This window comes from Petromyzon marinus, unplaced genomic scaffold (genome assembly GCF_048934315.1).
Source record: "Petromyzon marinus isolate PM22_M1 ecotype Great Lakes invasive population unplaced genomic scaffold, UKy_Petmar_22M1.pri1.0 PM_G_Scaffold_72, whole genome shotgun sequence".
NCBI classification, from domain to species: Eukaryota; Metazoa; Chordata; class Hyperoartia; order Petromyzontiformes; family Petromyzontidae; genus Petromyzon; species Petromyzon marinus.
This window is the reverse complement of record NW_027423027.1, coordinates 460,001-520,262: the sequence shown is the minus strand read 5'-3', so window position 1 is coordinate 520,262 and position 60,262 is coordinate 460,001. Positions and strand designations below refer to the sequence as shown.

The window sequence follows — 60,262 nt, the reverse complement described above, 5'->3', positions numbered from 1 at the left end:
CTGGCTCCAGTTTAACAGCAGAGGTCTCACTCTGAATCAGTCGAGTGGCAATATCTTTTCATCGGTTGCGTAACGCTGTGTGGAAGCTACCCTGTCTGTCGCTCCGCACTAAGCTTCAGGTCTTCTCGGCCACGGTCATTCCCTCCCTTCTCTACGCTTGCGAAACGTAGACCCCCCTAATGGAACATCTTCACCGGTTAGAAACATTTAGGCTGGCCTGCCTACGATCCATCCTGGGTTTAACCAGACTGGATTGTGTGAGGAGCTCACAAATCCTTGAAAGATCTGGGCAAGGTCCCATCGGTGAGCTCCTCCGGCGGGCAAGGCTGCGATGGCTGGGTCATGTAGCCCGCATGCCCAGCCACCGCATGCCGAAACAGCTTCTGTTCGGCCGGATTGAGGGGGCTAAGCGGGCGCGGCACGGGCTAGAGAAGAGATGGAGTGATGTGGTACAGGGGGACGTGGAGCTGAGTGGACTTGCCGATGACCGGTACCAGCGGTGTCAAGATCGGCCTCTGTGGAGGAGGCTCGTGAAGGACGCTACTGGGCAGTTGGAGGTAGTCGCCCTCCAACAACAACGGAGTGTGGAGGAGCGATGCTCACAACAACGAGCGGAGCGCCGGGTGGCTAAAGCACAGCGGGTTGACACAGTAGGGGGCACAGGTGGTGCATCAGCCAGTCATCTCAGTCAGTCGACCCGTGGCACCTGGGTCTGCCCCGTGACCTCCTGCCTGCGGGCGTTCGACACTTCACGTGGCCTCAGGGTGCACATAGCCTGGCACAAGCGTCGTGGTGACATCACCGCCACTTAGTGGTGAATGGCGGTTATTGTTATATGTGTTTGTCTGCGTGTGTATCTGTGTGTGTGTCTGTGTGTGTGTATGTATCTGCGTGTGTATCTGTGTGTGTACGTGTGTTTTGACGATGATGATGATGATGGCGATGTTTGTGACGGTACGGGAAGCGTGTGTGGGCCGAGGCGGCATCCAGAGGAGCGCCATGGAGAGGGGAGGGGGAGCGAGGAGAGGACGCGGCAGGGAGGAGGAAGCGAGGCGAGGGGGAGAGAGGGGGGTCCAGAGGGAGCCTAGGAGAGAGCCGGCTGCTGCGGGCGTGCGGGCCCGACAGGGGCTCATCGCAGACAGGGACCAGTGGCGGAGAAAGATGCCCGTGAGGAGGCTGGTGAACCGGTCGGTGCCCCGCGGGGAGGACGTGGAGATGGCGATGCTCAACGCGGAGAGAGCCAGGCTGCTGACGGCGTGGGTGAGACGAGCCATTGGCGAAGAGAGGACGCTCAACAGGGAGGAGGCGGGGAGAGAGAGGCTGGAGGCGGAGAGATCTGCGTGGGACAGACAGGCGGACGCGAGGAGGCGAGTGGATCAGAGGGTCGGCGACTCGTGGCCTAGGACCGAGGCGCAGCAAGCTCGGTTTGATATTGCCGCGAGGGGGAACGAGAGGACGGTCGACAGACTGGTGGAGAGGGCGGTGGAGGCGACGAGGCGAGAGGTAGGGAGAGCGAGAGAGGGAGGCCGCCGGGACGTGGAGGGGGGGCGGCCGCAGACGGGGGCGGCGGCGGAGCAGAGACGGACGCTGCGGCAGATCGCCGCGGCCGTGGGCGCCGTGGGGCTGCCGGGAAGGGTCGTGCCGATTAGGAACCGGCAGGGAGAGAGCGGGAGGGAGGGCGGGAGAGGAGGTGGAGAGAGGGAGGGCGGGAGAGGAGGTGGAGAGAGGGAGGGTGGGAGAGGAGGTGGAGAGAGGGAGGGCGGGAGAGGAGGTGGAGAGAGGGAGGGTGGGAGAGGAGGTGGAGAGAGGGAGGGCGGGAGAGGAGGTGGAGAGGGAGAGAGGCAGAGGGGTCTGTTGAGATTGTTGGGGAGATTCGTTCCGATTAGGAGCCCTGAGGGAGGCCAGGAGATCGAGGGAGGGAGAGAGTGAGAGGGACACGGGGTGCTGTAAGGAGAGGGTGAGCGGGGGGGAGGGAGGGAGAGGTGTGGGGTAGAAATGAAGGAGAGAGTGAGAGGGCTGGATGTGCGAGAGGAAAGGAGCGAGGTAGCTGTGGCACACTGCAGGTTCACTTCCCTGCAGAGTGGTGCTCACTTTAGTTGTGATGATGATGGGCTGAGTCAACCAGGGATTGAATCTGGCCCCCTTTTCCACTGAGCCACTTTGCCGGTGTTCATTGTTAACTGCTCGTTCACCGTTGGTTCTTCATGGGCGATCATATTTTAATATTTTGACTTGAAGAGGATTTGTCATTCCTTTGCCGAACACGACGATTGTGCGTATATCCGCCGTGTGATGATGCGTAGCGAGAATCGTAATTTTAGAGTTAATTTTACAAACTGCAACTCGATGCCGGGATGTTTACTTGTATTTACTTAATGTTCATTGTAAAAAAAAAAATGTTTTATCATTTCCACCGCCCTCTGCGGGACATCGACCGCTCAAACCGAAAGCGAGATAGACACAGACAGGGAGACAGAGAGAGACATGGAGAGACAGAGAGAGAGAGTTGGAGACGGAGAGACATGGGGAAAGAGATGGGGAGAAATAGAGAGAGAGACACAGAGACAGCGGAGACACAGAGAGACAGAGAGATACATGGCCACACAGAGAGACGGATAGGGAGAGGCATGGGGAAAGAGACGGGGAGAAATTCAGAGACACAGAGACAGCGGAGACACAGAGAGACAGAGAGATACATGGCCACACAGAGAGATGGATAGGGAGAGGCATGGGGAAAGGGCCTCAATGCACGTACACCAACGTGCATTGAGGGCCTCAATGCACGTTGGTGTATGACGTCACAAAGCAGTCCTTACAAGGGCCTCAATGCATGTTGGTGTATGACGTCACAAAGCAGTCCTTATAAGGGCCTCAATGCACGTTGGTGTATGACGTCACAAAGCAATCCTTACAAGGGCCTCAATGCACGTTGGTGTGTGACATCACAAAGCAGTCCTTACAAGGGACTCAATGCACGTTGGTGTATGACGTCACAAAGCAGTCCTTACAAGGGCCTCAATGCACGTTGGTGTATGACGTCACAAAGCAGTCACGAGGCCGTCCCACAGCGCGACAAATGCGGTTTCCTCCTCCACCCCCCCCCCCCCCACCAAAATCTTTGGCCTTTTCGCAGTGAGAGCATGGAGCGGTTTTGCAATTTTTGCAAAATTTGGGCACAAAGCGGCGGTAATACGACAAAGCTGCAAACGTCACCCACCGACGTGGGGGTTGGCCATGTTGCGCACGCACGCAGTTTTGTGGTGGTCCGTGGCTATCCCCGGACTCGCTGACGATGCGCCCCAAGTAGCGAACCGATGTCTGCAGAAGGTGACACTTGACTGTGGTTTAAACGTAAGATTGGCCGCCCGAACTTTGAACAAACACCGATCGCGGCCGCTGCAGCTGCTCCTGGAACGTGCGTCCGAAGACGATCACGTCGTCCAAATAAACGAGGCGGGAGTCCCATTGGAGGCCTGCTAGGACCAGCTGCGTGAGTCGCTGGAACGTGACCGGAGCCGAGTGGAGTCCCATCGGGAGACAATTAAACTGGAACAGAGCCCGAGGTGTTCTTAGCTCTTTCGGTAAAGTCACCACGTTGAAGGGAAACAATAAAATAATATATATAAAACAATAAAAATTCTCACGACGTTTCGACCATAACACAAACTGATGACGACCGTTTGTGTTATGGTCGAAACGTCGTGAGCATTTTTATTGTTTTATATATATTATTGTTTCATTGTTTCCCTTCAACGTGGTGACTTTACCGAAAGAGCTAAGAATATGAATTACTGCAGTCACGAAAGCTTTAAATCAAAATTTAGAACCCGAGGTGTTCAGAACACAGGATTTGGTTTAGAGCTCTCATCAAGAGGCAATTGCCAACACCCCGACGACAAGTCAAGTGTGGTAGAAAACCCACACGGCCGACAGGGCATCCAATGAATCGTCCATCCGTGGGAGCGGGTGTGCATCTGGCACGGAGACCTTGTTCAATTGGTGGAAATCCGCGCGAAGCCGCAGACTCCCATCGTGTTTCTTAACGGGAACAACGGAGCTCCCCTCGTCGACCGCAGTGGCGAACGTGGTCCTCCTCCTGACGACTAAGCCCGTGTGAATTCTGGCGAACGGAAGCGGCGTTGCCCGTGTCAATGCGGTGCTGCCATCAAGGACGTGCGGCAAAAGTGTCATATTTACCCTGAGTGAAAATGTTTTGAAAATTCGCCCCGCCGCTCGCCGGATAAAATCGGAATTCTTGCAGCGCAGCGCGCCCATCCATGATTCGTCCGGCTCGCTCCTCCGCTTCACTGTGGCCACGAGACATCTGTGGTCACCTCGCCGGCCTCCCCACGTGGGCCAGAACGGTGCCCGCCTGGACGACCGCAGCACCCAGGCCGACGTTGAACACTCTGAACGACTACGTATGCATAGTCACACCGTTAGTGTCAGTAGCATAACTCTCAACCACTTATCAGTGCCCTACCTTATTACAGACCAACTCAGACCTTACTGATCACCCCGTGGCCCTTATAAATCTCAACGTTCATCCTATACATTATACTACACTATACACTACACAGCTGTCAACCCCTTATCGGCGCTCTGCCTTATTACAGACCAATTCAGACCTTGTCGATCACCCCGTGCCCCTTATAAATCTCAACGTTCATCCTATACATTATACTACACTATACACTACACAGCTGTCAACCCCTTATCAGTGCCCTACCTTATTACAGACCAATTCAGACCTTACTGATCACCCCGTGCCCCTTATAAATCTCAACGTTCATCCTATACATTATACTACACTATACACTACACAGCTGTCAACCCCTTATCAGTGCCCTACCTTATTACAGACCAATTCAGACCTTACTGATCACCCCGTGCCCCTTATAAATCTCAACGTTAATCCTACAAAGTCCCATCACAAGGAAGAAACACAAACAAATCGACACGGATTTGTATTGTTGTTTGCCCGTATTGAAACGGCTGTACGCCCGTACGGGCCTGAGAACTCACTTTGCCTGCGCAAAGACCACGACGGGGTAAAACCGTGATGGGCTTCTACAGCTCCGCAATAGTCGAGTGTGAATAGTCGCCTAATAGTCGCTATTGGCTATCAGAGGTTCTCCCCAACAACCAGTCAAACAACGTTTGGGCGGTCATCTTGGGTAGGGGGGTGTGTGGTGGCTTCTCCCTTACCAAGATGGCAACCCCCCTCCCACCACGAGTCACGTGGTGTTGATATTTTGTGGGTGTTTTTTAATTGGTCAGCTCCATTGCACGTGACATTGAACTTTATTTCATAGCCCGGATTAAGGCCCATGGTAAATAGCATAGACTAGATAAGGCGCTGCTGCGTTTCAGACTATACCAAGCATAGCCCAGAAGAGGGGGAGGGGGATTTAAAGCATCAAAACTCAAGACGCGCTGAATAAATGTAGCGAATTTGTTTGATGTTTAATTATTTCATCCATAGCGGACAAGAAGCAAGAGGGGCTCGCTAGCGTTAGTGAAAGGTGGCGTTTGCTGTGTACCCCCCTAAATTAAAACAATTTAAGTTCGCCGGTGGCATTCACCCCTTCCTCGCCCGCTGCTCGCGTTGGTTTCGCCCACACGACCCTCTCCCTCCACCACCAAAGTGTCGCGTTTTGGCGGGAGAAGGCGGCTGTGTGTTCTGAGGAGACTAACAACCACCACCACCACAACATCTATAATCATAAGTATAACTACTACTATAATAACAATAACATCTACAATCGTAACTATAACTACTATAATAACAACAACATCTACAATCATAACTATAACACTAATAATAACATCAACAACTTACAACAGCAATTATATAAACAGTTACAATAGTAATAAAAACATGAACTGCTATAATAACTAATACTGTAACATCAACAACTACGACTATAATAAAACAAAAACGTGAACGAGAGCGGGCGACACAACAAGGAGGGCGGTGAGTGAGAGAGTGGAGCCGACCTCTCGCCCTCACAGCCTGAGGCCCACAAAGACGCGCGGGCTCTGTCAGCCTCACGCAGCCCGTCAGGGAGACTACACGGGGAGACATTTGTGTTGTGTCTGTGTGTGTGTCTCTGTCTGTGTGTGTCTCTGTGTGTGTATCTGTGTGTGTATCTGTGTGTGTGTCTGTGTGTGTGTCTGTGTGTCTCTGTGTTGTGTCTCTGTGTGTGTGTCTGTGTGTGTGTCTCTGTGTGTGTGTCTCTGTGTGTCTGTGTGTCTCTGTGTGTGTGTCTCTGTGTGTGTGTCTCTGTGTGTGGGTGTGTGTGTGTGTCTGTGTGTGTGTCTGTGTGTATCTGTGTGAGTCTCTGTGTGTGTGTGTCTCTGTGTGTGTGTCTCTGTGTGTGTGTGTGTGTCTCTGTGTCTGTGTGTGTATCTGTGTGAGTCTCTGTGTGTGTCTCTGTGTGTGTGTGTCTCTGTGTGTGTGTCTCTGTGTGTGTGTGTTGTGTGTCTGTGTGTGTGTCTCTGTGTGTGTGTGCCTGTGTGTGTGTCTGTGTGTTGTGTGTGTGTCTCTGTGTGTGTGTCTCTGTGTGTGTAAGCCTCACGCAGCCCGTCAGGGAGACTACACGGGGAGACATTTGTGTTGTGTCTGTCTGTGTGTGTGTCTGTGTGTATTGTGTCTGTGTGTGTGTCTCTGTGTGTGTGTGTCTCTGTGTGTGTGTCTGTAAGCCTCGCGCAGCCCGTCAGGGAGACTACACGGGGAGACATTTGTGTTGTGTCTGTCTCTGTGTGCGCGTCTCAGTGTGTGTGTGTCTGTGTGTGTTGTGTGTCGCTGTGTGTGTGTCTCTGTGTGTGTGTGTCTCTGTGTGTGTTGTGTCTGTGACTTCAATGCCCGAGTTGGTCATGATACTGGCACCTGGTCTGGAGTGATTGGAGGGCATGGGCCAGATCAGCTCAATAACAACGGTAGGAGGCTGCTAGATTTTTGTGCAGCCCATGGGCTTGTAATTACCAACACGCTGTTCCGGCATCGGCGCATCCACACAACATCATGGATGCATGCCGGGTCCAAGCAAGAACATCTGCTGGACTACATAGTGACAGACCAGTGGATGCGAGCCCATGTCCTTGACACCAGGACCTACCGTGGAGCTGATCTGCCCTCTGACCATCGACTAGTCATCTGTAAGATGCGCCTGCCATTCTTCCACTCCGGTGGTGGGTGTACACCCAGGACCCCATTCCGACCTGAAGTGGCCTGGTCTCAGTTATCTGATGAAAGTTGCAAGCGAGAATTTCATCATCGCTTGCGGCTGGGATTGGCATCGTCCCCGACTCCTGATGTCGAGGGTAAATGGGCGAGGTTTAGGACTGTGACTCATGCAGCTGTAATGGCTGCTTTGGGTACGCGGTCCAGACCTCCCCAGAGACCCTGGCTGACAGAGGAGGTGTTCAGGATGGTTGAGAAAAAGCGACAGGCCCACTGCCATCGGCTACAGAATCCCACGTCAGAGAATGAGGAGGCTTACCGCAGCCTTCGCTCGGAGGTTCGGAGAGCCGTCAGGCGCTGCAAGGATGGGTGGTGGTCGCGGGTTGCTGAGGAGATGGAGTCTGCCTCAGTGGACCGTGATCACAAATCTCTATTTAACTCCATCAAAAAAGTAACCTGCAGCGCCACACCTATTACCATCATTAGGGGAAAAAACGGTGATCCAATCTCCGACCCCCAGGAACAGGTTTGCAGATTTGCTGAGCATTTCTGTGAGGTCCTGGGGGAGGGAAAATCCCTCAGCCAGGAAAACATCGTGGCACAAAGTGAGGATGACCCTGCTGAGGCTGCGGTGCCTCATATTGGAAGAAGTCACCCCCTGTGAGTGGCTGGCTGAGGTGCCATCTGTTGAGGAAGTACTGAAGGCGATCCGGAGTCTGAGACCAGGAAAGGCAGCGGGCAGAGATGATCTCCCAAGCGAAATGCTGAGGGAGGGTGGCGTTTGTGCACAGAGTGCCCTATATGACATCATAACAACAGTCTGGACCACTGGACGGGTTCCGCAGGATTGGAAGGATGCCCTGGTGGTCCCCCTTTTTGAGAAGGGGGACCGCACAGACTGTAACAACTACAGGGGCATCTCACTGCTCAGTGTGCCGGGAAAGGTCCTGGCAAGGATTATTCAGCATCGCCTTGCCAGGCACGCTGAGGAGAGGCTTGCGGAGCCCCAATGCGGTTTCAGGAAAGGGCGGTCCTGCACAGATGCCATATTTTCTGTCCGTCTGCTACAGCAGAGGTGTAGGGAATTCCAACAAGACCTACATCTCTGCTTTATTGACCTGGTCAAGGCCTATGATACCATCAGTAGGCCTGGGCTCTGGGTCGTTCTTCGTGCTTTTGGAGTACCTGACCCTCTGCTCACGATCATTAAGGACCTTCATGATGGTGAGCGGGCTGAGACTGGAGCGTGCCACTAAGAGGTGGGGCCTTACCATCAACCCCACCAAAACTAAGCACCTGCCTGGGTATTTTGTACCATCGGACACTCCACCCCCACAACTCCCGATCGGTGATGGGGCAGTTGTGGAGAGAGTGGAGAGTTTCCCATACCTGGGCAGTGTGCTTATGACTGGCTCCAGTTTAACAGCAGAGGTCTCACTCCGAATCAGTCGAGCGGCAATATCTTTTCATCGGTTGCGTAACGCTGTGTGGAAGCTACCTGGTCTGTCGCTCCGCACTAAGCTTCAGGTCTTCTCGGCCACGGTCATTCCCTCCCTTCTCTACGCTTGCGAAACGTGGACCCCCTTAATGAAGCATCTTCGCCGGTTAGAAACATTCAGGCTGGCCTGCCTATGATCCATCCTGGGTTTAACCAGACTGGATTGTGTGAGGAGCTCACAAATCCTTGAAAGATCTGGGCAGGGTCCCATCGGTGAGCTCCTCCGGCGGGCAAGGCTGCGATGGCTGGGTCATGTAGCCCGCATGCCCAGCCACCGCATGCCGAAACAGCTTTTGTTCGGCCGGATTGAGGGGGCTAAGCGGGCGCGGCACGGGCTAGAGAAGAGATGGAGTGATGTGGTACAGGAGGACGTGGAGCTGAGTGGACTTGCCGATGACTGGTACAAGCGGTGTCAAGATCTGCCTCTGTGGAGGAGGCTCGTGAAGGACGCTATTGGGCAGTTGGAGGTAGTCGCCCTCCAACAACAACGGAGGGCGGAGGAGCGACGCTCAGAACAACGAGCGGAGCGCCGGGTGGCTAAAGCACAGCAGGTTGGCACAGTAGGGGGCACAGGTGGTGCATCAGCCAGTCATCTCAGTCAGTCGACCCGTGGCACCTGGGTCTGCCCCGTGACCTCCTGCCAGCGGGCGTTCGACACTTCACGTGGCCTCAGGGTGCACATAGCCTGGCACAAGCGTCGTGGTGACGTCACCGCCACTTAGTGGCGAATGGCGGTTGTTGTTGTGTGCGTGCGTGTGTACTGCGCGTGTGTGTGTGTACTGTGCGTATGTGTCGTGCGTGTGTGTGTACCGTGTGTGTGTACTGTGTGTGTGTACTGTGCGTGTGTACTGTGTGTGTGTGCACTGTGCGTGTGTGTGTGTACTGTGTGTGTGTACTGTGCGTGTGTGTGTGTAGTGTGTGTGTGTAACGTGTGTGGCGGTAGTCTAGCGGTTAGTGCGCTGCTCTACGAACATAACGACCCGAGTTTGATTCCCGCTCACAGCCAACACCCAGTGACGATTATTTGAACCGGTTCTGGGCCTCCCCTAGGTCGACTCAGCCTCAAGTGAGTACCCGGTGCGGTGTGCAAACATCATTACTGGGGAGACAAAGGCGGTCGGGCACGGTGCTGGCCACCCATTCCCTTCGCGTGCCGCGCCGGCCTTCATAGGTGGAGCTAATACTTGCTAACAGCACTTGCCCCAACAGTCTGTTAAGGCTACACGGGGGATCTTTGTCTTTGTATCACCACCCAGGAGTCACGGAGCTTTTGAGGCTCCGAGCCACGTGGGGATCCACAACAGCGTGAGGCGGTGCCACTCACAGGTGAGACTCGGGGATATGTGATTTCTAATCGATAGCCATCCGTCAGTTAACCCATCGCAACTGCTGAGTCTGTCACGCGACTTCCTCCTTCCAGCGAGCCTTTGACGCTTCACGTGGCCTCAAAGTGTACACAGTGTGTACGTATACACAATAATGTCCACGTTGTTGCTGAGTTCATGCACTCAAGGGAGGGGCAATGGAAAATGAATCTAAATCAACTTAAACTCCATCCCCGTGACCTCTTCGGCATGAAGTGGCAGCTAGTGGTGTCATGTCACCAAGGTATTCAGCCCTCCCCCGTCCACAGCGCTCTTGAGCGTGACGTCACCTTCGCTTGGGTCACTGCCGATATCAATCCAGTGGCAATCCTTATTTGGGCAAAGCTACGCCCAGTGACTGGCGGCTCATTAACATAATGTATCCGTTAAAGCCGTCGAGAGTTTATTGCGACGGGTTCAGCAGCCACGCCCCCAACGCTCGACATATGGGCCGAACCATTAACATAATTTATTCAGTACAGAGCCGCTCATTGTGGAAGGGGCGTGTCTCTTACCCCGGGAGTGACGTCATGTTACTTGCTTACCCGCGTGACGTCGCTAGGTAACAGGAGGCTGCCTATCCGCGCTTGCACTGAAATCCGAGGTGAGAAATTCTCATGGTGGTCGTGGTTGTTGTTTACCAAGGTAGAGCCTCTCTCTCTCGTAGGGATGTCAGTTGAGTAGCAGCGAGCATGGGAATCGACGTCCAAGTTGGAACTTTACAACGCGGGGCCTAGCCACCCGGGGCCTTGCCTCCTGCCCTCGCCTGATTGCATTCACTTTAATTATCTCGCTTAAGTTTAATTTGTCTTCACCCGGCTCGCCACTTTGTAACTTTGTTTTATTGTAAATATTCACGCAGTTTTTATTTTCTTTTGTTAGCAGGCCAAGCCCGCTTGAGCTGCTATACCGCTCTTGTTATCAGAAGCGACCTGCCCACAACAACACAAGGTGAGGCTTTGTCAACGTGTGTGAATGTTTTGACTTAAAACTTTGGTGACTGCAGGAATTAATATTCTTGGTTCTTTCGGTAAAGTCACGTAGATAAAAAATGTAATAAAAATAACAGATAATCATTTTTTTTTTACAATGAAGCAAAAAAACCCCACAATGTTTCTATGGCAACATTAATGTTGAAGATGCGAGGGCTTACAGGAATATTTATGACATTTGCCCTCTCATTGCGTGCCATGACAGTGCTGTTTGCACAGTCACACATAGTCACTGTAAGATGTTTTTCTTGGTCGTGTTTTTGTTTTGTTGCTTGCTGTGGTTGCACCCGATTCAAGAGCCGAATGGCTCACGGGACTATAACCAAAATAAATCAAACTGAAAATAAAAAAACTGAAACCGCGTGATGGATTTTGGGAAAGTTTTTCACTGCATCTCCAAATATATATAAAAGGCAAAGTTGTGATTGTGTGTGTTGTCTGTTCAAAATGTTTAGCGTACTTCGCGACATGCAACAAACTGGAAATTTGCCATGTGGGTACTTTCCAGACTGTACACCGTACAAACATTGGAAGTAAAACTTTGTGGGAAAAGTCCACGATGTTTTTTGTATTTACCGAACAGCTTCAACGGAGGCGGATGGATCGTTGCGCAAAAGACGGTGATGGCTTGTTGAGTCTCCAGGGGGGGGTTCCTGTATCAGTAGATGGGTCGTGGCTGCTGATTATGAAAGAGAAACCAATCCCACGGGGTCAGCACTGCACTCTGTCGGCAGGGTTACCAAGGCAGTGGAAATATATCTGGTCCAGTTTTTTATGGAGATCAAAGGTCAAAGGTCGCGTCATGGGTGACCTATAATGTTCGCCGCCGCCGCTGCTGCTGCTGCTGCACTCTCCTCTGCTCTCGTGACCCCCCTCCCCGCCAGCCTGCTCCTCGTCAGAAGAGGGGACGGTCGCCGTGACTGAGCGCCCCTTCGTCAGGTCTGATGGGCGTGGCGTCGCTTACGTTGGGGCCATTCGTGGTGTGCTGCACTGCGTGGCGGCGTGCGCTGCGTGGTGCGCGCTGCGTGCCGGGGCGGAAGCGGCAGCAAGCCCCCAGCTGTGACTGTAAATCGAGCCGCGTGGTGATATCATACCAAAAAAATAAGCCACTGAAAGAACCCAGGCTTGGTTATTTTTTTCACATAGGAACATTCAACAGAAGCGACGGTGAGCTCCTCGGGTTAGGTCTGCCGTCCGTTGGTGTCGGCAGCTGCAACAAATATTCTCCTGAATTGTTACAAAGGAGATTGTGAATAAACAAGGCCTGATTAATTATTCTTGCGACCGTGAAGGGTCGTTAGCCCCTGCTTCTTTGGACAGGTCTCAATGTTGCGTTTTATAAGAGGCGTCCAGAGCAAATCTCAGAGCAGAATGATATATAGGGTTGAGCTTAATGAACGATGTATTGGGAGGCACAATGATAAATAATATCGCAGTAATCAAATTAAGACATTACGGTAACCCTTACCAACTCTAAATGGAGTGTAGCTGGGAAACAATGTTTGTGTCTAAAGAGAGACAGTTTTTTATTTTTTCAGTCTTCCCAGCGTGGTCATTGGATTATTAAAAACAACATTTAGGGAGTCTGTATATTTTTCATGGAAGGCTGATTGTTTGGGATGTAACAGCTTATTTTCTGAAAGTTAACCAATTTGCGTATTTAGTAAATGTTCAGGTAGTTTTAACAATGGTGATAATATCGTAGTCTATTTTGGATTCATACAGCGCCCTTTCCAGGCCACTTTACAACGTGAGCTGACGGCAGTTAGTAAGGACGGTGACTGAATGGGAACGGAGCCGATGTCCGGGGTAGCAAAGGTGGAACAAAGTGGAAGTGTAATGGCGAGTGAGGGTGTCCGATCGGTGCCGCAGCGTGGACGAGCGAGGTGCGGGGCACGTGCGTGAAGCGGTGACACGTGCGTGGGTGAGAGGAGGCGAAGGGTGATCGTGGCAGAGGTCTGGCGGCAGGATAGTTGAGCTTTTCGATTTAAAGCTTTCGTGACTGCAAGGATTCATCTTCTTTGGTTCTTTCGGTAAAGTCACCACCACCACCACGTAGAATGAGAATAAAATAATAAATTGATAAAATAAAATAACGCGATAATATTCTCACGACGTTTCGGCCACAACACAAGCTTCCCAGTGTGGTCATTGTCCTCCAGACAGTCTTGTCCCTTCACCTGATGAAGGCCGCTTGTGTTGTGGCCGAAACGTCGTGAGAATATTATTGTGTTATTGTATTTTATACATTTATTATTTTATTCTCATTCTACGTGGTGACTTTACCGAGAGAACCAAAGAAGATAGTTGAGCTTATGGAGGTGCACAGCGTAGGGCTGGGGAGGGAATGTGGTCTGGTGCACATAGAAAGTCACGTGGAAGCCGGGTCAGGAATTGGAGTTGGAGGAGGAGGGAGGAGGGAGGAGGAGGAGGATTGCAAGTGGGTTTGAGGTTCGGGTGGAGGCACCGGTGTAGGGGTGGAGGCAGCGGAAGAGAGGAAGCAGTCGAGAAGAGGAGGGACGTGAGGGCCGCGTGAAAGGTGTCAAGTGAGAGTCCCGTGGTGGAGGAGTTTCTTCTGCGCTGCAACTGGGCTAGAAGGGGGAAAGAAGAGAAGCAAGGAGGTGAAGGAAGGGCGAGGAAACGGAAATATTCACATCGAAGGGACACATTTAAAGAAATATTGGCCGATTTTAATGTTGAGGATAATTTGTAGGCGCTCTTTTGCGAAGGTGGCGAACAAATTCAGTTGTTCATTCAACAGGGTAACTGAGGCTTCTGCAATGGACAAATTAAATATACGGGTTAGGGGCCTGAAAATGAAGTCACCCACAGCGATTAAAGCAAAAGGCAGGTAATTTATCAGCTCCAGAACTATTTATTCTTGGTTCTTTCGGTAAAGTCACATTGAAGGGAAACAATAAAATAATAAAATATATATAAAACAATAAAAATTCTCACGACGTTTCGACCGCAACACAAGCAGTCATCATCAGGTGTGAAAACCACAGCAATAAAATTTGAAAAAAAAAAACACTTTCCTAAAAGTCATATTTATTAAGTGCGCCACCACCGAACAGATTTTATCCATCCTACAAGTATCGTCGCCCAATGTAAACATTGAGTCTTCATGTTGTTCTTCATAGGAGATATGGAACTGCATCCTGGTCCTGACTCACTACTACAAATGTTCTTGCCGTTGATTGTGTTGCAGTCGAAACGTCGTGATAATTTTATTGTTTTATATATATTGTATTATTTTATTGTTTCCCTTCAACGTGGTGACTTTACCGAAAGAACCAAGAATATGAATCACTGCAGTCACTGCAGCTTTACATCAAAGCTCCAGAACTGTTGAAGGAATGGAGCTCTGTAATGGTCTGAAAATGAGCCGCATCGAATTGATTGTTGATGGTTATGAACGCTTTGTTTTGGATCTGTTGAGCCCACGGGAGATGGTTACTTGCTACTGCAACGTATTATCTCCACACATATAAAAGGCAAAGTTGTGATTGTGTGTGTCTGTTCAAAATGTTTAGCGTACTTCCAGACATGCAACAAACTTTACATTTGCCATGTGGGTACTTTCCAGACTGTACACCGTGCAACAATTATAAAAATACACTTTTTTTTTTAGGCGGGGGGGGGAGCTCAAAAATGCATTTAATTTTTGCAAGGCAAGTGAGCTGTGACGTCAAATCTGTCACGTGACCCGCGCACGTGGAAGGGTCACGCATTGCTGCGTAGTGGTTAGCGCGCTGTCTGTGTGTGTGTGTCTGTGTGTGTGGGGAGCGGTAGTGTAGCGGTTAGCGCGCTGCGCTATGAACCTGGCGACCCGGGTTCGATTCCCGCTCACGGCCAACGCCAGTGACGATTATCTGAACCGTTCCCGGGACTCCCCTAGGTTGACTCAGCCTCAAATGAGTACCTGGTGCGGTGTGTAAACATTGCCACTAGGGAGACAAAGGCGGTCGGGCGTGGTGCTGGCCACCCACCCCCTCGTGTACCGTTCCGGCCTTCATAGGTACTCGCTAACAGCACTTGCCCCTACAGTCTGTTAAGGCTATATGGGGGATCTTTGTTTCTTTGTTATGTGTCTGTGGAGGAGTTGGAGGAGTTGGAGACGCTGCTGCTGAGATTGGAGCGTGCCACTAAGAGGTGGGGCCTTACCATCAGCCCCACCAAAACTAAGCACCTGCCTGGGTATTTTGTACCATCGGACACTCCACCCCCACAACTCCCAATCGGTGATGGGGCAGTTGTGGAGAGAGTGGAGAGTTTCCCATACCAGGGTAGTGTGCTTATGACTGGCTCCAGTTTAACAGCAGAGGTCTCACTCCGAATCAGTCGAGCGGCAATATCTTTTCATCGGTTGCGTAACGCAGTGTGGAAGCTACCTGGTCTGTCACTCCGCACTAAGCTTCAGGTCTTCTCGGCCACGGTCATTCCCTCCCTTCTCTACGCTTGCGAAACGTGGACCCCCCTAATGGAACATCTTCGCCGGTTAGAAACATTTAGGCTGGCCTGCCTACGATCCATCCTGGGTTTAACCAGACTGGATTATGTGAGGAGCCCACAAATCCTTGAAAGATCTGGGCAAGGTCCCATCGGTGAGCTCCTCCGGCGGGCAAGGCTGCGATGGCTGGGTCATGTAGCCCGCATGCCCAGCCAACGCATGCCGAAACAGCTTTTGTTCGGCCGGATTGAGGGGGCTAAGCGGGCGCGGCACGGGCTAGAGAAGAGATGGAGTGATGTGGTACAGGAGGACGTGGAGCTGAGTGGACTTGCCGATGACTGGTACCAGCGGTGTCAAGATCGGCCTCTGTGGAGGAGGCTCGTGAAGGATGCTACTGGGCAGTTGGAGGCAGTCGCCCTCCAACAACAACGGAGGGCGGAGGAGCGACGCTCAGAACAACGAGCGGAGCGCCGGGTGGCTAAAGCACAGCAGGTTGGCACAGTAGGGGGCACAGGTGGTGCATCAGCCAGTCATCTCAGTCAGTCGACCCATGGCACCTGGGTCTGCCCCGTGACCTCCTGCCAGCGGGCGTTCGACACTTCACGTGGCCTCAGGGTGCACACAGCCTGGCACAAGCGTCGTGGTGACATCACCGCCACTTAGTGGCGAATGGCGGTTGTTGTTGTCTGTGTGTGTGTGTCTGTGTGCGCATGTGTGTATGTGTGTCTGTGTGTGTGTCTGTGTGTGTGTGAGTGTGTGTGTGTATGTAGTGGTTAGCGCTACGCCGCGCTACGAACCCGGCGACCCGAGTTCGATTCCCGCTCCCGGCCACCACCGGTGACGATTATTTCAATCGCTCCTGGGCCTCCCCTAGGTCGGCTCGGCCTCAAACGAGTAACTGGTGTGGTGTGTGAGCATCGCCACTGGGGAGACAAAGGAGGCCGGGCGTGGTGGATACAAGTCCCGGGCTAAGCTGGGCAGTAACAGCTAGTCATCAATTATTTCGGTAAAGTCACCACGTAGAAGGGAAGCAATAAAATAATAAAAAAATAAAAAATATTTTTTATATATAAAAATATAAAAATAAAATTGTATTGTTTTATATTTGTATTATTTTATTGCTTCCCTTCTACGTGGTGACTTTACCGAAAGAATCAAGAATATAGTCTATAGGCTCTACATAGCCTCAGTAGATACTATCTATATACTATATACTATCTATATACATAGCCTCTAGAGAGGCTAAGTAAATAGATAGTATCGACTGCAGGTCGACATTAAATGTCGATGCTGTGTGTGTGTCGATGCTAGCGAGCACCGCTGATGACAGTCTACACAGCGACATGCGAACTGGCTGCGTGACGATGTTAACGAGGCAACGCTCGTTGACAGCACTTGCCCCAACAGCCTGTGCAGGCTATACAGGGACCTTTGCCTTTGTATTTGCTTGTATGTGTGTGAGAGCGGAGCGGTGGCGCAGCGGTTAGCGCCGCGCTACGAACACGTCTACACGGGTTCGTTTCCCGCTCACGGCCAACACCACCGCTGACGATTCTCTGAACCGGTCATGGGCCTCCCCTAGGTCGACTCAGCCTCAAATGAGTACCTGGTGCGGTGTGTAAACATCGCCACTAGGGAGACAAAGGCGGCCGGGCGTGGTGCTGGCCACCCACCCCCTCGTGTACCGTTCCGGCCTTCGTAGGTGCTGCTCGCTATCAGCACTTGCCCCAGCAGTCTGTTAAAGCTACACGGGGGATCTTTGTCTTATTGCCTCGTGCCATTGTAACGGAGTGTGTCAGACTTTCACCCGCGGATCCAATGTACTCACTTTTTGTTTGGGGGGTCTAATTAAATCGCTCCACGTCACCCACAGAATTTGTAATTCGCAAAACGGACGTGATTGTGGAACACACACGTGTCGCCCGTCACGTGTCAGCAAAGCTCTTCACAACTCGGGCAGCTTTGTCAGAAAACTAAACACTCAACAACATTTGTCAAGTGGCCCTGCCCTGGGACGAGAACACACACGCGGTTAAAATATAGATGCGTCTAAACATGTAATAGGCAACGTTTCGTCCACGTGCTACGATGAAGGGTCACTGCCCGAAACGTCGCCTTTCATACATGTTATTGCTATTGCAAGGCCACCGTGCTGTTCACTAATGATTTGCGTGTCTTTGGTTATCACAGTCGCGTGCCATTTGGCAACGATAGACATTTTGCCCCTGACAATTAATTACAACAATAACAAAAACGCGGCTTGATCACAAGGCGCTACAAATTGCGGCGGGCTGCTCTACGAATAATTAGGCAACGTGACTGCAATTCGTGATCTGACTTGACAGGAACGCGTTAACTCCGCCACGTAATGTAATCACACGGCGCGTTCGGGGACTCCGTGAGAGAAAACAAACATAAATCCCGTGCCGAAGGAAATCTCTTGCCAAAACGGTGTACAGTAGAGTACAGTCATCGTTACGTTACTTTAGATATATAGAGTCTCACACACTTACCGGCTTCAAGAGGTAACACAAACTCAACACATTCGCAAATAACGCAGTTGCATTTTAGGCGTTTTCAGCACAGCGAGAGGGCCCATCACGCCACCTGGTGGCATCATGGCGAGAGGGCACATCACGCCACCTGGTGGCATCACGGCGAGAGGGCCCATCACGCCGCCAAGTGGCATCACGGCACGAACACCCTGGTGCACGTCTCCTGCTCCATGCGAACTTTGCACGACGTCGGGGCCTGCAAACGCCCGACCAGATCTTCCACACGCACAGACAAAGATCCCCCACCGTGTAGCCTCAACGGGCCGTAGGGGCGAGTGCCGTTAGCGAGCAGCAGCACCTACGAAGGCCGGCACTGTGGCACACGAGCGGGTGGGTGTCCAGCACCGCGCCCGGCCGCCGCGCCGGGTGCTCGTTTGAGGCCGAGTCGACCTAGGGGAGGCCCGGGACCGGTCCGGATAATCGTCACCGGTGCTTTTGCCCGCGAGCGGGAATCGAACCCGCGTCGCCGGGTTCGTAGCGCGGCGTAGCACCGACCGCTGCACCGCCGCTCCCCACAACACACAAACATGTACACACGTACACACACATGTACACACACTCACAGACACACGCACACACGTACACAGACACACACACGTACACACTCACACGTACACACACGCACACGTACACAGACACACACTCACACGTATACAAACACACTCACGTACACACACACACGCACATACACACGTACACACGTACACACTCTCTCTTCATGTGGTCGCGTGGATTTTTCCCTCCGGGTTGGTAGCGGCGGCGTAGCGCCGACCGCTGCACCGCCGCTCCAAACACCGACGCGATCGCGTTGACAAACCTCGCCTGGTCTACGGGAGGTCGTGGGTTCAACAACCCCTAACCCTCGTGACACTTGCGGCTCCTCCAGGTTTTCCTCTTCGCATTTAGATTCAACGTCGCGATATCGGGGAGCAATTGGGGCCGCGGTGGGTGTCCACGCGGCAATGATGAGCGGTCGCGGTCTGAGCTTGGCTGCGTTTCACTCCAGCGCTGTCCTCGTGACAGTACGGTCCCTTCACCTGATGAAGGCTGCTTGTGTTGTGGCCGAAACGTCGTGATTTTTGTTTTATTTTTTTAACCTACGTGACTTTACCGAATAGAACCAAAGAGTGTGGATCCTTGCAGTCACAAAAGCTTCAAATCTAGGTTTACCAGATACCCAACCGATACCAGCGGCTGGACAAATGGCTACACCCGCACGTTTGGCCACGTACGGCGCGTAAGAAGTTCACCGTACAAAGCCACTCGCAACAGAGACGAATAAATTAGCAAGGGGGCCCTTGAAAGTGCGCGGCCCGTAGCTGCACACGTAGCAGCTACTTTTGCTACTCCGGCACCTCACCGCGCTCGTTCGCCGCTGCGTCCGTCTCGATGGCAAAGCCTAAACGGAAAAAAATGTAAACGAGCATCTCTTCGACTCGATTCGAAGCTTTCGTGACTGCAGGAATTATTACTCTTTGGTGTTTTCGGTAAAGTCACGTATAAATGAGAAATAATAAAATGACATAATAGCGTACGACGTTTCGGTTGCAACACAAGCAGCCATCATCAGGTACAGAAGAGCTACATTTACGAGAGAGGGGAGACACATAACCTCAGATGCATACACAGACACCCAAGTAGGGGGAACTAATACAGATACAACAGGGGACACAGAGAGAGAATCACACCAAACAGGGTTTAGCAAAATTTGGAAACCATGTAAAGCAACACAGACGGTCGGTCAAAACACAATTAACGCATAGTCTGGTTGATTACGCTATTTCAAAGATTGCTAAATTGCAAGTTAAGTATGAAATTTTAAAATACAGACCGCACACACACACATAGACATCCAAGCAAAGCGAACCAGCACAGAGTGAAGTCGCCTTAAATAGGCAGAGAAGGTAAGGTTAAAATGCGTGCGTAGCACATCACCACCGTCGTCAACATCATCATCACGCAGAGCGGACACAATGGCGAATGATACGGGCAGCGATCCACCGCATTAAAACAATCACAACATTTTTGCCCATCATCATCATCATCACTGTGGCTAAATGTTAACTACCTCGCCTGGTACGCAGGAGGTCGTGAGTCCATCCCGACCCTGACGCCTGCTGCTGTATATTTTGGAGTTTGCGTCTTTCTCTCTCATCATCACCACGGGGGCTAGGGGATGTTAACTACCTCGCCTGGTATACAGGAGGTCGTGGAATCGATCCTGACCCTGACATCTGCTGTATATTTGTAGTTTGCGTCTCTCTCATCATCAGTGTGGCTAGGTGATGTTAACCCCTCACCTGGTATACATAATTTTGTCGGATTGATACTGACACCCGCTGTATTTTTGGAATTTGTGTTTCTCTCATCATCACCACGGTGGCTAGGAGATGTTAACTCCCTCACCTGGTATACAGGAAGTCGTGGGTTCGATCCCGACCCTGACGCCCGCTGCTGTATATTTGGGGTATGCGTGTTCTCCCCCTGGTTCTGTTGATATTTCTCCGCGTCCTCAGATTTTCCCCTCCACGTTTGAAGTCAACGTTTGCGCGTTTACAGTATCTGGCCGCTGCTTTACGTTCCCACGTGATGATAACAACGATAAGCCACTAAGTTGAGCTGTCATTTGTGACGGCCAGGGTCGTTTCTAAAAAACGATCTAAACAGCAGCTCAGTGTGGCCTTACACCTGGTGAAATGAAACACATTGCTTCATGTGTTTAGTTTACTGTGTGAGGCCTTACACCGTTAGTGAAGACCTCGTTTTCAAGACAAATCACTTGATGTTCCTGGTACGAGTGAGCATAGTGGTGTGTGGGGGGGAATGGTAAATGTTTTATAGCAATTACTGCGATGAATAATCCATTAAAAAGAACGTTGTTGAATTACCTTTGATGACGAGACGATGGAGGTGGTTTTAGTGATGGCTGGGCCACGCAGTCCACATGCCCAGACAACGCATGCCCAGACACCGCATGCCCAGACACCGCTTGCCCAGACACCGCATACCCAGACACCGCATGCCCAGACACCGCATGCCCAGACACCGCATGCCTAAACAGCTTTTGTTCGGCCGGATCGAGGGGGCTAAACGGGCGTGGCTCGTGCTAGAGAAGAGATGGAGTGATGTGGTACAGGAGGACGTGGAGCTGAGTGGACTTGCCGATGACTGGTACCAGTGGTGTCAAGATCGGCCTCTGTGGAGGAGGCTCGTGAAGGATGCTACTGGGCAGTTGGAGGTAGTCGCCCTCCAACAACAACGGAGGGCGGAGGAGCGACGCTCACAACAACGAGCGGAGTGCCGGGTGGCTAAAGCACAGCAGGTTGGCACAGTAGGGGGCACAGGTGGTGCATCAGCCAGTCATCTCAGTCGACCCGTGGCACCTGCTGGGTCTGTCTGGTGACCTCCTGCCAGCGGGCGTTCGACACTTCACGTGGCCTCAAGGTGCACCTAGCCTAGCACAAGCGTCGCGGTGACGTCACCGCCAATTAGTGGCGAATGGCGGTCGTCGTCGTCGTCGTTATTGGCGAGGATTTGAGGAGGACGACCCTTCAGGAGATGCGGGCGTTTGACAATAACGCACGACCATCGTCGTTTAAGCACTCATAGAGACCCATAGACCACTACTCATAGAGACCCATAGACCACTACTCATAGAGATCCATAGACCACTACTCATAGAGACACATAGACCACTACTATTGGCGAGGATTTGAGGAGGACGACCCTTCAGGAGACAATAACGCACGGCCGTCGTCGTTTCAGCACTCCGGGCGGCGCTTTTTAGACGGACCTCACGTGGGACTCGCCTCGACCCAAGCCGCAGGAACGAGCGCACCGCAGGAAGTTCGCGCGAAGGAAACCCGGCCGTCGCCTCGCGAAGCTCGTAATCGCACGCGAAAGGTCATACTCGGATTGTAAAACGCCGCGGCTTGGCTCTCCGACACACACCACCGGCTAGGTCTTCTTTGGTTCTTTCGGTAAAGTCACCACCACGTAGAATGAGAATAAAATAATAAATCGACAAAATAAAACAACGCGATAAATCCTCACCGGCTGGCGCCGCACTCGTGCAGTAACATCGCGCCGCGTGCTGGCAGGGCGGAGGAACCGGGGCGAGGGTCACGGCAAGACCTCGCGCGGAAGCCCCTGGAACCCTCCGGTAGGCTCGGGAAGGCGAGGCGCAGGCCGGGGGCCGAGTCGAACCGCGCTGAGAGCTCCGGGCTGCCGGTTCCGGGAGTGGACAAGTCTCCTTGTCTCGTCTCCTCGTCTCGTCCTCGCCGCCTTCGCCCGATTATCGCGCGGTCGACCGCCGTGGGCGCGGCGCGGAGAGGGCCGTGTCCGGGACGAGGCGTGCGGCAGCGGAGAGAGAGAGGGGGGGGGCCCCCAGCGGTGGCGTGAGCTCGGCAACAACAACAACAACAACGACGACAACGACGACGACGAAGACTAAAGAGGGCGGAGCGGGCGCCTCCTGCGACCGCCTCGTCTCCGGCCTGACCGCGCCGCGTGGTGCGACGCCGCGTGGTGCGACGCCGCGTGGTGCGACGCCGCGTGGTGCGACGCCGCGTGGTGCGACGCCGCGTGGTGCGACGCCGCGTGGTGCGACGCCGCGTGGTGCGACGCCGCGTGGCTTCGTTGACGCGTGAACGCGACGACGGTTTGTTGCGTGCGCGGACTGACGCGCAGGCGGGCGGAAAAAACATTTTACTTTTAGAGGCGAGGTGAAGACGCGACATGAAGGGCCGCGGCCCGGACGTTAACACGGGACGTCAACAACAACTTGCAATGCATCGCCACGGAGTTTGTACAAAGAAATCGCCGTATTTATAAGTTTTTTTAGACGCGGCCTTCGATGATTTTTAGACGCGACAGGGACGATGCGGAACGCACCACGGACACACGGGGGGGGGTTAACGACGTTTGTACGCTGCCCTTCGTGACGCGGAGAGAGCGGTAGGGATCGTGGGTCATGGCAGGAACCGGGGGGGTGGTGGGGGTAAGCGACTTGGAAGTTCATATTCTTAGCTCTTTCGGTAAAGTCACGTTGAAGGGAAACAATAAAATAATAAAATGTATATAAAACAATAAAAATTATCACGACGTTTCGACCATAACACAAACGGTCGTCATCAGGTGTGTCGGTTTGAAGGCCGGAACGGTACACGAGGGGGTGTGTGGCCAGCACCACGCCCGACCGCCTTTGTCTCCCTAGTGGCGATGTTTACACACCGCACCAGGTACTCATTTGAGGCTGAGTCGACCTAGGGGAGGCCCGGGACCGGTTCAGATAATCGTCACTGGTGTTGGCCGTGAGCAGGAGCAGCGTAGCGCTAACCACTACACTATCGCTCCCCACACACACGCCTGCACACACACAAACACACCAGTACACACACACACACCAATACACACACACGCCTGCACACACACACACCAGTACACACACACACACCAGTACACACACACCAGTACACACACACCAGTACACACACACCAGTACACACACCAGTACACACACACACCAGTACACACACACCAGTACACACACACACCAGTACACACACACACACCAGTTCACACACACACCAGTACACACACGCCTGCGCACACACACACACCAGTACACACACACACACCAGTACACACACACCAGTACACACACACACCAGTACACACACACACCAGTACACACACCAGTACACACAAACACCAGTACACACACACACACCTGTACACACACACACACCAGTTCACACACACACCAGTACACACACGCCTGTGCACACACACACACCAGTACACACACACACCAGTACACACACACCAGCACACACACACACCAGTACACACTCACACCAGTACACACACACTAGTACACACACACACCAGTACACACACACACATCAGTACACATACACACACCAGTACCACACACACACCAGTACACACACACACCTGTACACACACACACCAGTACACACACACCTGTACACACACACACACCAGTACACACACACACCTGTACACACACACACCTGTACACACACACACCTGATGATGACCGTTTGTGTTATGGTCGAAACGTGAGAATTTTTATTGTTTTATATATATTTAATTATTTTATTGTTTCCCTTCAACGTGACTTTACCGAAAGAGCTAAGAATATGAATGACTGCAGTCACGAAAGCTTTAAATAAAAATTTAACTTGGAAGTTGACAAGTAGGAAGGAGAGCGATCTGTGTGTGTGTGCGCGTGTGTGCGTGTGTGCATGTGTGTGTGCGCGTGTGACACTTCACGTGGCCTCAAGGTGCACCTAGCCTGGCACAAGCGTCGTGGTGACGTCACCGCCACTTAGTGGCGAATGGCGGTTGTTGTTGCTGACAAAAACAACTCCCTACCTCCACGTGGTGCCGGACGGGCAACGTTGTCGTGGACAGTGCTGTGGGGTGGAGGGCCAATTCCAATCGGCCTCTTCTCTCAGGGCATTTGCGACCACCATAGCGGTTAATTAATTGAAGGTGGAGGGGCTGGTAACCCCTCCACCTTCAATTACTTAATTGAAGGTGGAGGGGTTACCCACTCACCCACCCACTCACCCAGACACTCACACATCCACCCACTCACCCAGTCGCCCACCCACTCACCCAGACACTCACCACCCACTCACTCACCCGCCCACACACATCCACCCACTCACCCAGTCGCCCACACACCCAGCCACTCACAACAATCGCCACTAATTGGCAGTGACGTCACCACGACGCATGTGCCAGGCTCACGTGGTTAGCAGTAATTAATTAATTAAGCCCCTCTCCACCTTCAATTAATTAACCCCTCCACCTTCAATTGATTACCACTAACCACGTGACCCTGGCACAAGCGTGGTGGTGACGTCACCGCCAATTAGTGGCGATTGTTGTGAGTGAGTAGCTGGGTGAGTGGCTGGGTGAGCGAGCAGGTGAGTGAGTGGGTGAGTGAGTGGGTGAGCGTGTGGGCAACTGGGTGAGTGGTTGGGTGAGTGGGTGGTGAGTGTGTGAGCGACTGGGTGAGTGAGTGTGTGGGTGAGTGGGTGAGTGAGTGAGTGTGTGAGGTGAGTGTGTGAGCGACTGGGTGAGCGACTAGGTGAGTGTGTGGGTAGATGAGTGGGTGGGTGACTGTGTGAGTGAGTGAGCAACTGGGTGAGCAACTGGGTGAGTGAGTGTGTGAGGTGAGTGTGTGGGCGACTGGGTGAGTGGGTGGGTGAGTGGGTGGTGAGTGTGTGAGCGACTGGGTGAGTGAGTGTGTGGGTGAGTGGGTGAGTGAGTGAGTGTGTGAGGTGAGTGTGTGAGCGACTGGGTGAGCGACTAGGTGAGTGTGTGGGTGGATGAGTGGGTGGGTTACTGTGTGAGTGAGTGAGCAACTGGGTGAGCAACTGGGTGAGTGAGTGGGTGTGTGAGTGTGTGTGCGACTGGGTGAGTGAGTGGGTGTGTGAGTGTGTGAGCGAATGGGTGAGTGTGTGAGTGAGGGAGCGACCGGGTGAGTGTGTGGGTGGGTGAGTGTGTAGATGAGTATGTGAGCGACTGGACGAGTGAGTGTATGAGTGGTTGGGTGAGTGTGTGGGTGGGTGAGTGGCTGAGTGAGTGGGTGAGCCAGCAGGTGAGTGATTGGGTGAGTGTCTGAGTGAGTGGGTGAGTAAATGGTTGGGTGAATGTGTGAGCGACTCGGTGAGTGAGTGGATGAGTGAGGAGGGGCACTGCGAGGTGGGGGGTGTACAGGGGGTGAGAGGTAATGATTATTATACAAGGCGGTCCAAAAGTCAGGACACAGTTTTTTGGGTTTCTCTTTAAGTTCATTGTGATTTTTCGAGTTTATAAAGTTTAACACGTAGGCTTTCGCGACCAATATTATTCATAATAAAGGTTTTTGGGTTAGATCGCGTTATTTATAAATGTGTCGTAACCCTCCACCACCCGACACGGCCAATCAGCAAAAAAAGTGTCACGTTGACAAAAGACAAATAGTTCACTACTTTAGCCCACCGGTGTGTTAAAGAGTGAATCCACAACATTTACAGTTTGAGTAGTGTGACGTTTCGCTGGTAATTACATCCAGCATCATCGGGCAATTCGCCAGAATGGTAAAGCCCTCTCCACTTGCTCCCGGTCTTAAATAGAGCAGCAGCAGGGTGACGTCATCATTTAACTCCTATCAGGTGCAGTGATTTGAGGCGGAGGGGGGGGTATTGTAATTATATAATCGAATATTAATCAGTCAATGGTTATGATTAGTAATGAGTTGTAGATTAGTAATTAGTTGTAATGTGTTAGTGATTATATGCTATGTTAGTAATCCGTTAATTAGTATGTGTTTCCCCTATAAGGAATTGTAATATGTATTATTTAATAATACGCTTCCAGGCCGCACTAAGCCTGTAGCTGTTAGAGCGATTAAAGTTATTTTTATTCCTCTCAATTTCAATGGATTCTCTAATTAGTCTTTGCCAGTAATAATTAGTTTTACACAACACTTCAACGTTATCAAAATGAATTGAGTGTCCTTGTTGACAAGCATGTTCTGCCACTGCCGACAGTTGTGTTTGAGATAATTTAATATTTCTCTGATGTTCTTTTAGTCTTACGCTGATGTTACGTCCCGTCTGTCCAATATAGCATCTGCTACATAAACAATCCGATATACACCTTCTGTTGATAATTTAGGTAATGCGTCTTTAGTGCAAGATACTAGTTTTTGAATTTTGTGTACTGTACCAAATCTTACTGTAATGTTTTGCTTTTGCAAAACACGGGCTAATTTGTCAGTTACTCCTGAGATATATGGAATTTTTATTGTTTTAACAATCTGATCGCTTTCAGCAGTATTGCTTTGCGATCGTGATTTGGCATTCAGTGCTCTGTTGATTTGAGCATTATTGTAGCCATTCTGTCGTAGTGCGTCTTTAACATGTTTGATCTCTCTCACTAGACTCTCACCATCTGACACTGTTTTAGCCCGATGTATGAGCGTCTTGATAAGAGAGGATTTCTGAGCTGGATGATGATGTGAATCTGCATTCAGATAGGCATCAATGTGTGTTTGCTTTCTGTCAACGCTGTGTGTTATTTTACCGTTTAGGCCATGTCCAAGCAAGATATCTAGGAATGGGAGTGTGTTATTCACCTCCATTGCCATGGTGAACTGGATGGCCGGGTTTTGTGCATTGAGATGACTTAGAAAATCATTAAGCGTATCTTTACCATGTGGCCAGACAACCAAAGTGTCATCCACATATCTAAACCAAAAAGATGGTTTTAATGTGAATTATTTGTCTTTTGTCAACGTGACACTTTTTTTTGCTGATTGGCCGTGTCGGGTGGTGGAGGGTTACGACACATTTATAAATAACGCGATCTAACCCAAAAACCTTTATTATGAGTTTATATAGGTAGCTCTGCTTAAACGCGTCTCTCTCTCTCTCTCTCCATCCATCTCTGTCTCCACTCTCTCCCTCTCTTCCTATCCCCTGTAGGTTCGGGCCCGAGCGAGTTCCTGCCGGGGATTTGGCTCTTCAGGGGTTGATTCCCCCCGTGGCTTTGTCAGCACGAGGCGACCGCGCAGAGCGTCAAGGGCTCCACCGGGCCCCAAGCCGCTGCCCCAGCACCACCGTAGTAGCCAAACCACCGGTGCTCGGCATGGCCTATATGAAGGTCTTGCTGGACCTCATGTTGCGCACGGGGTACAACATCGTCCGGGAGAACGGACAGAGGAGGTTCGGACCGCCGCCCGACTGGCGGGGGCCCCCTCCCGCCCGTGGCTGCGAGGTGTTTCTGGGGAGGATCCCGCGCGACCTCTACGAGGATGAGCTGGTGCCCGTGCTGGAGACGGTGGGGAAGCTCTACCAGCTCCACCTCATGATGGATTATAGCGGAGAGAACCGCGGCTACGCGTTCGCTACCTACGCGACGCTCGCCCAAGCCACGGATGCCGTCAAGAAACTCGACAAGGTAGAGATCCGTCCCGGACGCCGCATTGCAGTCTGCATCAGCGTGGACAATCGCCGCCTCTTCATTGGGGGGCTGCCAAAAGACAAGAAGCGAGCGGAGGTGATGATGGCGATGAGCGGTGCCACGGAGGGCGTGGTGGACGTCAAGATGAGCGTCTGTTGCTGGGACAAAACCCTCAACCGAGGCTACGCGTTCGTCGAGTACGGGAGCCATCGCGCGGCCGCCATGGCCCGGAAGAAGCTCCTTCGAATCGCCTTCCGGCCGTGGGGCCAGACCGTCAAGGTGGACTGGGCCATCCCGGAACGGGTGGCCGCGGCCGCGGCGGCAGCGGCGACAACGGAAGACGAGGAGGAGACGGAGGCGGTGGTGCCAGACCTGCTGCAGCCGGAGTGCACGGCCACCGGCAAGGCCGCGCACAGCCTGTTTGGGTGCTGGGGGGCACGCACGTGGCTGTGGTGGGTACCTCTCCACCTGCGGCCCATGCCCGTGGCTCTCGAGGCGCTGCCAGAGGCGGCCGTGCTGTCGTGGCAGGCGCGGCTGTGGATGCTGTACCGGACCGCCGGCGTCAGCTACCCGACCTTCGAGCTGCACGCTCACTCGGAGCCCGGGATGCCCGCGGGCCTCCTCTATAAGGTGTCGATTCCCGGGGTGGGAGAAGGCGCCGGCATCTTCCCCGCATTTCTGAGCTCCAGCGAGGAGGGAGCACGGGAGGTGGCGTGTCAGCTCGCCTACAACATCCTCAGCGATGCGAATCCTCTGAGAATGCGCCCAGCCCCCGCCGCGACACCGCCTCCCAGCCGCCTCTCTCAGGACCTCTCGGCATAACCCGGCTCCTTCCCCATGACCCAGCAGGTGGTCGCCACGTGCTGTACCTGCACCAAAAGCGACATGTACCCGTAGCGACATGCGTCCATTGCAGCGGCGTTCGTCAGACCGCTGACGATGTTCTACCCACGAGCCCTCACTTAGCGTTCGCTCTGAACCTCACGTCCGTTGCGGCGTTCAAACTGCAAATTACCCGGCCGCTCACTCTCCACGTTCCCGCACGCTCTCCACTCAGCCATCCACCCCCTTTCCTTTTTCCCTCGTGGGGGGGGGGGGGGGGGACCACCCCTGACTTCATTTGACTCGTCGCCCCGTACGCGTCCTCATTCGCTCCTTCTCACCGGACCACGCGCCGCTACCTCGCTCGCTGCGCACGTCTCACCAAATGACTCCACGTTACGTCTCGTCACTGTGCCGGCTCTTCTTGGCCACGATTCCGGCTGGCGGCGTGACGGCGATGGAGAGAGATGCCGGCGAACGGCGACACGCCAGGACCCGGGACCCCACGCACGAGGCCCGAGCTCCGGGTCCGCTCCCCCTTATATCCCCCCAGGCGTGGCTAGGCCCCGCCTCCTGCCACGCCCTCTCGTGGAACCTTCCAGCAGGTTACACGAGAGGGCGTGGCCAGAGGCGTGGCTAGGCCCCGCCTCCGGCCACGCCCTCTCGTGGAACCTTCGAGCAGGATACTGGAGTAACTCGGCTAGCCCCACCTGTTGCCTTTGCCCCAGATACGCCTCCTTCCCTGATTGGTTGTTACCTCTGTGGCCGTACCCGTGAAGCCCTTGCCAGGCCAGCGGGTGTCACCCTGTCATGTCAGCAGGTGTCACCCTGTCATGTCAGCAGGTGTCACCCTGTGATGTCAGCAGGTGTCACCTTGTCATGTCAGCAGGTGTCACCCTGTCATGTCAGCAGGTGTCACCCTGTCATGTCAGCAGGTGTCACCTTGTGATGTCAGCAGGTGTCACCTTGTCATGTCAGCAGGTGTCACCCTGTGATGTCAGCAGGTGTCACCCTGTCATTGCACTTTAATGTAAACCGACAACAGAATCCTTGAAGAAAAAAACTCATTCAGGTGTTTGACATGTCAACGCCATTTCGTTTTTGAAAATGCACGGGAGAAAAATATATTTTGTTCACGTCGCATTCTGATGTCAGAACATTTGATTGTTGATCAAATTGAAAAAAACCCTTGAACAACTTTGCTGCACACGGAGATGTCCGTGCACCGCCTCGTTTCCACGGCCTCTATCCCGGTGCCATTTCTATTTCAGTTCTGTTCCTTCGCCTGAAGAAGGCTACTTGTGTTGTGGCCGAAACGTCGTGATTTTTGTCGTTTTATTTTTTACCTACGTGGTGACTTTACCAAATAGAACCAAAGAGTACACATACAGCTGTTAAGAGTTTGATGTTTTATTGATTTTCAGTTTAGGTGTTTTTTTCCACTAATGTTTCTGTTGTTAATGTTTCAGTGGAAATAAAGTACTGAAAAGTCTCTCTCCACTCTTTCTCTCTCTCTCCACTCCCTCTCTCCACTCTCTCTCTCTCTCCACTCTCTCTCCACTCTCTCTCTCTCCACTCTCTCTTTTTTTACGATCAGAAGAAACAAGAAGATGCTCGGTGTAGTCGGCACTTTGCTCCGTTCATCATTTCGGTTTTTTTTAATGCTTTGCTTTATGTAACCCCCCTCCCCCCCCCTTTTAAATGAAAGACCCAAAATTTTTTTTCTTTTTTCTTTCCCCTTCCCTCTCTCTCTACCCCTCTCTCTGCCCCCCCTCTCTCTCTACCCCCCTCTCTGCCTCTCCTCTCTCTCTACCCCCTCTCTGCCCTCCCTCTCTCTCTGCCCGCTCTCTTCCTACTCCATTTGGCTCTCTCTCGCTCTCTCTTTTTTCTTTATAACTACGACAGGTGCTGCATCTGCACTCAGCCCTTCCCACAGTCAAACGGCCTCCGACGGGTAACTTAAATCTGCATGCAGAGCTCTCCGTCATCTGCCACCGAGCACACGGCCTCCTCCAGCGCCCACTGCTCCTTGAAGGCCGGCATGGCGTGGGTCAGCCGCACGTGGCGGAACTCCAGCCACACCCTGGCTCCGACCAGAGCGCGGAAGATGCCCAGGCTACTGGCTGGACGTTGCCCCTCCAGGGCCACCTTCCTTGCCCTGTATATGGCGAGCTTGGCGTAGCCGAAGAGCACGTTGACCAGCCCCTGAAGATGTTGTGTTCCGTCGCCCTTCGGGTATCCAAAGATGAGGACCGTCGGGGAGAAGTGGAGGCTGAACCTTAGGAGGATGTTTCTCAGGACCTTGAACAACGAGTCCAGGCTCTTGCACTCCACGTATTGATGCGCCACCGTCTCCACTTTACCGCAGAACCGGCACTCTGGGGACGTGTCGGTGAAGCGCGCCAGGGACAGGGGGACGTTGGTGGTGACGGTGCCGTGGGCGATGCTCCAGCTGAGGTCGCCGATGCGGTTGTACGTCGGTCTGCAGTAGAGTTGCCTCCAGCGAGGCCTCTCCGGAGAGACGCAGGGCAGGGCTTTCCTCCAGGCATGGTCCTTGTGGCTCTTCAGGGTGTCCTGTTGGTGGAACCGGACCATGTACGAGTAGAGCACCTTCCTCTTTACATTTGCGAAGGTCTTCTAGCCGGCACAGGTTGTGATCTGTCTTCGTTTGTCGGCATTGGCGATGCAGTGGCACGACTGAGAGCTCCGGTGGAGGGGGATCGAGGGCCTCGTCATCCCCAACGCCGATGGGGGTCGTTCTCCCCGCTGCAGCTGAGAAGGCCCCCTTGGCTTCGGCCAGGATCCGGGCAGCCACCCGGAGCGACTGCAGCCCTGTCTGCTGGTCCGAGCCACCGGCCCCGTGTTTCAGGCTCCACCAGATCTCCCATCCTGGTGAGCCGCGCATTGGCGAGGCGCCTCTCCATGCCAGGGGTGGTGGTGGTGGATGGCAGCTTTGTCTGTGGGTTCCTGAGGATCAGTTCGAAGACCAGATCCTCGGCCGATCGCGGTTGGTTCAGCCTCCTGACAGCGAGGGAGCTCCATGTCTGCAGGACGCTTCTGTAGAAGGGTGGCAGCTGTCCCAGTGGGAGGCCCTGCAGGTCCATGTAGAATAGTTGCTTGGAGCACTGCAGACCCCCCAGCCGTGACCCGGTGTCCTCCACCCGACCAGAAGAAGTCGAGGACTCGCTTCTGAAGTGCGTTGACGAGGCTCATGGGGGGGTACAGGGAGAAGAGTCGGTGCCACAGCATGGATGTCACCAGCTGGTTCACCACCAACATCTTTGTCCTGAAGGTGAGGAACTTGCACAGGCGACTCCAGGTGGCCAGCCGCTCCTTCACCTTCTCCTCCAGCTCGACCCAGTTCCTCTGCGGTGGTTCCTCCTCTGGTCCGAGGAACACTCCCAGGTGGTGCAGCGATGTTGTGCTCCAATTGATGGCTTTTGCCTTCTCGGGACACTCGGTCATGTCCCACGCTCCAACCAGCAGGTCGCTGCACTTTTGCCAGTTCATTTTTGATGAGGAGGCTTTCGAAAAGACCTCCTGGCACTCATGCAGCAGGGCGACATCAGCCAGGGAGCGCAGGATGAGGAGGACGTCGTCGGCGTATGCCGTCAGGACCAACTTGACACTTGGTTCCCCCAGCACCAGGCCGCTGAGTCTCCGCCTTATGAGATTCAGGAAAGGCTCTAATGCCAGGGCATAAAGTTGGCCCGACAATGGGCATCCCTGTCTCACTCCTCGCTCGAATTTGACCGGGGCAGTGAGGGCGCCGTTGATCTTGATCATGCACTCCGCCTTGGTGTAGAGTAGGCAGATTGTTCGGACAAAGGCATCCCCAAAACCCAAGGTCTTGAGGGTTCCCAGCAGGTACTTGTGGTCCACTCTGTCAAAAGCCTTTTCCTGGTCAAGAGCCAGAAACGTGATTGGGATGCCCAATCTCTGAGACACCGCGATGAGGTCCCTGACCAGGAAGATGCCATCGTGGATGGTTCGTCCGGGGATGGTGTAGGACTGGTCCCCGTGTACGACTTGTGCAATCACCCCTTTCAGTCACAGGGAGAGAGCCTTCGTCAATATTTTGTAGTCTGTGTTCAGGAGGGAGACCGGACGCCAGTTTTGTAGGTGCCTCAGGTCTCCGTTCTTGGGAAGCAAAGTGAGCACCCCCCTCCTCCAAGACTGAGGCATCACCCCAGTGACTGAGGCTTCCTCCAGCACCTCTCTGTAGTCCTCCCGCAGGGATGGCCAAAAAGCGGCGTAAAACTCCCCTGTTAGGCCATCTAACCCTGGGGATTTATTTGGGGCCAGTCCTCTTACAGCTGCGTCAAGGTCAGTCCTGGTGAGCGTTTGCTCTAGCAGCTCTTTCCCGTCTTCCCCCAGGGTGGGTAGACCACTCCATGCCTCCGCCTGGGCCAGTTCCGATGTTTCTTCAGGGGAGAACAGGCTGCCGTAGAAGTCTCTGATGATGGTCGACTTCTGCTGGAGTTCGTGCACCAGGACACCGTCACCATCAAAGAGGCACTCCATGGATTTGCGTCTCCAATTCTGCCTGCTGAGGGAGTAGAAAAGCGGGGATCCCGTGTCGAGGTCCGTGATGAGCTTCACCCGGGATCGCACAAATGCTCCCCTCGTCTGCTCCTCCTGTAGCCTTTTGAGACGCTCCCTATTCTCGCATTCTTGGAGAAGAGCAGGGTCACTGTCCTTGGCGAGGCGACCCTCCAAATTGAGGACTCGGGCTTCCATGTCGGTGATGTCCGCGTTCTTCAGTCTGGTGCTCCCCCAGGTGTATTGTTGGCACAACAGCCTGGTGTGCACTTTGCCCATATCCCACCACTGGGCCAGAGAGAGAGAGTCGAACTGCGTTTTGGTTTTTCGCCACTCTTCCCAGAAGTCCTCGAACATTTCTAAGAAGGTGCCATCCTCCAGCAGTGAGTTGTTAAAATGCCAGTGGGATGCGCCCTCACGGGCCCTCTCCAGCCTGACACGGAGCACGATGAGGTTGTGGTCCGTGAATGGTGCCGCCCTGATGCCAGACGTTATGGCGCACGTCACAAAGCTCTTAGAGATGTAAAATCTGTCGAGCCTGGACTGCGTCACTGAGCCATCGCGCCTCGTCCTCGTGTACGTGAACTGGCGTTGGCCCGGGTGATGTATGCGCCACACATCCACCAAGGCGGCGTCCTCCAGGAGTCCCTGCATTTCCTTCTTTGACCCTACTCCCCCCGGCTGCCTCCCCGAACGATCCAGGGCGCCGAGTGTGCAGTTGTGGTCGTCACCCACAATCACGCACTCGTCGTCCGGGATCCCGGCCAGGTGCCTCCTCAGGAGGTGCAGAAACGGGATCTTCTCCTTGTTGGTCACCGGCGCGTACACGTTCAGCAGGTGGGTGGTGACATCGCCCACCCTCTCCTTGCCCCGGGACTCGAGTCTCTGCTTGGCAAGGAGTCTCTCTGCTTGAGTCACAGAGGCCTTTATTGCCTTGCTGTCCTTCCATCGAGCCAAGGCAATGTCCGCTCTGTCCTTCCTCATGTTGGTCTCGTCGAGGGATTTCCAGAGAATTTCCGAGGAGATCACGGGAGTCTGAGGGTCAAGGAGTGTAGACCCCTGGCTGCTCTCGCTCCCCATGCTGAAGCAGTCGTCCCGATCTGAATCGATTTCCTCGGCGTCCGGCTCCGCTGGAAGAGCTGCAGTGGCTGGGCTGGCGCATGGCCCAGTGGCGTCCTCTCCCCCAGTGTCAGGGATGGCCTGGGATGGCTCCTGCTCAGGCTCTTCGGGTGGATGGCCCGGTGTCTCTTCCGCTGGCTTTGGATCAGCAGTGGGACGGGGACCCTCCTATTCAATCCCATCCATTTCGTCCTTGCCTTTGGTGAGTGTCTCTCCGCCAACTTCTTCCTCTTGGTCAAGTGCTTCCTGTATAGCTGGTGGGGAGTGAGTCTCTATGACAAAGGTAGGCGGGTCGATTTCCGTGGTGATGTCGCCTACATCGTCGACGGTCTCCTGCTGTAGAAACCCTTCCCCAGACGCACGCTGCTTCTTCCTCTTGGCGGGTTTCTTCCTCGCCGCCCGCGTGTCACTCGGCGTGGCGTCCGGGACGGCAAAAACCGCGTCTCCGGCGTCTGGCAGCTGTTCTGCTTCCTCCCCTGGTGTGGGGGGTTTCACCGCTTCTTCCTGTTCGAGGTCTGGGAGGGGTTCCTCCTCTGAATCTGACCCTTGAGATCCGGGTCCTTCTGTATTCTTCCTCTTGCAATTTGTCGCTTGAGGCGGCGAAGTTGGGGCCACGACTTCAGGTGTAGGAGGCTGCGTGGCTGGCGGGTCCGGTGTGAGCTGTTGGGGGCTTGTTGCAATGGGGGCTCTTGCTGCTTTGCCCCCCTTGCTCTGCCTCCCTCCTCCCCGCTCTTTTCTCCGACCCTCGCCGTCGTCAGTTTAGGACAATCCCTTCGGAAGTGCCCCTCTTCTTTGCAAAGATTGCATCTGATGGAATCTTTGGCATAAAAAGTCTATGGGCAATGCCTGCATTGACAATGACAAACGAGCCCTCTTCCTGCTGTCCGGGAGTCAGCAGGACATGCACCTGCCTCTTGAAAGATAAAATGTGATTGAGAGCAGGGTTTCTGCACCCCAGTGCCAGGGCACGTGCTGGCACCACGATGGTGCCCAGTTTGGACACGTGCTCCAACACGGCCTTGTCGGGGATGTAGGGCGGCACGTTCGAAACGACTATTCGCGCCGCCACCGAAGCGATGGGTTCCAGCTGGACGTGGAGTCCCCCCACGGTCATCCCCTTCTCGACGGCTGCATCGGCCACCTTCTTCGTCGTCAGGAAGAAGACGGCTTTCCCGCTGACCTTCGAGGCGTGGGTGATGGTGGCTGGCGGGACAATGGTGGCCAGGGCCTCGACGTACGTCTCGATCGTGACGGAGCTCGAGGCATAGCAGCGGATGCCGTTCTCGCGCAGAGGCAGGGGTCGCTGCATGCTCGGGGGGGGTTGGCTTTGGAGCAGAGGCCCTAGTGGGGGGCCTCGTGACTCCAGGCAGATTGGCAGCTGCGACCTTTGCGTAGGTGGCCATTTTGTTCCTGCTGCCTTCAATTTCTACCTGACTGTGGTGCTGCGCTTCTATACAGAGCTCCCCTTGAGAGAATGTAAACTGAGGATGAATAAAGAATCCTCGTTTAAGAAACTAATGAAAGGAAAACAAAGAAAGGAAAGAGATATATTTATTTATTCAATAAACTATTTTTATTGAATAAATTATGAAGCAGTAAAAAAATTTGATAGTGATATCTAATAATAAATTTGCGTGTTAAATAAATGAATGTATTTTGCAAACATCTATTTTTTGGAAAAAATGTGTTTATTAAATACATTCACTCATCGTTAAATAAATATTACTTACAGTCCTTGCACACTCGTGGAGGCAAACAAATAAAACGCAGTGCGTTAAGGAATCATTAACTAATAGATTGCTTTAGCCTCAAAGTAAACGATTGCTTTTGTGGCCTTAGATTTCTGCGCTACAGTGTGGATACCTCCACGTGGCTCACACAAAATGTAAGTTTTAACAAATCTCAAATAGTTTGAGTATTTGTCAACCGCTCTAAAGGTCCACGTGATGATGACGACGATGATGATAATAAACCGAATTGCTAGAGCTATCATTTGTAACGGCCAGGTCAGGGCCTTCCTGCAAGAGAGCTACGCCGCATCTCAACGAGGGCCTTACCCGGTAAAAAATAAAAGTTTCGTTTTTAGTTCAAGTCCCGTGCACAACATCACGCATCCACCTGTAAAGAGGAGGAGGAGGAGTTCCAGCCCAGGTAAGTGAACTCGCCACCTTTATTATCGTCACCACCACCGTCACCACCGCGATGTCTCCAGCAAACAACAAAACAGCTGCCAGGCCCCCTTCAGTCTGGGGGCAGGCACCGTCACCACCGCGATGTCTCCAGCAAACAACAAAACAGCTGCCAGGCCCCCTTCAGTCTGGGGGCAGGCAGGCAGGGAGAGAGGGGACGAGGCTACGACAGACCACGTGACCCACAACCAACGCCGGGGCACGTGGCGACGTCAAACAGAACCGTGACGCGCTAAACGCCCCCACCCCCACCCCCCCTGGGTGGGGGCGAGTCGAACGGACGACGATTCTCTGTCGACTCTCTCGGGATCGTTCTGGAAGATACATCGTGGACGCGCCCCAACAACGCACGCACAGCCTCACCACCACCACCACCCACCGGGCCATCGATAAAGTTGTGCGAGTCTGGTGAGTCTGTGGGTCTCTGTGTGGTGAGTCTATGGGTCTCTGTGTGATGAGTCTGTGGGTGTCTATGTGTGGTGAGTCTATGGGTCTCTGTGTGATGAGTCTATGGGTCTCTGTGTGGTGAGTCTGTGGGTCTCTGTGTGATGAGTCTATGGGTCTCTGTGTGATGAGTCTGTGGGTCTCTGTGTGGTGAGTCTGTGGGTCTCTGTGTGGTGAGTCTGTGGGTCTCTGTGTGATGAGTCTATGGGTCTCTGTGTGGTGAGTCTATGGGTCTCTGTGTGATGAGTCTATGGGTCTCTTTGTGGTGAGTCTATGGGTCTCTCTGTGGTGAGTCTATGGGTCTCTGTGTGGTGAGTCTATGGGTCTCTGTGTGGTGAGTCTGTGGGTCTCTGTGTGATGAGTCTATGGGTCTCTGTGTGGTGAGTCTATGGGTCTCTGTGTGATGAGTCTATGGGTCTCTGTGTGGTGAGTCTATGGGTCTCTCTGTGGTGAGTCTATGGGTCTCTGTGTGGTGAGTCTATGGGTCTCTGTGTGGTGAGTCTATGGGTCTCTGTGTGATGAGTCTATGGGTCTCTGTGTGATGAGTCTGTGGGTCTCTGTGTGGTGAGTCTGTGGGTCTCTGTGTGATGAGTCTATGGGTCTCTGTGTGGTGAGGCTATGGGTCTCTGTGTGATGAGTCTATGGGTCTCTGTGTGGTGAGGCTATGGGTCTCTGTGTGATGAGTCTGTGGGTCTTTGTGTGATGAGTCTATGGGTCTCTGTGTGGTGAGTCTATGGGACAAACTCAGAAATATCCAGCGGCGGCAGGCATCGTCAGGGGTCGGGATGGAACCCACGACCTCCCGCGTGCCAGGCGAGGTGGTTGACATCTAGCCACCGCGCGGTGTGATTGGTGTGGCGACGACTTGGGGAGCGGCTTTCATCCAGCGGTGTCAACCGGGGGCGGGGACGAGGTCCTAAAGTTCCGATTTCTGCTCCACCGCGGCGGTGGTGGCGGCGGCGGCGGTGGCAGCGGTGGCAGCGGCGGCGGTGGTGACGGCGGTGGCGGCGGCGGTGGCTACCTGCACTCGGCAGAGACAATATCAGGCTTGGGGACCAGGCCTGGGGTGTTCCGCCCTCGCTCGTTTGCCGGGGAACGAGAAGATCACGCAGGGTGGGGAGAAAACACTCACAAGGCACGGAACTTGAAACAACAGCCAGCAGCAGTATCATCATCATCATCTGGCCCGATGATGATGATGATGCCGGTTGTGGTTGTTGTAATTAGCGGTGAGGTGTCAACAGGTACTTGAATTGTGAACGTCGTTGTGGGTTTACTCTCCAACACACTACCGGTTAGTACTGAACAAGTATACTACACTGTACACTACACTACACACAACACTGGACAGTACACTGCACTGTCCACTACACTATACACTACACTGTACAGTACACTATAAACTAGTAACTAATTGGCACGTTTTGTTTACGTGACACTAAACCTGACTAATTGGCTGTGTCAGGTGGTGGCGGGTTTTACGACAGCGTTTATATATTGACGCCACTTAACACAAAAACAAATTCGACTTTGGACACAATGGGAATATTGTGTTCATGTAGCAGCAGGAGGAGGAGGAATCCAGAAATGTACGGTCGGGGGTACAGAGGTCAGAACGTTACAACTGCAAACACGACATGCAAACACGACACGCAGACACGACACGCTAACACGTCACGCAAACACGACACGCAGACACGTCACGCTAACACGTCACGCAGACACGACACGCTAACACGTCACGCTAACACGTCACGCAGACACCACACGCTAACACGTCACGCACACACGACACGCAGACACGTCACGCAAACACGACACGCAAACACGACACGCGCCGTCGGCACATGCCAGGTATAGCAAAGGTTAACAAATCAATAAAAATAAATATATAGACACAAATATTTTGTGTATCTTACCAGGTAAGCCCCCCGCTGTGCTACTACGTCACTTGTTTAGTAGAAGCTACACCGGCTACCACAAGTGACAGCTCAACTCAGTGGCTTATCGTCATCATCGTCATCATTATCGTCATCATTGTCATTATCATCGTCGTCATCGTCATCATCGTTATCATCATCGTCATCATCGTTATCATTATCGTCGTCATCGTCATCATCGTTGTCATCATCATCGTCATCATTATCATCGTCGTCATCGTCATCATCATCATCGTTGTCGGGTGGCAAATATAGAGCAGCAGCCAAATGGCTCTGAACGCGTAGAGACACAGGAAGTGTCAGGGTCGGGATAGGACCCACGACCTCCTGCGTACCAGGCGAGGTAATAATAATACGGTTTTTCCCCTTTTTGGTACTGGCAAAGGAGGTCTAATGATGTAGATAATCCAGGCGAGGTAGTTAACATCTCATAGCCACCGTGATGACGACGATGATGATGAGGGAGACACCGCAAACTCCAAATACACAGGTGTCAGGGGCGGGGAAGTAGCCCACGCCCTCCTGTGGACCAAGCGAGGCAGTCCACATCTCAGCCATTGTGATGCTGATGATGATTATGAGAGACACCGCAAACTCTAAATATACAGCAGCAGCAGGCGTCGTCAGGGTCTGGATCCAACCCACGCCCTCCCGTGTACCAAGCGAGGCAGTCCACATCTACGTAGCCACCGCAACGCCACCGCCGCTCACCGGGACGCTCGCCGGCGTTCCGACTGACCCGCACGTTGCACATCAGCAAGGGGAGTGGTGAGTCTGTGGGTCTCTGTGTGATGAGTCTATGGGTCTCTGTGTGGTGAGTCTATGGGTCTCTGTGTGATGAGTCTATGGGTCTCTGTGTGGTGAGTCTATGGGTCTCTCTGTGGTGAGTCTATGGGTCTCTGTGTGGTGAGTCTATGGGTCTCTGTGTGGTGAGTCTATGGGTCTCTGTGTGATGAGTCTATGGGTCTCTGTGTGATGAGTCTGTGGGTCTCTGTGTGGTGAGTCTGTGGGTCTCTGTGTGATGAGTCTATGGGTCTCTGTGTGGTGAGGCTATGGGTCTCTGTGTGATGAGTCTATGGGTCTCTGTGTGGTGAGGCTATGGGTCTCTGTGTGATGAGTCTGTGGGTCTTTGTGTGATGAGTCTATGGGTCTCTGTGTGGTGAGTCTATGGGACAAACTCAGAAATATCCAGCGGCGGCAGGCATCGTCAGGGGTCGGGATGGAACCCACGACCTCCCGCGTGCCAGGCGAGGTGGTCGACATCTAGCCACCGCGCGGTGTGATTGGTGTGGCGACGACTTGGGGAGCGGCTTTCATCCAGCGGTGTCAACCGGGGGCGGGGACGAGGTCCTAAAGTTCCGATTTCTGCTCCACCGCGGCGGTGGTGGCGGCGGCGGCGGTGGCAGCGGTGGCAGCGGCGGCGGTGGTGACGGCGGTGGCGGCGGCGGTGGCTACCTGCACTCGGCAGAGACAATATCAGGCTTGGGGACCAGGCCTGGGGTGTTCCGCCCTCGCTCGTTTGCCGGGGAACGAGAAGATCACGCAGGGTGGGGAGAAAACACTCACAAGGCACGGAACTTGAAACAACAGCCAGCAGCAGTATCATCATCATCATCTGGCCCGATGATGATGATGATGCCGGTTGTGGTTGTTGTAATTAGCGGTGAGGTGTCAACAGGTACTTGAATTGTGAACGTCGTTGTGGGTTTACTCTCCAACACACTACCGGTTAGTACTGAACAAGTATACTACACTGTACACTACACTACACACAACACTGGACAGTACACTGCACTGTCCACTACACTATACACTACACTGTACAGTACACTATAAACTAGTAACTAATTGGCACGTTTTGTTTACGTGACACTAAACCTGACTAATTGGCTGTGTCAGGTGGTGGCGGGTTTTACGACAGCGTTTATATATTGACGCCACTTAACACAAAAACAAATTCGACTTTGGACACAATGGGAATATTGTGTTCATGTAGCAGCAGGAGGAGGAGGAATCCAGAAATGTACGGTCGGGGGTACAGAGGTCAGAACGTTACAACTGCAAACACGACATGCAAACACGACACGCAGACACGACACGCTAACACGTCACGCAAACACGACACGCAGACACGTCACGCTAACACGTCACGCAGACACGACACGCTAACACGTCACGCTAACACGTCACGCAGACACCACACGCTAACACGTCACGCTAACACGTCACGCACACACGACACGCAGACACGTCACGCAAACACGACACGCAAACACGACACGCGCCGTCGGCACATGCCAGGTATAGCAAAGGTTAACAAATCAATAAAAATAAATATATAGACACAAATATTTTGTGTATCTTACCAGGTAAGCCCCCCGCTGTGCTACTACGTCACTTGTTTAGTAGAAGCTACACCGGCTACCACAAGTGACAGCTCAACTCAGTGGCTTATCGTCATCATCGTCATCATTATCGTCATCATTGTCATTATCATCGTCGTCATCGTCATCATCGTTATCATCATCGTCATCATCGTTATCATTATCGTCGTCATCGTCATCATCGTTGTCATCATCATCGTCATCATTATCATCGTCGTCATCGTCATCATCATCATCGTTGTCGGGTGGCAAATATAGAGCAGCAGCCAAATGGCTCTGAACGCGTAGAGACACAGGAAGTGTCAGGGTCGGGATAGGACCCACGACCTCCTGCGTACCAGGCGAGGTAATAATAATACGGTTTTTCCCCTTTTTGGTACTGGCAAAGGAGGTCTAATGATGTAGATAATCCAGGCGAGGTAGTTAACATCTCATAGCCACCGTGATGACGACGATGATGATGAGGGAGACACCGCAAACTCCAAATACACAGGTGTCAGGGGCGGGGAAGTAGCCCACGCCCTCCTGTGGACCAAGCGAGGCAGTCCACATCTCAGCCATTGTGATGCTGATGATGATTATGAGAGACACCGCAAACTCTAAATATACAGCAGCAGCAGGCGTCGTCAGGGTCTGGATCCAACCCACGCCCTCCCGTGTACCAAGCGAGGCAGTCCACATCTACGTAGCCACCGCAACGCCACCGCCGCTCACCGGGACGCTCGCCGGCGTTCCGACTGACCCGCACGTTGCACATCAGCAAGGGGAGTGGTGAGTCTGTGGGTCTCTGTGTGATGAGTCTATGGGTCTCTGTGTGGTGAGTCTATGGGTCTCTGTGTGATGAGTCTATGGGTCTCTGTGTGGTGAGTCTATGGGTCTCTCTGTGGTGAGTCTATGGGTCTCTGTGTGGTGAGTCTATGGGTCTCTGTGTGGTGAGTCTATGGGTCTCTGTGTGATGAGTCTATGGGTCTCTGTGTGATGAGTCTGTGGGTCTCTGTGTGGTGAGTCTGTGGGTCTCTGTGTGATGAGTCTATGGGTCTCTGTGTGGTGAGGCTATGGGTCTCTGTGTGATGAGTCTATGGGTCTCTGTGTGGTGAGGCTATGGGTCTCTGTGTGATGAGTCTGTGGGTCTTTGTGTGATGAGTCTATGGGTCTCTGTGTGGTGAGTCTATGGGACAAACTCAGAAATATCCAGCGGCGGCAGGCATCGTCAGGGGTCGGGATGGAACCCACGACCTCCCGCGTGCCAGGCGAGGTGGTCGACATCTAGCCACCGCGCGGTGTGATTGGTGTGGCGACGACTTGGGGAGCGGCTTTCATCCAGCGGTGTCAACCGGGGGCGGGGACGAGGTCCTAAAGTTCCGATTTCTGCTCCACCGCGGCGGTGGTGGCGGCGGCGGCGGTGGCAGCGGTGGCAGCGGCGGCGGTGGTGACGGCGGTGGCGGCGGCGGTGGCTACCTGCACTCGGCAGAGACAATATCAGGCTTGGGGACCAGGCCTGGGGTGTTCCGCCCTCGCTCGTTTGCCGGGGAACGAGAAGATCACGCAGGGTGGGGAGAAAACACTCACAAGGCACGGAACTTGAAACAACAGCCAGCAGCAGTATCATCATCATCATCTGGCCCGATGATGATGATGATGCCGGTTGTGGTTGTTGTAATTAGCGGTGAGGTGTCAACAGGTACTTGAATTGTGAACGTCGTTGTGGGTTTACTCTCCAACACACTACCGGTTAGTACTGAACAAGTATACTACACTGTACACTACACTACACACAACACTGGACAGTACACTGCACTGTCCACTACACTATACACTACACTGTACAGTACACTATAAACTAGTAACTAATTGGCACGTTTTGTTTACGTGACACTAAACCTGACTAATTGGCTGTGTCAGGTGGTGGCGGGTTTTACGACAGCGTTTATATATTGACGCCACTTAACACAAAAACAAATTCGACTTTGGACACAATGGGAATATTGTGTTCATGTAGCAGCAGGAGGAGGAGGAATCCAGAAATGTACGGTCGGGGGTACAGAGGTCAGAACGTTACAACTGCAAACACGACATGCAAACACGACACGCAGACACGACACGCTAACACGTCACGCAAACACGACACGCAGACACGTCACGCTAACACGTCACGCAGACACGACACGCTAACACGTCACGCTAACACGTCACGCAGACACCACACGCTAACACGTCACGCTAACACGTCACGCACACACGACACGCAGACACGTCACGCAAACACGACACGCAAACACGACACGCGCCGTCGGCACATGCCAGGTATAGCAAAGGTTAACAAATCAATAAAAATAAATATATAGACACAAATATTTTGTGTATCTTACCAGGTAAGCCCCCCGCTGTGCTACTACGTCACTTGTTTAGTAGAAGCTACACCGGCTACCACAAGTGACAGCTCAACTCAGTGGCTTATCGTCATCATCGTCATCATTATCGTCATCATTGTCATTATCATCGTCGTCATCGTCATCATCGTTATCATCATCGTCATCATCGTTATCATTATCGTCGTCATCGTCATCATCGTTGTCATCATCATCGTCATCATTATCATCGTCGTCATCGTCATCATCATCATCGTTGTCGGGTGGCAAATATAGAGCAGCAGCCAAATGGCTCTGAACGCGTAGAGACACAGGAAGTGTCAGGGTCGGGATAGGACCCACGACCTCCTGCGTACCAGGCGAGGTAATAATAATACGGTTTTTCCCCTTTTTGGTACTGGCAAAGGAGGTCTAATGATGTAGATAATCCAGGCGAGGTAGTTAACATCTCATAGCCACCGTGATGACGACGATGATGATGAGGGAGACACCGCAAACTCCAAATACACAGGTGTCAGGGGCGGGGAAGTAGCCCACGCCCTCCTGTGGACCAAGCGAGGCAGTCCACATCTCAGCCATTGTGATGCTGATGATGATTATGAGAGACACCGCAAACTCTAAATATACAGCAGCAGCAGGCGTCGTCAGGGTCTGGATCCAACCCACGCCCTCCCGTGTACCAAGCGAGGCAGTCCACATCTACGTAGCCACCGCAACGCCACCGCCGCTCACCGGGACGCTCGCCGGCGTTCCGACTGACCCGCACGTTGCACATCAGCAAGGGGAGCAGCACCAGCACCGTCAGCACCGTCATGGCCACCGTCAAGCTGATGGGGTAGATAGTGCTGCCGCTGGCGGGGAGCGTCGCCTCGTCTCCCGTAGACACCGCGGTGGTGGCAGTGGTGGCGGCGGTGGTGGTGGTGGCGGCGGTGGTGGTGGTGGCGGCGGTGGTGGTGGTGGCGGTGGTGGCTACGGGATTGGGGACACACGAGGAGATTCGGTGAGACGCGGGGAGATAACGGGGAGATACGGGTAGACATGGGGAAGCAGAGACACGGGGAAACAGAGAGACACAGTGAGACAGATACAGACAGAGAGACAGATACAGACAGAGAAACAGACAGAGAGACTGACAGAGAGACAGACAGAGAGACACAGACAGAGTGGGATGCTGAGCAGTGTTGTTGGATGAGGTTAGTAAGGAGGAGGTTTTGGTCTTAATCACTTATCTGTGTATGTGTGTGTGTCTGTCTGTGTGTGTGTCTGTATGCTGGGCTGGCTGAGTCATGTAGCCCGCATGCCCAGCCACCGCATGCCGCAACAGCTTTTGTTCGGCCGGATCGAGGGGGCTGAACAGGTGCGGCATGGACTGGAGAAGAGATGGAGTGATGTGGTACAGAAGGACGTGGAGCTGAGTGGACTTGCCGATGACTGGTACCAGCGGTGTCAAGACCGGCCTCTGTGGAGGAGGCTCGTGAAGGACACTACTGGGCAGTTGGAGGCAGTCGCCCTCCAACAACAACGGAGGGCGGAGGAGCGACGCTCACAACAACGAGCGGATGGCCGGGTGGCTAAAGCCCAGCAGGTTGGCACAGTAGGGGGCACAGGTGGTGCATCAGCCAGTCATCTCAGTCAGTCGACCCGTGGCACCTGGGTCTGCCCCGTGACCTGCCAGCGGGCGTTCGACACTCCACGTGGCCTCAAGGTGCACATGTCCTGGCACAAGTGTCGTGGTGACGTCACCACTACTTAGTGGTGAATGGCGGTTGTTGTTGTGTCTGTGTGTCTGTGTGTGTCTGTGTGTGTCTGGCACAAGCGTCGTGGTGACGTCACTGCCACTTAGTGGCGAATGGCGGTTGTTGTTGTCTGTGTGTGGCTGTCTGTGTGTCTGTGTGTGTCTGTCTGTCTGTGTCTATTCAACATCGCCTTGCCAGGCACGCTGAGGAGAGGCTTGCAGAGCCCCAATGTGGTTTCAGGAAAGGGCGGTCCTGCACAGATGCCATATTTTCTGTCCGTCTGCTACAGCACAGGTGTAGGGAATTCCAGCAAGACCTACATCTCTGCTTTATTGACCTGGTCAAGGCCTATGATACCATCAGTAGGCCTGGGCTCTGGGTTGTTCTTCATGCTTTTGCAGTCCCTGACCCTCTGCTCACTATCATTAAGGACCTTCATGATGGTGAGCAGGCCCGGGTAAAACTACGTGGCCGGGAGTCAGAGCCATTCCCTGTACACCTTGGGGTGCGATAGCGATGTCCTCTGGCTCCCACATTATTTAACATCTATTTCGACCGCGTAGTTCATGAAGCCTTCGATGGCCGTACCAGACCAGAGGAATTTCCATCTGGTACAGATGTAGCGCCATAGATGGAACGGCGGTGCCTCGTACCGTCAGGGGAGGGGCTGCAGCGGCAGCCCTAGAGGGGAGGGGCTGCTGGGGGCTGAGGACCCCAGACAGCCCCACCCCTCAGCTCTAGGACCCCAGACAGCCCCACCCCTCGATGGGCAGGAGGCACCAGAGGGGACCTCCCTGGCTGATCTGGAGCCAGCCGCAGCCGAAAAACGAAGGGCGGCGGCGGCAGTAGCCGAGTAGGACCCTGGACCCCCTCGCCCCGCCGTCCTTGTGTAGGGCGGTAGTTGGTGACGTCACGTCGCGCTCAACCCTCCGGTACGATGACGTCACGTGCGGTGACGTCACGGACAGGGGGCCGGGACGGTGACATCATGTCCCCCTGGGGTATTTAGGTCGGGACCCCTTGACGTGTTCGAGGTCGTCGCGGGGAGCCAGGAACGTGTGAAGTTGGGAGTTGTAACCCAGGGTTGGGGGAGATTAGCACCGGGCTAGCGGAGCCTGTGGGTGTGCTAGGGACCTCCCCAGTACCCTTACTTTGGGGGAGCGATGGGACCCAGGGTAGGGGGAGATTGGCACCGGGCTAGGGTAGCCTGTGGGTGTGCTAGGGACCTATCCCAGTACCCTACCCCTGGGGGAGCGATGGGACCCAGGGTAGGGGGAGATTGGCACCGGGCTAGGGTAGTCTGTGGGTGTGCTAGGGACCTCCCCAGTACCCTACCCCTGGGGGAGCGATGGGACCCAGGGTAGGGGGAGATTGGCACCAGGCTAGGGTAGCCTGTGGGTGTGCTAGGGACCTCCCCAGTACCCTTCCCCTGGGGTGTGGAGTGTAGGCAGTGAGCGTGCAGTAAAACAACTGGCGCAAGCCCCTACATGAAGATCTGCCTCCGAGTCGTCATTTACGCCTCAACACTTGTAAGGGCCGGGACGCCGTGCGGGCCGGTGGTGGGACTCTGGGCCAGTGGTGGGACTCTGGGCCAGTGGTGGGACTCTGGGTCAGTGGTGGGACTCTGGGTCAGTGGTGGGACTCTGGGCCAGTGGTGGGACTCTGGGTCAGTGGTGGGACTCTGGGCCAGTGGTGGGACTCTGGGCCTGTGGTGGGACTCTGGGCCAGTGGTGGGACTCTGGGCCAGTGGTGGGACTCTGGGTCAGTGGTGGGACTCTGGGCCTGTGGTGGGACTCTGGGCCAGTGGTGGTGGGACTCTGGGCCTATGGTGAGACTCTGGGCCAGTGGTGGGACTCTGGGTCAGTGGTGGGACTCTGGGCCAGTGGTGGGACTCTGGGTCAGTGGTGGGACTCTGGGCCTGTGGTGGGACTCTGGGCCAGTGATGGGACTCTGGGCCTGTGGTGGGACTCTGGGCCGGTGGTGGGACTCTGGGCCAGTGGTGGTGAGACTCTGGGCCGGTGGTGGGACTCTGGGCCTGTGGTGGGACTCTGGGCCAGTGGTGGGACTCTGGGCCAGTGGTGGGACTCTGGGTCAGTGGTGGGACTCTGGGCCTGTGGTGGGACTCTGGGCCAGTGGTGGTGGGACTCTGGGCCTATGGTGAGACTCTGGGCCAGTGGTGGGACTCTGGGCCAGTGGTGGGACTCTGGGCCAGTGGTGGGACTCTGGGTCAGTGGTGGGACTCTGGGCCTGTGGTGGGACTCTGGGCCAGTGGTGGGACTCTGGGCCTGTGGTGGGACTCTGGGCCGGTGGTGGGACTCTGGGCCAGTGGTGGTGTGACTCTGGGACTCCCGGCCCCACGCCCTTGTAAGGGCGAGGTCCGAGGAAGCCAGAGTGTGGACCCGCACCTTGGCTGGGTGGGGTCAGGGTAGCCTCCCCTAGGGTGGTCACAGCGGAGGAGCCCAGAGCGTAGGCAGTGTCACGGCACGCTAGGGGCAGGCCGTGTGCCTAGGCTGTAGCAGTGTATCAGGAGGACTGTTGGAGTGTTGCGTTGTAATAAAGGAGTTACCTATGCAAAGTGTCTCCGAAACCCACTACACGGATACAATGGGAGGCTGATCGATGCCCAGGTGCGGTCAAGGGATGGCTCCCTATCGCTCAACCACGTTGCGTATGCCGATGATCTGGTAATCGCTGCTCACTCAGAGGAGGAGTTGGAGGCGCTGCTGCTAAACCTGGAGCTTGCCACTAAGAGGTGGGGCCTTACCATCAGCCCCACCAACACTAAGGACCTGCCTGGGTATTTTGTAACATTGGACACTCTACCCCCACAACTCCCAATTGGTGATTGAGTTGTGGAGAGAGTGAAGAGTTTCCCATACCTGGGCAGTGTGCTCATGACCGGCTCCGGTTGGACAGCCAAGGTCTCACTCTGAATCAGTCGAGCGGCATCATCTATTCATCGGTTGCGTAACGCTGTGTGGAAGCTACCTGGTCTGTCACTCCGCACGAATCTTCAGGTCTTCTCGGCCACAGTCATTCCCTCCCTTCTCTACGCTTGCGAAAAGTGGACCCCCCTAATGGAACATATTCGCCGGTTAGAAACATTTAGGCTGGCCTGCCTACGATCCAATTTGGGTTTAAACAGGCTGGATTGTGTGAGCTCACAAATCCCAGAAAAATCTGGACAAAGTCCCATCGGTGAGCTCCTCCGGCAGGCAAGGCTCGGACTCCAGCCCCTCGCACCCGTCCAGAGCCCCCGTTTAGCCCCTGTGGTGGTCACAGACGCCATGAGGGGAGGAACCAATCGGAATTGGCCCTCCCCCCACAGCACTGTCCACGACAGAGTTTCCCGTCCGGCACCGCGAGGAGGTAGGGGGTACACACACACACACAGGTACATACACACAGGTGCACACACACACAGGTAAACACACAGGTACACACACACACAGGTACACACAGGTACGCACACACAGGTACACACAGGTACACACACACACAGGTACACACAGGTACACACACAGGTACACACACACAGGTACACACACAGGTACACACACAGGTACACACACACACACAGTTACACACGCAGGTACACACACAGGTACACACACACATACAGGTACACACACAGGTACACACACAAACAGGTACACACGCAGGTACACACACAGGTACACACAAACACAGGTACACACACACAGGTACACACACAGGTACACACACACAGGTACACACACACAGGTACATACACAGGTACACACACACAGGTACACACACACAGGTACACACACAGGTACACACACACAGGTACACACACACAGGTACATACACAGGTACACACCAAGGTACACACACAGGTACACACACACACAGGTACACACACAGGTACACACACACAGGTACACACACAGGTACACATACAGGTACACACACAGGTACACACACACAGGTACACACACACAGGTACACACACAGCTACACACACACACAAAGGTACACACACAGGTACACACACACAGGTACACACACACAGGTACACACACACACAGGTGCACACACACAGGTACACACACACAGGTACACACACAGGTACACACATGCAGGTGCACACACACAGATACAACAACACAACAACAACCGCCATTCGCCACTAAGTGGCGGTGACGTCACCACGACGCTTGTGCCAGGCTATGTGCACCTTGAGGCCACGTGAAGTGTCGAACGCCCGCTGGCAGGAGGTCACGGGGCAGACCCAGGTGCCACGGGTCGACTGACTGAGATGACTGGCTGATGCACCACCTGTGCCCCCTACTGTGCCAACCTGCTGTGCTTTAGCCACCCGGCGCTCCGCTCGCTGTTGTGAGCGTCGCTCCTCCGCCCTCCGTTGTTGTTGGAGGGCGACTGCCTCCAACTGCCCAGTAGCATCCTTCACGAGCCTCCTCCACAGAGGCCGATCTTGACACCGCTGGTACCAGTCATCGGCAAGTCCACTCAGCTCCACGTCCTCCTGTACCACATCACTCCATCTCTTCTCTAGCCCGTGTCGCGCCCGCTTAGCCCCCTCAATCCGGCCAAACAAAAGCTGTTTCGGCATGCGGTGGCTGGGCATGCGGGCTACATGACCCAGCCATCACAGCCTTGCCTACCGGAGGAGCTCACCGATGGGACCCTGCCCAGATCTTTCAAGGATTTGTGAGCTCCTCACACAATCCAGTCTGGTTAAACCCAGGATGGATCGTAGGCAGGCCAGCCTAAATGTTTCTAACCGGCGAAGATGTTCCATTAGGGGGGTCGACGTTTCGCAAGCGTAGAGAAGGGAGGGAATGACCGTGGCCGAGAAGACCTGAAGCTTAGTGCGGAGCGACAGACCAGGTAGCTTCCACACAGCGTTACGCAACCGATGAAAAGATATTGCCGCTCGACTGATTCGGAGTGAGACCTCTGCTGTTAAACTGGAGCCAGTCATAAGCACACTGCCCAGGTATGGGAAACTCTCCACTCTCTCCACAACTGCCCCATCACCGATTGGGAGTTGTGGGGGTGGAGTGTCCGATGGTACAAAATACCCAGGCAGGTGCTTAGTTTTGGTGGGGCTGATGGTAAGGCCCCACCTCTTAGTGGCACGCTCCAGTCTCAGCAGCAGCGTCTCCAACTCCTCCTCTGACTGAGCAGCTATTACCAAGTCATCAGCATACATAACGTGGTTGAGCAATAGGGAGCCATCCCTTGACCGCACCCGGGCATCGATTAGCCTCCCATTATATCTGTACCATATGGAGATTCCCCCGGTACAGCTATTGAAGGCTTCACGAACTACGTGGTCAAAATAGATGTTAAATAATGTGGGAGCCAGAGGACATCCCTGTCGCACCCCAAGGTGTACAGGGAATGGCTCTGACTCCCGGCCACGTAGTTTTACCCGGGCCCGCTCACCATCATGAAGGTCCTTAATGATCGTGAGCAGAGGGTCAGGTACTCCAAAAGCACGAAGAACGACCCAGAGCCCAGGCCTACTGATGGTATCATAGGCCTTGACCAGGTCAATAAAGCAGAGATGTAGGTCTTGTTGGAATTCCCTACACCTCTGCTGTAGCAGACGGACAGAAAATATGGCATCTGTGCAGGACCGCCCTTTCCTGAAACCGCATTGGGGCTCCACAAGCCTCTCCTCAGCGTGCCTGGCAAGGCGATGCTGAATAATCCTTGCCAGGACCTTTCCCGGCACACTGAGGAGTGAGATGCCCCTGTAGTTGTTACAGTCTGTGCGGTCCCCCTTCTTAAAAAGGGGGACCACCAGGGCATCCTTCCAATCCTGCGGAACCCATCCAGTGGTCCAGACTGTTGTTATGATGTCATATAGGGCAGTCTGTGCACAAACGCCACCCTCCCTCAGCATTTCGCTTGGGAGATCATCTCTGCCCGCTGCCTTTCCTGGTCTCAGACTCCGGATCGCCTTCAATACTTCCTCAGCAGATGGCACCTCAGCCAGCCACTCACAGGGGGTGACTTCATCCAATATTTGAGGCACCGCAGCCTCAGCAGGGTCATCCTCACTTTGTGCCACGATGTTTTCCTGGCTGAGGGATTTTCCCTCCCCCAGGACCTCACAGAAATGCTCAGCAAATCTGCGAACCTGTTCCTGGGGGTCGGAAATTGGATCACCGTTTTTTCCCCTAATGATGGTAATCGGTGTGGCGATGCAGGTTACTTTTTTGATGGAGTTAAATAGAGATTTGTGATCACGGGCCACTGAGGCAGACTCCATCTCCTCAGCAACCCGCGACCACCACCCATCCTTGCAGCGCCTCACGGCTCTCCGAACCTCCGAGCGAAGGCTGCGGTAAGCCTCCTCATTCTCTGACGTGGGATTCTGTAGCCGATGACAGTGGGCCTGTCGCTTTTTTTCAACCATCCTGAACAACTCCTCTCTCATCCAGGGTGTCTGGGGAGGTCTGGACCGCGTACCCAAAGCAGCCATTGCAGCTGCATGAGTCACAGTCCTAAACCTCGCCCATTTACCCTCGACATCAGGAGGAGTCGGGGACGATGCCAATCCCAGCCGCAAGCGATGATGAAATTCTCGCTTGCAACTTTCATCAGATAACTGAGACCAGGCCACTTTAGGTTGGAATGGGGTCCTGGGTGTACACCCACCACCGGAGTGGAAGAATGGCAGGCGCATCTTACAGATGACTAGTCGATGGTCAGAGGGCAGATCAGCTCCACGGTAGGTCCTGGTGTCAAGGACATGGGCTCGCATTCGCTGGTCCGTCACTATGTAGTCCAGCAGATGTTCTTGCTTGGACCCGGCATGCATCCATGATGTTGTGTGGATGCGCCGATGCCGGAACAGCGTGTTGGTAATTACAAGCCCATGGGCTGCACAAAAATCTAGCAGCCTCCTACCGTTGTTATTGAGCTGATCTGGCCCATGCCCTCCAATCACTCCAGACCAGGTGCCAGTATCATGACCAACTCGGGCATTGAAGTCACCCAACATGATGACTCTCTCCCGAGGGGCCACTTTAGCCACCACCTGTGACAGGAGGTCATAGAAGGCATCTGACTCATCGGCTTTGCCTGCATCCCTCCACGGATGTTCATCTTCGGTGGGGGCATAAGTAACCACGACCACCATTCCTCGCCTCCGGTTGATGGGAAGGCGAGCCCAAAGTAGCCTGGGGCTTACAGCTTCCCACACCTCACCGCCACGCTCCCACGCCCCCTTCATTCTTTTGTTCAAAAGAAGACCCACACCCTGTTGTTTGGCAGTCTGCTGCCCCGAGTAGAGGACTGTCCACCCCTCATGGTGGCAGGAGCCAGAGCCGGTCCACCGGACCTCCTGAATGCCGCATAGATCCAGGCGGTACCGGTCCAGCTCCCGACAGAGGAGTGGCAGCCTCTCCTCTGCAGTGAGCGTTCGAACATTCCACGTGGCCACCCGTAGTGGCTTTTCGTTGTTTCTGGAGTAGCCCCGAGGGTAGGTATTCAATCTCCTGGCTCCGCCAATTGGGGTTTGGCCAGGAGACGTCATAGACGCCTGGCCCCCCGGGGCCTCCGGCACAAGCTTAGTTGTTACATATTTCAGTTTAATTCGTGGTTTCGTGGTAATTAATTGAAGGTGGAGGGGTTACCAGCCCCTCGCACCCGTCCAGAGCCCCCGTTTAGCCCCTGTGGTGGACACATATGCCATGAGGGGAGGAGCCAATCAAAATTGGATCTCCCCCCACAGCGCTGTCCACGACAGAGTTGCCCGTCCGGCACCGCGAGGAGGTAGGGGGTTGTTTTGCCGGACCACAGATACACACACAGGTACACACACACAGGTACACACACAGGTACACACACACAGGTACACACACAGGTACACACACACACAGGCACACACACAGGTAGACACACACAGGTACACACACAGGTACACACACACAGGCACACACACACAGGTACACACACACACACAGGTAGACACACACAGATACACACACACACAGGTACACACACACAGGTACACACACATAGGTACACACACACAGGTACACACACACAGGTACACACACACACACAGGTACACACACAGGTACACACATACACAGGTACACACACAGGTACACACACAGGTACACACACACAGGCACACACACAGGTACACACACACAGGTACACACACAAACAGGTACACACACACACAGGTACACACACACAGGTACACACACAGGTACACACACAAACAGGTACACACACACAGGTACACACACACAGGTACACACACACAGGTACACACACACACAGGTACATACACACAGGTACACACACAGGTGGGCATCACACCCACACACGATAGTCGATCATGTTCAATTCTCATGTAATCAAAGTAGGAATCGATTCATTAAGATTCATTTTCGACCGCTTAATTCTCATGTTATCCGAACGGAAATCGATTTAATTAGCTTAATCAACCGTATATCGATTCCCATGTTATCCCAAATGAAATCGACTCTATACATCCGTTACCCTACAATAATCGATTCCTAATGTTATCCCATTAAGAATCGATGCGAGTATAGTTAATCGAACCGGGAATCGAATTTCTCTCCACGTGACTAAAGATCGCTCCATGGCGATGCGTCAACTCGTCTCTAGACTTGGCCTACTCTTCCTCCTCCTGCTGCTCCTCCTCCTCCTCCACCTCTTCACGTGGTGCAGCAGCCACGGTGAGCCGGGCCGGTCGATACATCGGGTGCCAGGTTGTGGTGGACGTGGGGAGCGGTGGTGCAGTGGTTAGCGCACTGTGAGCGAGTGTGGGGAGCGGTGGTGCAGTGGTTAACGCACTGTGTGAGTGAGTGGGGAGCGGTGGTGCAGTGGTTAGCGCACTGTGTGAGTGTGTGTGTGGGGAGCGGTGGTGCAGTGGTTAGCGCACTGTGTGAGTGTGTGTGTGGGGAGCGGTGGTGCAGTGGTTAGCGCACTGTGTGTGTGAGTGTGGGGAGCGGTGGTGCAGTGGTAAGCGCACTGTGTGAGTGAGTGTGGGGAGCGGTGGTGCAGTGGTTAGCGCACTTTGTGTGAGTGGGGAGTGGTGGTGCAGTGGTTAGCGCACTGTGTGAGTGTGTGTGTGGGCAGCGGTGGTGCAGTGGTTAGCGCACTGTGTGAGTGTGTGGGGAGCGGTGGTGCAGTGGTTAGCGCACTGTGTGAGTGTGGGGAGCGGTGGTGCAGTGGTTAGCACACTGTGTGTGTGGGGAGCGGTGGTGCAGTGGTTAGCGCACTGTGTGTGTGGGGAGCGGTGGTGCAGTGGTTAGCGCACTGTGAGTGTGGGGAGCGGTGGTGCAGTGGTTAGCGCACTGTGTGTGTGGGGAGCGGTGGTGCAGTGGTTAGCGCACTGTGTGAGTGTGGGGAGCGGTGGTGCAGTGGTTAGCGCACTGTGTGTGTGGGGAGCGGTGGTGCAGTGGTTAGCGCACTGTGTGGGTGTGGGGAGCGGTGGTGCAGTGGTTAGCGCACTGTGTGTGAGTGTGGGGAGCGGTGGTGCAGTGGTTAGCGCACTGTGTGAGTGTCTGTGTGGGGAGCGGTGGTGCAGTGGTTAGCGCACTGTGTGTGTGAGTGTGGGGAGCGGTGGTGCAGTGGTAAGCGCACTGTGTGAGTGAGTGTGGGGAGCGGTGGTGCAGTGGTTAGCGCACTTTGTGTGAGTGGGGAGTGGTGGTGCAGTGGTTAGCGCACTGTGTGAGTGTGTGTGGGCAGCGGTGGTGCAGTGGTTAGCGCACTGTGTGTGAGTTTGGGGAGCGGTGGTGCAGTGGTTAGCGCACTGTGTGTGTGAGTTTGGGGAGTGGTGGTGCAGTGGTTAGCGCACTTTGTGTGAGTGTGTGGGGAGCGGTGGTGCAGTGGTTAGCGCACTGTGTGAGTGTGGGGAGCGGTGGTGCAGTGGTTAGCGCACTGTGTGTGTGGGGAGCGGTGGTGCAGTGGTTAGCGCACTGTGAGTGTGGGGAGCGGTGGTGCAGTTGTTAGCGCACTGTGTGAGTGTGGGGAGCGGTGGTGCAGGGGTTAGCGCACTGTGTGTGAGTGTGGGGAGCGGTGGTGCAGTGGTTAGCGCACTGTGTGTGAGTGTGGGGAGCGGTGGTGCAGTGGTTAGCGCACTGTGTGTGTGTGTGGGGAGCGGTGGTGCAGTGGTTAGCGCACTGTGTGTGAGTGTGGGGAGCGGTGGTGCAGTGGTTAGCGCACTGTGTGTGAGTGTGGGGAGCGGTGGTGCAGTGGTTAGCGCACTGTGAGTGTGTGGGGAGCGGTGGTGCAGTGGTTAGCGCACTGTGTGTGTGAGTGTGTGGGGAGCGGTGGTGCAGTGGTTAGCGCACTGAGTGTGTGGGGAGCGGTGGTGCAGTGGTTAGCGCACTGTGTGTGAGTGTGGGGAGCGGTGGTGCAGTGGTTAGCGCACTGTGTGTGAGTGTGGGGAGCGGTGGTGCAGTGGTTAGCGCACACTGAGTGCCGTTTGCCCATCTCCCCAGCCCCGGCTTCCCCACTGAATGTGCGCGTGGAGTCTCGAGACCTGCTGACACAACTCCGCTGGGAACCAGCTGACGTGAACCCCGCCACCAGCAGCGTCACCTACAGAGTGGAGAGCAAACTGTGAGATGGTCGCTCACTCACTCACCCAGCCACTCACTCACCCACTCACTCACTCACCCACTCACCCACCCACTCACTCACCCATCAACTCACCCACCCACTCACTCACTAACGCACTCATTCACCCACTTACTCACCCACCCACTCTCTCACTCGCCCACTCACCCGCTTCCTCACTCACTCACTCACCCATCAACTCACCCACCCACTCACTCACTGACTAACGCACTCACTCACCCACTTACTCACCCACCCACTGTCTCACTCACCCACTCACTCAGCCACTCACTCACTCACCCACCCACTCACTCACCCATCCACTCACTCAACCACTCACTGACCCACTTACTCACCCACCCACTCACTCACCCATCCACTCACTCAACCACTCACTCACCCACTTACTCACCCACCCACCCTCTCACTCACTCACTCACCCACCCACTCACTCACTGACTCACTCACCCACTCTCTCACTCGCCCACTCACCCGCTTGCTCACTCACTCACCCACTCACTCACCCACCCACCCACTCACCCACCCACCCACTCCTCACCACCTCCTCCCCGTGTCTCTGTCTGTGCAGCTATGGACGAGCCCACTGGCGGACCGTCTGCGCTGCAACAACAGAGACTCGGTGCGATGTCTCCTCAGCTCTGCGGCATCCCGGTGACCGCTATCACCTGCGCGTCAGAGCCACCGTTTCATCGTCATCACCGGGGGCCTCACCAATCTCCTTGCCCTAGGTCGTGGTTGAGGTCTTACCCTTGGAGACAAGTCAGTGGCTTTGTCTATGTGTGTGTCTCTGTGTGCGTGTCTGTGTGTCTCTGTCTGTGTGTATGTATGTGTGTCTGTGTGTGTGTCTCTGTGTGTGTGTGTCTGTGTGTATGAGTCTCTCTGTTTGAGTGTCTCTGTGTGTATGTGTGTCTGTGTGTGTGTGTGTCTGTGTGTGTGTGTCTGTGTGTGTGTGTCTGTGTGTGTGTGTGTCTGTGTGTGTGTCTGTGTGTCTCTGTGTGTGTATGTCTGTGTGTAGAGTGTCTGTATGTGAGTGTCTCTGTGTCTCTGTGTGTGTGTCTATGTCTCTGTGTGTGGCTGCCTGTGTGTATGTGTGTCTGTGTGTGTCTCTGTGTGTCAGTGTCTCTGTGTGAGTGTCTCTGTGTGTGAGTGTCTCTTTGTGTGTGTCTGTGTCTTTGTGTGTGTCTGTGTCTGTGTGTATGTGTCTGTGTGTGAGTGTCTCTGTGTGAGTGTGTCTCTGTGTGTGAGTGTCTCTGTGTGAGTGTCTCTTTGTGTGTCTCTGTGTGAGTGTCTCTGTGTGTGAATGTCTCTGTGTATTGTCTCTGTGGGAGAGTCTCTGTGCGTGTCTGTGTGTGTCTCTGTGTGTCTGTGTGTGTCTCTATGTGTGAGTGTCTCTTTGTGTGTCTGTGTGTGTGTCTCTGTGTGAGTGTCTCTATGTGTGAGTGTCTCTTTGTGTGTGTCTCTGTGTGTGTGTCTCTGTGTGAGTGTCTCTGTGTGAGTGTCTCTGTGTGTGTGTGTGTGTGTCTCTGTGTGTCTGTGAGTGTCTCTGTGTGTGAGTGTCTCTTTGTGTGTGTCTCTGTGTGTGTGTGTGTCACTGTGTGTCTCTATGTGTGTGTGTCTGTGTGTGTGTCTGTGTGTCTCTGTCTCTGTGTGTGTGTATGTCTGTGTGTAGAGTGTCTGTATGTGAGTGTCTCTGTGTCTCTGTGTGTGTGTCTATGTCTCTGTGTGTGTCTGCCTGTGTGTATGTGTGTTTGTGTGTGTCTCTGTGTGTCAGTGTCTCTGTGTGAGTGTCTCTGTGTGTGATTGTCTCTTTGTGTGTGTCTGTGTCTTTGTGTGTGTCTGTGTCTGTGTGTGAGTGTCTCTGTGTGAGTGTGTCTCTGTGTGTGAGTGTCTCTGTGTGAGTGTCTCTGTGTGTGTCTCTTTGTGAGTGTCTCTGTGTGTGAATGTCTCTGTGTATTGTCTCTGTGGGAGAGTCTCTGTGTGTGTCTGTGTGTGTCTCTGTGTGTCCGTGTGTGTCTCTATGTGTGAGTGTCTCTTTGTGTGTCTCTGTGTGTGTCTCTGTGTGAGTGTCTCTATGTGTGAGTGTCTCTTTGTGTGTGTCTCTGTGTGTGTGTGTCTCTGTGTGAGTGTCTCTGTGTGAGTGTCTCTGTGTGTGTGTGTGTGTGTCTCTGTGTGTCTGTGAGTGTCTCTGTGTGTGAGTGTCTCTTTGTGTGTGTCTCTGTGTGTGTGTGTCACTGTGTCTCTGTGTGTGTGTGTCTCTGTGTGTGTCTCTGTGTGTGTGTCTCTGTGTGTGTGTCTCTGTGTGTGTGTCTCTGTGTGTGTGCCTCCGTGTGTGTCTGTGTGTGTGTCTCTGTGTGTGTCTCTGTGTGTGTCTCTGTGTGTATGTCTCTGTGTGTGTGTCTCTGTGTGTGTGTGTCTCTGTGTGTCTCTGTGTGTGTGTCTCTGTGTGTGTGTGTCTCTGAGTGTCTCTGTGTGAGTGTCTCTGTGAGTGTCTCTGTGTGTGAATGTCTCTGTGTATTGTCTCTGTGGGAGAGTCTCTGTGTGTGCGTGTCTGTGTGTGTCTCTGTGTGTCTGTGTGTGTCTCTATGTGTGAGTGTCTCTTTGTGTGTCTCTCTGTGTGTGTGTGTCTCTGTGTGAGTGTCTCTATGTGTGAGTGTCTCTTTGTGTGTGTCTCTGTGTGTGTGTGTCTCTGTGTGAGTGTCTCTGTGTGAGTGTCTCTGTGTGTGTGTGTGTCTCTGTGTGTCTGTGAGTGTCTCTGTGTGTGAGTGTCTCTTTGCGTGTGTTTCTGTATGTGTGTCTCTGTGTGTCTCTGTGTGTGTGTGTGTGTCTCTGTGTGTGTGTGTGTCTCTGTGTGTGTGTGTGTCTCTGTGTGTGTGTCTCTGTGTGTGTGTCTCTGTGTGTGTGTGTCTCTGAGTGTCTCTGTGTGAGTGTCTCTGTGAGTGTCTCTGTGTGTGAATGTCTCTGTGTATTGTCTCTGTGGGAGAGTCTCTGTGTGTGCGTGTCTGTGTGTGTCTCTGTGTGTCTGTGTGTGTCTCTATGTGTGAGTGTCTCTTTGTGTGTCTCTGTGTGTGTGTGTCTCTGTGTGAGTGTCTCTATGTGTGAGTGTCTCTTTGTGTGTGTCTCTGTGTGTGTGTGTCTCTGTGTGAGTGTCTCTGTGTGAGTGTCTCTGTGTGTGTGTGTGTGTCTCTGTGTGTCTGTGAGTGTCTCTGTGTGTGAGTGTCTCTTTGCGTGTGTTTCTGTGTGTGTGTGTCTCTGTGTGTCTGTGTGTGTGTGTCTCTGTGTGTGTGTGTGTCTCTGTGTGTCTCTGTGTGTGTGTGTCTCTGTGTGAGTGTCTCTGTGAGTGTGTGTCTCTGAGTGTCTCTGTGTGAGTGTCTCTCTGTCTGTCTCTGTGTGAGTGTCTCTGTGTGAGTGTCTCTCTGTGTGTCTCTGTGTGTCTCTGAGTGTCTCTGTGTGAGTGTCTCTGTGTGTCTCTGAGTGTCTCTCTGTGTGTCTCTGTGTGTCTCTGTGTGTCTCTCAGCTGTGCTCAGCGCTCCTACGGTCACCGTGACGCTCCACAAGAGACTGACGGTGCAGGAGGAGGCTGGTGGTGACGAGGAGGAGGAGGAGTGCCGTGTTGAGGATGAGGACACCGAAGACGATGATGAAGATGATGACTACGATGACGACTACGATGACAACTACGATGATGACGATGATGATGACGATGACGATGATCACGATGACGTCGCTGATGATGCGGACCGTGTCAATACCCACCACGGTGATGACGACGATGACCATCACCACGGCGATGATGATGACGATGACGACGATGATGGTGTGGACCGTGTCAACACCCACCACGGCGTTGATGAGCACGACGAGGATGACCACGAGGATGAGGAGGAGGAGGAGGAGGGAGAGTGGTGGGAGCTCTCCGTGGCGGTCTCCATGACGAGTGGCTGGAGGAGGAGAATGGCGCGGAGTGACGTGGTGCATCACCAGCAGGCAGAGGTCTTCACGAGGGGGGGCACAACCATCACGGTGAGGGTGGGGGGTGGGTGGGGGGGGGTGAGTGGT

The 60,262-nt window shown here is 53.9% G+C and overlaps 1 protein-coding gene, 1 long non-coding RNA gene and 1 pseudogene across 3 annotated transcripts in view; all 3 read left to right on the top strand.

Annotated features, from left to right (window-relative positions):
• The first annotated feature begins 5,589 nt into the window (after nucleotides 1-5,589).
• Nucleotides 5,590-10,999, top strand: LOC142920522 (uncharacterized). Its single transcript, XR_012938877.1, has 3 exons — nucleotides 5,590-5,977; nucleotides 9,941-10,010; nucleotides 10,931-10,999. It is a non-coding gene; the product is annotated as an uncharacterized LOC142920522 (long non-coding RNA).
• Nucleotides 11,000-11,928: 929 nt separating this feature from the next.
• On the top strand, nucleotides 11,929-30,349 carry LOC142920528 (putative RNA-binding protein 46 pseudogene; annotated as a pseudogene).
• A 23,802-nt stretch (nucleotides 30,350-54,151) lies between these two features.
• The window catches only part of LOC142920527 (uncharacterized), a 20,243-nt gene continuing 14,132 nt past the window's right edge, over nucleotides 54,152-60,262 (top strand). For both annotated transcript variants that reach the window (XM_076062808.1, XM_076062807.1), the window contains exons 1-4: nucleotides 54,152-54,297; nucleotides 56,068-56,188; nucleotides 56,775-56,857; nucleotides 59,721-60,226. In XM_076062808.1, coding sequence (XP_075918923.1) covers nucleotides 54,201-54,297; nucleotides 56,068-56,188; nucleotides 56,775-56,857; nucleotides 59,721-60,226 — 807 coding nt within the window. In that variant the 5' untranslated portion in view covers nucleotides 54,152-54,200. The remainder of the gene's footprint in view (nucleotides 54,298-56,067; nucleotides 56,189-56,774; nucleotides 56,858-59,720; nucleotides 60,227-60,262) is intronic.